At 45.6% G+C, this 72,089-nt stretch overlaps 1 protein-coding gene across 6 annotated transcripts; it reads left to right on the top strand.

Moving 5' to 3' along the window:
- The first annotated feature begins 8,035 nt into the window (after positions 1–8,035).
- ppargc1a (peroxisome proliferator-activated receptor gamma, coactivator 1 alpha) lies at positions 8,036–44,376 on the top strand. 6 transcript variants are annotated; one of them, XM_076972396.1, is made up of 14 exons: positions 8,249–8,405; positions 8,512–8,630; positions 10,992–11,171; positions 25,455–25,649; positions 26,633–26,755; positions 27,533–28,703; positions 29,586–29,631; positions 29,828–29,901; positions 32,875–33,907; positions 35,455–35,547; positions 35,981–36,101; positions 38,071–38,192; positions 38,552–38,703; positions 41,297–44,376. In XM_076972396.1, the coding sequence occupies exons 1-14, from the start codon at positions 8,384–8,386 to the stop codon at positions 41,398–41,400; spliced, it is 3,555 nt and encodes a 1,184-aa protein (XP_076828511.1). In that variant the 5' UTR covers positions 8,249–8,383; the 3' UTR covers positions 41,401–44,376. The 6 variants fall into 6 exon arrangements, with proteins under 6 accessions (XP_076828513.1, XP_076828515.1, XP_076828514.1 ...); XM_076972398.1 differs by lacking the exons at positions 8,249–8,405; positions 8,512–8,630 and adding an exon at positions 8,036–8,218; XM_076972400.1 differs by lacking the exons at positions 8,249–8,405; positions 8,512–8,630 and adding an exon at positions 8,036–8,218 and having other exon boundaries at positions 27,533–27,869.
- Positions 44,377–72,089: the final 27,713 nt, after the last annotated feature.

Genomic DNA, 72,089 nt, shown 5'->3' on the forward strand with positions numbered 1-72,089 from the left:
GACTAACGGGGTGAAATACATGTAGCATTCTGGCTTAACATACTAATACATAATAAATATGCCCAGGAATGAACAAGTGATATGTGACAAGTGAAATGGGTTGTTTTCTGTTGCATAGCTCCCAGAAAATTGTAAGAAGCTATGACCTAGTTAGTCTCTCCCTTCCATATATGCATAGACAAGGCATCTGTTTTTTTTTTCTCTTTGTTTATCTCTCTCCCTGGCTGGCTATCTCTCTTTCTCTCCTCTCTCTGTCTGGCTCTTCTTCTATTAGGCACACGCTTACACGTTCAAGAGAAACTCAAAACCCTGATCTGATTGTGGTCTGATTCAAGCGGTAAACCTCTCTTCCCCCCTCCATTCCTCTCGCTGTCTCACTGTCAGTCTCCTATCCTGTTGAGAATGATATACTCACCATACAGCCCCCCCCCACCTCCGCCCCCTTTCTGATCTCTCCTTTCTTCTCTGTCTCCACCCCCATCTGAGTCTGTCTGTGGTGGATTGTGGGTGGAGGGTCTGGTGATCCTTTGGGATGAGCAAGGACCCGGCGGCCTCCGTGAGCCGCTGGGCGCACCGTTAATACCCCCCGTCCCCGTGAGCCGCTGGGCGCACCATTAATACCCCCCGTCCCCGTGTCACTGAGCGTCTGCACGTCTCCCGCGACGGCAGAGACACGTGGCGAATTAGCCCGGCTGCTCTCACAGGTCATCGGCCTTGGGCCAAAGCGACCACCCTCTCTCCGAAACTCCCACCCTCCGTCCCCTTGGCTGAGACACTCTCCGGTTTCGGTCGAGTGGCTGTGTGCGTTTTTCTGCCCATGCCAGCACTCGAAGGACAAACAGGCAGTAAACGGCCATTTAAAACAGAAGTCTGGCACACTGTGGTGGGTTTGTTCCTGTAATCGAATCAGCCGCTATATTTTCAGAAACACAGCATCTGTCTAAAGTGACCAGTCATGTTATTCACCTGCTCTGCAACATCACCTGAGTGAACCATGATTTTACACCCTTTTACTGAATATTCAATAATTCCATTGTTACATGCGAAATCTGTCATTCCATATCCCTCCAAGGCCTTGGATAATGTTCTGCTGTTGTATGAGATATATTAGCAAGCCCTATATTAGCCCTGAGAATTCAGTAAAAATGTGGGTAAATAAGTAAGTCGGCAATTAAGAACCCTCAACGAGTTACTGCATGAAAGAGTGTCATTTAGTATGCAAATCAGCACATAAGTAAGTGACCAGGAGTATAAGTGAATTAGAATGGAAATAGATGAAGAGGTAAATGAATAAAAATGTTATGTAAGTGAGTTTGTATGTAAATGGATGCATAAGAGAGTGAGGGAGCAAGTCAATAAATAGCTTAGTATGTAAATAAATGAATAAATACAAGACTTTAAAGAAATAAGTGTAATTTTTGAGAGAGAAGGAAAAAACGCCAAAATATACAAGGCAAGTGAACAAATGGTGACAAAGTGAACTTCTAAATGGTTTAAAAAAACATCAGCTCTCCATCCAACTTTTATTAGCCTTGCAAAAGAATTCCTTGGGCAGTGTGTGGACTCGCGGGTCACTGTGTCTCTGTCCACACAAAGAAATACATAAAAGGCATAGCCGTCATTATTAATGGAAAGGCTTTAGAAGCGTTCCTCAGCTACGGGCCGTATCCGGGCTCTCGTTTCCACGGCTGCTCCCGAGTGTGCTGGGTGTCGCCTGTGCTATCTCTGCCTTACATGGATCACTTTCCTTCATGTCCAGATCATGCGCCAATTACTCCCTAATTACGTGCGTCATGTGGATGTGAGCGGCTGACGGCAGCCTGATAAATTCTGTTTACCATGCCGACGACCCTCCAGGGTGGGGCGCGGCTGAGCCCCGAGGGATGGCGGCGGGGGGACAGATCTGGGGTGAGCAGCCGGGCGTCGGCTGAGGGCCCGTCGCGATCGTGGCCCTCGGGGTGTCTGCCCGCCGGGGGGGTTTGGTTTGGAGCCGACGCGAATGATGTCGCCTATGTGTTTATTTACAGGCAGATTTGTTCCCAGTAGTGGCGTTTGCTGTAATGCCTCCATGGAAAAGCAAAGCCGAGTTCTTTATCGGTGTCAAGATACACTGATAGGGGGTGTAGCACCAGCAGTCGTATTGTGGGCTGTACCGTCTCGTGAGGGACTTTTGAGGTCACCAACTCTTTTCCATTGAAACCTCTTTTCACAATGCAGACATTGGTTAAGCTTCAATATTACCACCCACTGAAGCTTCTCCTCTTCTAGCAGCATTCACTGCTGGCATCAGAGAACCATCGAACCATCCCCACCTTAATTACACCAGTGTTGTGGTGCTGACGCTTTGCTGCATGGCTAACTGAGAGCCCATCTAGCTTCCACACTTGATTGTACAGAGTTTAAATGGCGAGGCATCAGCAATAGACTTCATGACTCAGGATTTTCAGAGCTAGCCAGGAGAGCCTTCGTTAGCTTAGCCAGGGGAGAGGTTTCCAAGAGATCAGATCTCAGCAGAGAGCACCACAGAACGCCGTCATGCAAATGATTCTTGTGGTCGACAAACCAAGAGGACCACAGACCCCCAACTGTAGTGCTTAAACAAATTCTGCTCTGGTTTGAGGTTTGTGCTCCTTCAAACTGTCACTAGGCATGCTGAAAGAGTGTGAATTAGATCCCAATTATTATAGTAACAATATGATATTGTGTAGCGTTATTATTATTATTATTATTAAGCTGCACGTTGAGATTTCCTGCAGCACAACACTTCATAATAATAACTGATGCTCAACAGTTCTTGTGGAGTGCAATATTCACTTTGGCCTTAGTCAACAGTTTGCTTATGGTTTAAAGGAAGGATGAGGGAGCAGATATTACTCACGTTACTGTAAATGAATACACAGCACAGCCAATGATGGGTGAGATATGCATTGTAAACAAGGAGAGCTGGAAATGGAGGCTGTGGGGTCAGCCGCACCCCATGTGTTTAGCTTAGAGCGGTGATAGTAAGAATGGATGAGGGGTCAGTGAGGGGCAGAATTGGGTTTGTACAGTGGGGTAGGGTGGACATGTGTGTGTGTGTGTGTGTGGGGGGGGGGGGGGGGTTTGGATGGGACATCTGCTTTTCTGATTATTCCTTGTTAGCTGTTCCTTTCTTTGCTAATACTGTAAAGTCGTTGACTTCTTGTTATTTACAGTGAGACTTCTGTTTATTGCTGTCTTGTCGAGCAATACTATCTCTGTGATCTGCTTGGTATCTGATTTCACTGCTCTCATTCACTTAGTCTCCATTATTCTCTCTCTCTCTCTCTCTCTCTCTCTCTCTCTCTCTCTCTCTCCATCTCTGTAACTGTGATTGTGTTTGTGTGTCTGTGTGTGTGTCTCCTTGTGACGGTAAGAAGCCTCAGTGGAAATGGAAATGAACTGTGTTGTCTCTTCCCAGTTGCCCCAACAGAAGTCAGTGTTGAGGTGGGGGGTGGGGGTTGAGGTGGGGGGGGGGGGAGGTATAGAGAGAGAGAAAGTTCCTCTGTAAGGGGAAAAAAAGATGATGATACACTGTTTTTTATGATGCCGTAAGGATATTTAGCTTCACCATTCCACCGTGTATGCAGGCCAGCCGCAGAAATGCATCTCGCATTTAATTTTTTTTCCCTCAGCTCCTCACGTTTTCTCAGAATAATTAGGCCGGTCATGGGCAGTGCACAGCTTTTTGATAACGTTTCGTGAATGTTCCACCTACTGTGCATTAGCCAACCCCCCCCCCCCCCCCCCACCACCACCACCACCAACTCTTCCCCAGCCGCCACCACCTCATGATATGATTTTAACATAGAATTGCAGCTGGCACACCATTCAAATAGTGACCTAATTCTTCTCTGGCATGCACACACTGCTGAGGGAGCACGAGAGGCAAACTCATCTTCTCACACAAAGGGGCTTCTGGTTCTAATCATACCACAGTTTCATAAAAGCAGATGCTAATAATGCTCGTTTTGTGCTCCTCGGTTTAATGAAGCTAACACGTTTGATGCGTTGGTCACACGGCCTACGTTGTTTTGACTCTACTCTCCGCCGAAGGACGGAAGACTGTCCGTTAATGCTCTTTTTTTCCCACAGCGGAATCGAAACTACCCCCCGGCTTTTGTGCGCGGATGTCATTCAAGATTTGAGGAAAGTTGCCCGACCACTGAATCTTTTTCCTGACGGATTCGCGTTCTTGGTAGTGCATCTTTTATGACTGGTGATTCTAACTCACCTTAATGACAGCCTCAGACAGGGGCAGCGTTTTCTCACACATCACAGCAGCACAAAGCAGTGTCATGCTCTCTTATGTGAGATGGGGGGAGTGACTCCTCTGGGCAACAGCATCACGGGGTCTCCCCACCAACCCTGTGAGCCACCGACCCCCCCCCCCCCCCCCCCCCAACCCCACCCCAACTCCTCCGAAGTTATTTCCCATTGTTGACACACCTCTGTTTCGCACTGTCGTTATTTCCGATTTCATAGTCGAGCCTTGGCAAGCGTCTCCCAGCCAAGGTACGACATTCACTGCAGTAATACGCGCTGGACTCTCCAAGGTGGCAATCAGCCACACTCCAAACCCTCTGTGAAATGGCTGACTTGGTCAATAGAACATCTATTGTTCTGCCAGAGTGGGGCTGAATGGCTTTCTTTCATTCTCCTCTGGAGATGACTTCCTTTCAGAAGTGTGGGCTTTGATTTGCTGTAATTACCCTCAGCTTTATTTGTAGACTTAAGACGGTATCCTGTGTGCTGAGGTGGAAATGCATTTTGTGGGAAGAATATTTGGGTCCCTCTCATTATTTTTTAAGTAGCTTTCATCTGTTTTCCCTTTTGTTTTTTGTTTGATTTTTTTGTTTGTTTTTTTGCACGTTTTTTTTTTTTTGCATGGGATACCTAATGATAAGATGGTTTCGATTCTCAGAGAGTGATAGAAAGAATTGCAGCTGTTGGCTATGATCAGGAATTGCACATGGTCAAAACACTTACTGCATGTTGGTTTAGGGTTAAATATGAATTTAAAAGGGCATCATAAGGAGGCTGACACTACTTCACGTCTTTGTATCAGATATGCATTTCACTGTATCGGCCTCCCTTTCTGACATCCGCCTAGATTTGTTTCCATTGGAAACACTATGGCAACAGGCCCATACTGAAGTAAGTGAAATATGTTCTATATTCTTACTCAGACTGGGGCGCTACAATTCCATCTTGATCCTCGTTTGCTGCCAGCGCTGCCACAATGATAGAATACCACTGAATATCAACCCGGCTAGCAGGCTGATAAAACACTATTTCAGTGCGTCGATAATCATAACCAATGGATAGTTATTGTCTCTTGTAGATCATCGGAAACATTTCTTCACCGTAACTTACTTACAGTGTTAAGTAGCACAAACAAAATCCCAAAAGTAAAAAATGCATAGGTGCCACATTGAAAGAATCATGGGTAGTCTTTCCCTGTCTTGGAACCATGGTTCCCCCAACACAAATGGTGAGATACAGCCCACGAAAGAAAAAGAGTCAGCTTAGCAAACATGAGCACAGATGCCTTTAAACTGCAAGGTAAGCTCCCTGGGCTTTGCCCCAAATCTGCCTCCAAGCCTATGTTAATAAATGTTTTACTGGGCTGGTGTCTCCACGACTTCAGTGCACATGGCTTATCAGTTTGTTTCTACGGGCGAGTAACCTTATCTAAAAGAATTATACGTATACTATCTTTACTGGATATTGAACGCAAAATGCATGGTCTACTTCCAGTATGCAATTATACGGTCATATCTGAATTAACTGAGATCTTATCATAGTTTTAAATAAGACATACTCTCAATTTGCCATATTTCTGGATTACTGTGCACTACTGAGATTTATGGCATTATGATTTATCAGGCCCAGAATATGGGCCAGAATGATTTATCTTGTGATTCTATTAAGTTGATTTAAGATGGTTGTTCCTTTACCACCTAAAATTGCTTTGCCAAATTAGTGGGCGATCCTTATTCTTGTTCTTATGGAGTTCGCGCACCATGCTGCTTTGCCTGTAATCTAGCTCTGTCTAAGACCATCTACTTTACACACATTTGCCAGTAGGGAGACAAGCAAACCAAATCAAAAGCCATTTCAAAGGAAATCACAACAGACAAGATATTTTTAGCCCACGTTTTCTTAATTAGCACGAGTGCAATCAGATGTATGTTGTTCATCTGAGGTATGTATGTTCGCATGTGTGTGCGGTGCGTGTGATTTTTTTTTTGTCTGTGCGTGCGTGCGTGTGTGTGTGCGTGCGTGTGCGTGCCGCGCGCGCCTCAAGTCTACCGTGCAATATGCAGCCATCCACTTCCGTCCCTTCTGCCTTAGCCTGCACTCGTAACACTGGTGGGCTGCAGATTAATTTATTTTAGCCTGATATTGTATTCATGCACGAGTTACCTAATATCCGAATATCAGCGTGGCCGCCTGTGGCACTTGTTTGAGGAACTGTTGTTGTGCTGCACGTGCTTTGGCTACCATGACTCCATAACTGGTTTCGCTTATTATGAAATGTATCCTGCTTATAGCTGTGCTCATGTATTTCTGCATTATGCATGTAACGCTTCGGTGCCCCATATGCGTTTTTGTTATCTTAAACTAGAATATCGTGACACTCCTTTGGTCGTTTTTCACAAGTTCGCGAATATTATTGCGTGAATTTTGACTTGTCGTATTGTTCTCTGTGGTATCGTTTGTGCTAAATATCTATAAGCTTCTAGTCTGCTAAAAAAAATAAGAAGCAGAAACCGATTTGGCGGACAGTTATTTTCTTTTAGACGCATAGAGAAATGAGTTCGTTTATTTTTCCCATAATAAGTCCATGATATTCCTGGCGAACACAGACTTAACTGACCTGGCAAATGAAGTGTTCTTCGTGAATAGCCCGTAATAGTGGGATACATTTCAGAAGTTAGTCAGTAGACTATTGCCTAATGCTTTGTTTTGACTGTCTACAAACGTTTTGTTTATGTTTTCTGTGCTCGTGTTTCATATACATGAAATGTTGACACTGTACACCTTGTCACCTGCTGCTTCTTGCCGTTTGAGTGAAGAAGAAAAAAAAATTACCCATCGAAAACGGATACAACTAATCTCGCTGTGGCGACGAATTTCCATTACAGCCAAGTCGGTTTTGATAATTGAGCACAAACTCCTCGCGTACAGACCAACTGTCAAATCAACAACGGGGGTGAATAAGCAGTCTACGCTCACACGGCGAGTCTGTAGACTGTAGGGATAACATAAATAAGAGAAATGTCGCCGTTACCGCTTCAACACCTGTCAAGCAACACACGTAAACGAGACAGAATACTTCTCGCTCTGGTGAAGTCGGAACGAGACCGTTTTCACCCGTGGGACGAGTCAAGACCACTCGGGTATCACGACGTTACCCGACCCATATCGACGCGGTTCTCATAGCTGGCGCATTTTTTTTCTGAGTATGTTTGGAAATTTGCGGTAGATTGTCTTGGTAATATAGCCTGCGGAAACTGTTTACCTCGCTGAAGGAAAGTAATTAAGGATTAAGAGCTTTTCTTAGGCGGCGCCAATATAGTAATTACACCGATACGCAGCGAGAGAAAACAGTTCGGCCTCGGCGTGGTAACGTCCACACTCCCCTCAGCCAAAAACGAGACCGTTATGTTTGAACAGAGATAACGTGCCTTCTTAAAATATCAGCCTACATGTTTTTAAAAATGAAACTAATCTCAGCCGAAGCGTAATAATATAGTGGCCTGCTTCCCCCCCCCCCACTTCCAATCAAATTCCACTCGGCGATATATAAAAAAAATCTGCGTCGCAAATTGTGGGAGACGTCTAATATCGGAGTGTGTAGTTAGGAGCGAGCGGTTTTATAGTTGGTGGAAGATTTACTATGCGCGTGCCAGGCCCCGCCCACTTCGCCGTACGTCATTGGCGAGTAGCGGCAAAGGGGAGTCACTCCCCTGCCTACTTTTAATAGCTTTGTCATGTGATGGAGAGCGGTTGTAAGACAGGTGCCCTCGGTTCATTCTCAGTGAGGGGCACTTCCCTGTACGAGAGCAATCTGGAGCGCTTGGATTTTCTCATTTCGCCTTGATTTCTTTTTTTTTATTTTTTCGTACCGTCATTCAGTGGCTGGATGGCGTGGGACAGGTGCAACCAGGATGCGGTGTGGAGAGAACTAGAGGTGAGAATCATTGTGAAACTTGATTATCTGCATCGGAACTAAAATTTCGGGAAAAGGTGGATCGCATAGTACGTTCAGCCCCGGTCTGACTGCTTAAAATGCACTTTCCGTTATGTGAAGTCGCCGCTATCCGGTAACCTGGGCAGAGGATACGGGAGCTCCAAAATGCACGGGAATATACCAGATCGTGAGAGAAAGGCTGTTATTTCAGCAGAAATGCTGTTTTTTTTCCATGTCTGGTATGTTTTTTTTTTTGTTTTTTATCCGATGGTAGCCTGTGCTTTTGCAAGCAGGGCAGGAGGTGAGCGGCGCCGGTCTACTTAGGACGTCTTGTCGTGGGAGATTGTGTTTACATGGCAGTGGAAGTGTTTCCAGTCCCGGAGCGCTCGGTGTATCGCTGGCGATGAGACAGGTATCTGAGCTTAGACACACCGGCCATGTGCTGGAATTACCCATATGTATCCGCAGGTATCGCACATGCCAACTTTCCCCCCGGTTTTTAGCTTCTATTTAACTAGGAGGGTGAATACTTTACTTTATATGTAGAGCCGACTCACCGACTCACAGTTGGCTGCCTCATATTTGATGGCGAGGAGAGACTTTGAGACGTCGTGATATAAGTGGGATCTTCGTGTGAGGAGAACTGGTTCAGATCTGCTCGGACACAACTGGGCTTCAGAGGAATGAAATGCGTTGCAGAAATGATTGACAATCTCGCCAGCGTTGTAAAGACAGGAAAGTATCGTAATAGAATCTCATTTAAGCAATGCAATTTAATATAAACTACATTTTAGCCTCGAGATTGTTATTTTTTGTTGTTTTTAATGATCGGAACTTAAAATACGGGCTTTTTTCCGAACCGTTTTGCCAGTCGCCTTTCTTCCAGCGCTTGAGTGGAATGGTGAGATTACACTTCATGATCGCTCCATTTCTAATGTGAATTATTGATAATCTGCTGTTGTCATTTGGCCAACACCGGACAGAGCGACTTCGCTGCTTAATGTGTATATAACCTATGTGTACAGCCCATGTATGTCTTTCTGTCTGTACATTTATCTCCCTTCTTTGGCTCGCTTGTTCATTTATTCATCTGCTTACTGGACCAGTATAAATATGCACTATTGAAGTAATATGTAAGACTTCAATTATTCATAATAGAGATGACTCAAGGCTGAGGTTCGATATCGATTTTCTAAGTCTATGTATAGCCTTCCTATCTTATATTACTTGTGTTGCTGCTTTTTTGAGCGCAGTGTATTTAATATTTCAAATCGTTGGTTTGTAAACAGTATTGTCACAGGAGTATGAAGCTAACACACAACACTCGACGAATTGCTCCTCGCTGATGGTCCTATAATCACCTCAGCGTAGATATCCGCGCAGGTGCTTTATACTTACCGTAAACCAACAGTAGCGCACCCTTCATCTCTCTCTCTCTCTCTCTCTCTCTCTCTCTCTCTCTCTCTCTCTCTCTCTCTCTCGCTCTCTCATATCTCTCTCTCGCTCTCCTCTCTCTCTCTCTGTCTTTTTGTTAATCAGCTCCATCGCTTATTTGAATGTGCTCCACAGAAGCGCTACGGTAATGAGTCTGTAGCTTTGCCTACTGCAGACAGATATTCTGCGAGGTAAATAAAAGCGATGCCATGTACTGGGCGCCGTAATAGTTATGATCAAGTGTGACACATTAGCGGCCAGTGTTGGCTGTAGTCTGTATGTTTCTTAAGCTGGTGGCCATGGGCCTCGTTCATGCCCTCAATCGAACTCGCGACATAGTCTCGCGCCTCAGCCCTCGTGCACAAGCGTCTACCTTTCAAGAAGCTCTTATAGATGGACTCCCCGCCCCCCTCAAGTCAGCCATCTCTCTCTCTCTCTCTCTCTCTCTCTCTCTCTCTCTCTCTCTCTCTCTCTGTCTCTCTCTCTCTCTCTCTCTCTCTCTCTCTCTGTCTCTCTCTCTCTCTCTCTCTCTCTCTCTCTCTCTCTCTCGCACACACACACACACACACACACACACACATATGTACGAAAAGATCAAGCTTGCAGAAATAGTCTATGTCATTGAAAAGGAAGGAGAAAACGGAGAGGCTGGAAATTGAGAGGCGATCTGTAGACCGTTAGGATATCATAAGTACAACTAAAAAGGGTGGAGGGTGACTGGAATGGCGATTAAATTACCGCGTTTCGATTATAACCAACCTTCTTCACTTTGTCCACTTTTAAAAATTGCAGACAAGATGTTTTTGGACGCAGTTTCTATGTTTTGATTACGCATTCATAACGTCATAACATAGGCCTATATAATTACACCCGTGACAAGACCTACCAGACATTATACCTGTATATTATGTATGATTAATAACAACAATAATAGCAGCAATAATAATAAGAAGAATTGGTATTTAAATAAAACAATATTAATATTAGTTGTAGTGTGGCAAGATCATTTCAGTTACTTGCTTACACAGAGAATGGCACCCATCTGTACACATACATTGCTATAAAATCTCAGCTAGAACTGAAGGTTGGCAGATTTAAAGTGTGTTGAACCCTGTGTTAGCAGTTCGATGAAGCCTGTAATTTGTGTGTGAGGAGACTCAGAGCAGCTGTCGTGCTGTTGCGTATTGAGGCAGGCAGTGAACACTCGAAATATTAATAGGCAGCTCTGTACAACAGTAAAGTCTTTTTCCAGCAGAAAGAGGGAAAATAAATGTTATCCCTGTGCTTGTGAAGCGATGTGTTAAAAAAAAGTCCAAGTATCTCTCTTCTCCATTTGTAGTGTGCTGCCTTGGTTGGGGAAGATCAGCCCCTCTGTCCTGATTTGCCCGAACTGGACCTTTCCGAGCTGGACGTCAGCGACCTGGACGCGGATAGCTTTCTGGGTGGACTCAAGTGGTACAGCGACCAATCAGAAATCATTTCCAGCCAGTATGGCACCGAGTCATCCAACTTGTTTGAGGTAAGAAGGGCCATTTTTTGCCATGTACTGTGTTTTAACGTATGGCTTTAAGTTGACTGGAGAGGTTCATGTTGGATATGTCTGTGAACTTATACCGAAGGCCTTGACTGAAACAGTGGGAAATAAATCTGTGCAGGAGGTGCCTGCCTGTTGGATTTTCACACCCTAGTTTACAGTGATTAGAGATAATGGAAGGTGCGCTGAATACTGGGGTTTTAAATGCTCTAGTAGTTAATATTGAATAAATCGCTGTGCACGAGTTTTCGAGCAGTAAACATCGCCGAGAACAAAGTAAAAATACTCCATACGCACTATTTTATGAGTTATTGGTGAGGTGTTGAGATAAGCCTCCAACCTTTGCCTAGAACTTTACCTCTGCCTTTCCTTTGTGGATGCCTTATCAACCGGCAAACTGCTCACATGCAAAGGACTTTATGATCAGACCCCACCATGACTTCATCATCGCCACTCAAGAGTTGTGGCGGAGCGATGCCGTTTTTGCAGCTGATGGGAAACGGAGATGGCTGTGGCCCTCTCTTGACTGCACGTGTGGGCTATCGCCTCAGGTGACCTGCACGAGCGCTCCCTCGTCGACTCCATCGTTTACGGCCACGGCGGATCATTTAGAAGTGGTGGAGTAACTCGCTGTGTTTGCGCAGTGTTTGGAAACTCTTGGGCTTAGCAGCAGGCATATCTGCTAAATCACGCGGCGTCAAGCCTCTAAACCAGCTCGGGCCATTTCAGCGCTGTCATGTTGCTGAAAGAGGAAGGGGTAGGAGGAGGAGGAGGGTGAGGGGTTAGAGGTTTGCACTTGCTACTCGACTACAGCGTTTCCATCACTCACGCAGAAAGCAAAGTCCAGAGGAAAAGGAACGCGGCAGCTAAAAAAGGGCGGTGGGGGCCTGAGAGAACCGGCTAGTTCATTACGCCTTATCTGTGGAGATAGGGGCAGCGCGGGGGGAGGGGGGGGGGGGGTCGATAACGCTGCTCTTCGTCACAGGAGCTCCTGGCCAACGAGCACTTGCTGTTTGGTTCGAACTCATCAGTGGTTGTTTGTGAGAGCGGTTGTAGGAACCTGTGTAACTGTACGAACCCACGGTTCCTGTGACAAGAAGGGGAGTGACGGACAGATAAAAATACCTGTGTGTGTGTTTTATGTCTTTCTTGAAATTAAGTATTGTGTGTCAGGGGTCACGGAGGGGCTAAGAAAGCATTTGCAAGCACTGTTTTCATGAATGTGTGTTTGTGTGTGTGTGTCTGTGTGCGCGCGCTGGTGTACATGTCCGTATGCTGAAGAGCATTCTAATAAAAAAAATTATTTTCTTGTTCATCTCAACAAACCTATAAAAGGAACACAAAGATAGATCTGCTTAACCATGTTCCCTTCTGCTTAAAATCAGACAAATCTATATAGTGTCATTTAAAACATTTTTTCCACGAACTGTGGCATTGCGACTTCTGTACCTACTCTCATATTCATAGCTGTTATTAACGAGTGAGACAGGCTTCGATTTCCCCAGGTCAGCCCTGTCTTTGGCCAGGGGCTACCACCATGCCCCTCCAGCGGTTTGCTCACTGTGTAGGTGACATCACTGATGCATGGGTGCTTCTAGAACACTCCCAGCACTGGCCTGTGTGGGTCACTACAGCGACATGTTAATAGACGGGTTAATAAATGGCCAGCTCTTGTGTAAAGCGACTTGGCAAAACTTTATCATCCCACCCCTTGCTTTCCTACGAAGCCCTGGCAATGTTTTTTTAACCCGCATGACAGCAGTATAGTTAATAGGTGGCCTGCCTAGTTTGCTGAGCTCACACGTTCATACTTTCTCACGCCGAGTCTTTCTCTGTCTGTCTCACAGTCTCTCGCTCTTGTCTCTCTCTGTCTCACAGTCTCTCCTTCTATCGCTCTCTAAACCTCTACCCCCTTTCCTCTGTTTCTCCGCACAGACCCACGTCGCCACCCTCACAACCGGCTTCGGGGCCTTCGTCGTGAATCGAATTCGCTGGAGTCATTTGTTTCATGTCTTGCTCTTTTCTGACATTTTTTACAGCGTGTCCCATTATTGCAGGGCAGCGCAGGGCAGGCTAGCAGGCAGATGAGCCAAGGAGACGGCAGAGCAGGGCTGTGCAGCCTAGCCATTTTGTGTGACGTGACAGCTAATGCCCTTTCAGTGCCAGCTCAGCCCCCCCCTCCCCCCTCCCGGTTATCAGGGCCGTCTCAGGGGCCGGAATGTTCCGGAGGGGGGGCTGGGGTGTGCCACCAGCTTCACTGCTCGGTTCCAGAGAGAGTTCTCTCAGGCAGGGCTAGGCTTTCACTACCTCTGCCTCTACCAGGAAAGGACATGAGGCAGGTTACCACCCCTCACGCGAACACATTTGTAAAAAAAAAAAAAAAGTTTATTTGACTTGTTATTGATTTGACTTAGGAATTCATTTGTTGTTTGCTGTTCTATATGTTCTGCACATTTACATCAATGTCAAATGTTACATCATTGCACCATGTCGATGTTACAACATGTCAAACACATTTCTTGTAGCATGTATTCGCACTGTGTACAAGTCATAATTCCACACGGTTTCGGGCGGTACATTCGTGTGTGGAAATATTGGGTGGAATATTGGGTCCTCGTTGGGTGGAATATTGATAGATATGGTATGGACAGAGTGGAGAGGGTCAGAATTGAAATAAATGCAAAATATGTAGATCTCTCAGAAACATTAGAAGTCTAGAGGTGCTATAGTCACTCACAGATCTACAAAAGCCTCTAGTCTACAGTACTAAAAAAAGAGACAGTATTTAAAAAGAAGCACAGACATGGTTTCTTGGTTCAACATGTATGCAGTTCAAAAACCTAACAGCTAGGCAAAACGGAAAAAGTGGCTAATGTGTAAAAGGACAGTAACCAAGCAGCAAAATTTCACAGGAATGAAAAAATCTGCACTTCAGCAAGGGGGTGGGCTTGATTAATTAGGGGGTGGGGAAACACAACGCTGTTTGCATTCAGTTCACTTGACAAGTGTCTTTGATGTGAGCGGAGAACGTCAGTATTCTAACCTGTCACCAGCGCGGGCCATAACCCTGCAGGTCTGTGCAGGGCAGTCGTAGATGTGGGCCCGCAGCGGTGTCTGGAGTGGAAAAAGTCCACGCCTCTTCGGTCCTCCTCAAATCTAGAACGTTTCATTCATTTCCTTAACAAGCTAACATGTGCCAGCCGTCATGCCCGCACCCAGCTCATCTGCGTGCCAGACTGGCACGCCACAAACCGAACCGCGTCGTCTGGCCCGAAAGGGTTCCCGAGAGCCGGATCGAGGTGGAGAAGAGGTCGCACGGCGTCGCGAGGGAGCCGTCCGCCCGTCTGTGCCCTCGTGCGTCTGGCCGCTTGAAACCTGGCACGCCCCATGCCCGGATAGCCCTTGGTTACCGACTCCGAGCTGAAGTACGTTCTCTGTGGACAATGCGTGGAATGGAACACTCTCCCCGCCTCGTTCAGAGGCCACTTGACACCCGGTCAAAAAAACAAAACCAAAACAAAAAAAAAAAAAAAACCTGCCCGCAGACTGTGTTCCTGTGTTAGGTCACCCAGCGAGGACCTATTTCCACACACGAATGTACCGCCAGAAACCGTGTGGAATTATGACTTGTACACAGTGCGAAAGGTCCTGCCTTTTTGAACGCAGCATGGCTGGTGTCGGTTGATCGAGATTTTGATCACACATCGACCTGTCACTCTGCACGTGGGAATGTCACTGCCAAAGGGTGCGTGCGTGCGTGCGTGCGTGTGTGTGTGTGTGTAAATAATCTTCCCTGCAAATGAGTTGGTGAAGGTAATGAGACTGTAGAATATTAGCCGCACATGCACATGTGCTTCCTCGGACAGTAGACTTCCTGTTTGTCTGCTAATTCACTGATCTATCACATAGACACATCTGCCCAGTCATACATCAAACAATAGATGCAGTAGGTGATTGATTGATTATTCCTTGCCTATGCTGGAGTCCAGGATCAACAAGCATACCCGCAGAACACACACACACACACACACATACACACACACACGTTACCAGGACTGCTGATGGCTGATGGCTTTGCATGTTTAATTTGCAAATTTATGCTGACATTTGAAGGCACAGCACTACTTCTGCTGCTGTAGTTCAGCTGGGCCCAACACATTATCATATTGTGCTGTATAATATGATGTCCTCAAGTGAACACTTATGGCACACACACACACACACACAAACACACACACACGCGTGCCCACAACACAAACTCACACTTCCTATCTCTTCTGCATTTATAAGTGGCTCAGACTTAGCCCACTCAGATACACTGCTAGCATTGGGTAAATGGCTGTATAGTTTGGTTATGTTTAACAGTGTCTGAAGTAACTGTCATCTCTTTTTCTTAAGGGGGGGATTTGTTTACAGTGTGGTGTCATCTCACCTCCAAGACGCCGTTGCCAACGGCTCCACTTTGATCCGGCTGGTTTCTTCAAAGGAACTTGTGTAATTTAAGCACACTATTTGTGAGATAATTTAATTTTAATCAAAGCACCAGAGCTTTTGGTGAACATCAATGGTTTTTACATTTTAGACTTTAATTTACGTGAGAAAGACTGTAGGCCCATTTGTCATTAAGTTAAAGATATGCCCTGACTGCTTCAAGTATGGATACATTACTGCAGATGGAGACACATTACTGCAGCTACAGACACTTTACCTAAGGTACAGGTGCATTATTACAATTAGACAGACACTTTACATGAGGTACAGGTGCATTATTACAATTAGACACTTTACATGACATACAGGTGCATTATTACACATAGACAGACACTTTACTGCAGGTACAGACACTTTACTGCAGGTACAGGTGCATTCCTATACTTAGACACTTTACTGCAGAGACACTTACTCTACTGCAGGTACAGGTGCATTGTTGCATGAACAGGCACAATGCTATTGCCAAACTACTGCAGAGACAGACACAGTACTACAGACACATTGCTGCAGGTGCTGTGGGTACAGGGACATTACTGCAGGTACAAATGTGTTGCTGCAGGGGCAGATGCATTACTGCAGATACAGACATATTGCTTTATGTACAGTCATATTACTATACATACAGACACACTGTTATATGTACAGTCACTTTATTGTGGGTGCCAATAAATCACTGCAGGAATCTATGCATCACTTTGTCGTGGGCACAAACTTGTTGTGGGTTAAGAAACATTACTTCAGCTACAGACACAAGTGTGTTTAAGGCATGCTAAATGAGCCCCTCACCCGTGCTTTAGCTTGTTGTTGTCTGTGCACTAGGGCCCTGGAGGCCCGCTGAACAGCTGTGGAGGAGACATGGCGCTCCCTGTAGCCACGGGCCAATGTTTACCATAGAGTGGGGAAGGGTGGAGGACAGGAAGAGCAAGGGGAGGTGAGGGGAGGACAGGAAAAGAGGAGAGAAGAGGAGAAGAGGAGAGGGGATGAGAGGAAAGGGGAGGGGAGGACAGGAAAAGAGGAGAGAACAGGAGAAGAGGAGGGAAGAAGAGGAGAAGAGGAGAGGGGATGCGAGGAAAGGGGAGGGGAGGACAGGAAAAGAGGAGAGGGAAGGAGAGTAGAGGAGGAGATGGGGGAAGGAAGGACAGGAGAAGAGAGGGAGGGACCGGAAAAGAGAGGAGAGGGGAGAGAAGGACAGGGAAAGAGGAGAAGAGGAGAGGAGATGGAAGGAGAGGGAGGGACAGGAAAAGAGAGGGAAGGAGAAGGGAGGAGAAGAGAGGGGAGGAGAGGGAGGGACAGGAAAAGAGAGGAGAGGGGAGGGGAGGAGAAGGGAGGAGAGGGGAGGAGGGAGGAAGTGAAGTATCAATTGTAGTCAGAAAATTGTACCCAAGGGCCATGTTTGGAAAAGAGCAAGTTAAAATCTTAACATCTTAACATCTTTTATCATCTTTATATCTTCTGGGTATTCGCTCTCTGCACTTCCACCATGTCTCTCACTTTCCATCCTCTCTCTCTTTCCCTCTCTCTTCCTCTTCTTACTCCTTTTATTTCCTCTCCCCATGTTCATCTTTCTCTGATCCTCACTGTCTCCTCACACTCTCACCCCCTCCATTGTGTGCACCTCCTGGCCACCCCCCTCCACGTGCGTGGCCTCCCGCTGCACCTCCTCTGACCCACGCTGGGCCGTCAGCTCCCTGAAGGCGGAGCCTGATCCAGCTCTAAGGAGCGTGAGCGCAAACTGAGGTCAGCTCACCTCATCCTATTTAGCACGTCGTCGTTATAAGCAGAAACAGCAAGGAAAGAGGCACGTGTCGAGCAAAGAAAGAGAGAAAAAGTCCAACTAGCACAGTTGTGTGCAGTTAACTTTCTTAACATTTCTCTGTGCGTGTGATGAAGTTAGAAACTCACTAGGCGGAGCAGGACTGAGAGTGGTGGAGCGTGTGTACGGGGGCCGGGTCACTCGGCCCAAGGGTGTCCGTGCAGGCCACCAGATTGCTGCAGTACGTCTTTAGATGGATCCAGAGAGAGAGGGTCACAAACTCTAAACCACAACTGGGTCGACTCAAAAGGGGTCCAAGCTGAAGCAGAATGAGTGGATGGTAATAAACTGGTGTGAGTTTTAATCGCTATTTTGAAAGCGAGGTAACCATACACCATGACTAATCAGGGAGTTGTCGCAGTATAAGAACCCTGATGCATTTTTGTGTTGATTTGGGGTGCCTGCCGAGAGCTTTGTGTATGAACACGTTCACATATCACGCCTGTGATAAGTCTTAATCAGCACTTTATATGTGCATACTAATTATCTACTGCTTTCATGTTGCATTGCTACTTATGTGTGCATGTATGTGTGTGTGTGTGTGTGTGTGTGTGTGTGTGTGTGTGTGTGTGTGTGTGTGTGTGTGTGTGTGTGTGTGTATCCATGATCAACAGTGTTTACCAACAATTTAGATGTGCATACTAATCCTCAGGTACTGCTTTCATGTTGCTAGTGTGTATTACTTTCCTCTGTGTGTGTGTGTGTGTGTGTGTGTGTGTGTGTGTGTGTGTGTGTGTGTGTGTGTGTGTGTAGGCATTTGTCTGCTTATAAAAAGCTTTGCTTGCTGCAGTCCAGGGACACTCTGTTCTGTGGAATAGGTTTCAGCTGACCGGCCCACTATTTGAGGTTGGGACTGGGGCTTCACATGCATAAACCCAGAGCCCTTTCATGATACAGGGATTCAGTCACATTTTACTCCTGTACAAGACCTTCGTTATAGAACATGCCCTTTTACATAAAAGTTAGAGTAGCTCATTGAACTCATCTGAACCGTTCGAAGAGAATAAATAGTTCCTGTGATAGTTGAACTAAACATGTAAATACAACCCCAGGGTGGGTACAGGAGGAATCAGGGTGCATACGGTTCAGTTCGGTTCCACGCTGCCCGATTGTACGTATGTTACAACCTACATGCGTGTGCCGCTCACGGCATGCAGTGTTCCCTCCCACAGGTGCATGCGTGTGCACGCCTGTTGTCCGGCTTTAACGCTAACATTAGCGCTAGCTGCGTTTGCGAGTAGCGGAGGTAAACTAGCACAAGCTATTTTTAGTGCGGGTAGGTAATCTCTTCTAAGAGCCTTTCTGGTCCCGCCGCACTCTAACCTGTCCGGAAACGCTAAACCAATAAGCCACGGGCGTCTCTGGCCCGGCAGACCGAGAGAAGGCAGCGGGGAGAGGGAGACTGCCTCGGTGCGGACCTTACGTAATTATTCACCCCACTGATAAGAGGAACTTTGGGTGTGTGGCTGCAGAAATACTGGTCCCCTCCAGATGAGCTGTGGCTGTTTTTCGACTGCTACTCTAGGCCTGTGGGGACAGAATAGACCATCCTAGCAGGAAAGTGTATTTCGGATTCCAGCTTTTGTTTGGTTAAGAGACAGGAATAAGAGAGCGCTGAATGCTTTGACACAGTCGAGTGTTTGGAGGTGGTACAATGAACATTTTAGCATTGGACGGGCAGCAAAATGCATTCTTTCCTACAAGCAGGATCCATCTGTGCAAAGCCCCCAAACTATCTTGATAGAAGATGAATTGTCCATTTCTGGTAAAACACCCTCCGGTCCCAAAGGAGGCAGAAAGGTCCTGCTTACCAGATCGAGCAGGGCTGAAGTGGCCTACAATTTTGCAATGCCAGTCACTGTTGATAGATTGGCTAATGAAGTGTACGCATCTGATAGAGCGGTCCATCCTTGTCACTGAGGATGGTAAAGGGGAGATTTTGTTTTCTTTCTTCCAGTGAAATCCAATCCAATCTTCCTTCCTGTTTTCTAGCCTAGCTATCGATTTCTGCTCCGTGTACAGGTTTTCCCTATTTAACTGCACGTTAGATGGGTTTTCTGAGACGTCTCTTATGTTTAACACCCACGTGTGCCGTAGCCAAAGTCATACCCTTAGAAGGTCACAACAAGAATGCAGGAAACACACAGGAATAATCTCCTTACCAAGTCAAGGTCTGATAGAGCTTCCCTGAACGATACCCCAGGCTCTCTGAGAGAGTGAGAGAACGAGAGAGAGAAAGAGAAAGTGTGTGAGAGAGAGAGATGGAAGTCAAGGTAAAAAGATAATGCATTTATTTAGTAATCAGCAAATAGCTTTTATGCAGTGGCTTGTGGGTGCTGCAGCACTCTGATAAGATCGTTTGCTTTCAGGTGTTTTTGGCTACTGTACTCTGCACCGAGTGTAAATTGAATAGCATGACCTTTTCCCGCTGAATCAAATTGACTGCGTTTCCACAAAGATTTGGTGGTTTCAATTACCATAAATTTTTGATATTGGGGATGTAACCTCTCCCCCTCGGCGCAGATTCAGACACGTGTGTGTGCGCGTACACACACACACACACACACACACACAAACACACGCAGCTTTGTACAAATGCACACACTCAAGCAGTGTTTGAAGCAGTCGGTGCTGAAAGCTGGGTGGGGCTGGCCTGGTGTGGTGGGGGTGCTGAAGGTTGGGTGGTGCTCAGGTGATGGTGCAGGCGAGAAGTGACCGCCTCAGCTCCACCCTCAGGCTGTAAGGTCTGACGAGGGCTGTGGAGGTTAATGAAGAGAGGGCACATAGGTGAACACAAACAAGCTCATGAAGTCACGTGCGACTACAGGGAGCGAATGCTCACGCGCCCACGTGTCCCCACACTTGCCAGTTCCACCTGCCATCTCAATTAAGGACCAGTGCTTTGATATTACCCCTTAACACATACACACACACACACACACACTCACACACACTCACACACACTCACACACACACACACACACACACACACACACACACTCACTCTCTTATACCGTCTCTCCCTTCTCTCCTTTCTGTGTGTTTGTACATTTCTCACAGCATGGTCCAAAATGAAATGTGACATTCCCCGTTTAACAGCATGAGGTCAATTTTGCATTCCCCTCCCCTCTAAATACACCTAGCCCTCAGACAGGCGTTTATCGTCGCCGCCACCGCCTGCTTCACACGGCACAGTCGCCCCGGTGCCTGGAACACGGGGCTCTTTGCGGCCTTCGCAAAATGGCGCTTTCCCGTTCTCTTTTGTCAGCGTTTGTTTGCTCCACCGCGTCCACCGAAGGGTTTGATTTCAGTGAAGGGCTTTCTTGAGGTAACACGAGAGTGCTGTCACCGCCCGTGACAGCACCACCGCGCCAGTCGCTAAAAAAGGGGCCACGATATGTTGGAGCATCCAAACATTACACTCGATTAGAAGAGTGCTGGATATCAGCCCCATGACCATCTGCTGTGCAGCAGCTGAGAGGCGTTAATGCTACCCATGAGCCTAAGAAGCTCTTCTGCCTAGCGTTAATTCTCTTCCCTTTCCTCCTTTCTATTTGTGTGCTTTTCTGTGCATTTCAATCCTTCCTGCTTCCCTTTTCTTCTGGTGGATCTCTCTTCTTATCTCTCTCTCTCTCTCTCTCTCTCTCTCTCTCTCTGCCTTTCTCTCTCCCTCTCTTGGCCTTCCTCTTTCCCTGACTCCCCCCCCTCCCCGGGGGGCCGGGATGCTGCTGCATGTCCGCATGGGTAAACCCCAGCGGAACCTGCTCTGCTTATGGGAGAATCTCCAGCTGGCGTCAGAGAAGGTGAGCCGTGCACCGTTGGCCCCCTCGAGGGTCCTGAAGGCTGGCGCTAGCCTCGCGTGTGCACCCTCCTCGGGAACAGGCTCCTCCTCGTGGTTCCCCGGTTACTAAAGCACGTGTGTGTGTGCGTTTTTTTTTTCCTACCCTCTTTAGGTTCTGCGTATCGTTATATCACCCAGTCCCGTCGTTCACAGCGAGAGCGGGAAACGTTTGATTCCCCTGGACGCGGGCGGTGCTTCGCATCAGCGTGCCTCTCGCAAAGTCCCATAGACACAGCAGTTCCAATAAGCGATCGTGCCGCTGGTCAATACGTTTGACCGGCAGGAACTACTCCGCGGCTCACAGCCGGGCCCTTCTTCCGGTCAGCCCGGTTAGGTCGGTGCCGCGCTTTCGTCCGGGGGGCCGGGTTTCCGGGGCCGAAGGGGAACGGGACACCGCGAACCGGCCAGGTGGGGGTGGGGGATGGGCTGCCTCGCTGTGATGTCGGAGGACGTTATGAAAAGTTAATCCGCGTGGTAGCCCGCCGTGCCATGATCATTGCCTCTGGTGCTGGCATGCATCAGTGGGCGGCTTGCGGGATCATTTGCAGGGGAAATGAGGTCTGAAATAGTGCTAGTGATTCCACTGGCCGAATCCTATTTTGTGGTTGACAGATGAACGCCGGGCCATTTTTATATGTGCTGTGACATTATCTGGTAGACGCATTAGAATATGACGGATAAGGTGAAATTACCAGGATTTTCTTCTGATTGTAGATTTTGGGTGTGCTGTGTGGCACGGAATTGTGCTCGTAAACACTGTTTTGTACAGTGATTGAACAGCACACTTGTGTTGCTGTATTTATCTTGCCCCGGCGCCTTTTCTAGATCACATTTCCTTGCCTTTCCTCTATTAATCTTGCAGGTCTGTTCCTGGCTTTGCTGCAACTCTGCATAAGTGATGTCGGGGTGGCCAGCCAGAGCATGTGAGCACGCTTCAGACGCTGCTTTGACTGACGTTGACTTATTTGCTCAGAAATCAGGAGGCAAACTAATTACGCAGAATGACAACATTTGCTGAGAAGATCTAATGTGCTTTCTCTGCGTGTCCGGAACACTGGGACTCAGTTTACGTGCGCACGTTTCTGTGTTTTGTTTAGGTGGTCTGCCAAATTCCTTAACCTAATCTTGGGCCTTGTGGGAGGGGGTATATACATGTATATTTAAATAATATGTTTATGAGAGAGATAGAAATACAAGGAGAGAGTGAGGGAGAGAAAGCCTCTGAGATAAAGTAGATCTCTTCTGAAAATTTCTACTCATTTCTAGTCATTTAAAGCTTCTTGTGCTGCTGCCAGTGTCAGGTTGTGATTATACGTGCTTATAAAACTCTGAGTAATAGCCTTCAATTTTATTACCTACTGAATGCTTTTCTTCCATGATGTGGACAAACAGGACACTTTTATCTATTACACCTTTATATGTCAGGGAGGGTTTCTACAGCAATTAGTGTTTGCTTAAATTTTCAGTATTTGCCTTGAACTATTCAAACGTATTTAGTCAAGCAAAAATAAAATATCTAAAAAAAAAACTATTGCCTGTTATCTGTGGCATGAATTGTATCTTGGGAACACAATGGCTCATGTGGAACTCAATAAAAGAGTTAAAGCAAGGACGATTTCAAAGACAGCCTGTCTGATAACAAAAGGACTCACCTGATAATGAAAACTGCCTTGCCTCCTGGGGGCGAGGGTTGTGGGGATGGAGATGGCGTGAAGGCGTCTGGTGTTCACTAGTGTCTTTTATGGCTAATTGAAGCATTTGGAGTAAAACAGCCGTGAATGGCACCCTTTAGAATTGAATTGGGTTAATATATTGTGATCCCACAATTAGCCTGTGATTGTTAAGATGACTTTAATTCTGTCGGGCCCATTAAACGGGATTGGAAGACCTTGGCTATTTGTCTTTCACTTTCCCTCCTAGCCCAGGCTCGTCACATCTGCCGTGGGTGATTGATGGAGATGCACATGCCTGTCGTGGGACTGCGGGTCATTTCTGGCAAATCCTCCCACTGACATTCTCGCTGGCACCAGCAGCTGCTGTCCCGCTCCGGTCGGAGTGGCCACTCCAAATGGAGTTTGTGGATTCCACACCGGTGGTGGTGGCGATGGAGTGCAAGACTGACAGGGGTGCCATTTCTGGCATGTCCCGGTGCCTTTGATTTTCGCGTGAAGCACGGAGCACCATATGCGCTCTTGGATACCTCCTTGCCAGGAACGAACACTATGTTTCGGATTATTTGAGCTGTGTTTAGCTACTATTGTCTTCTCCGAGTTTTTCGAGTGCTAAGTGACATGCCGCTCTTCTTGCTGTGAAATCAGAGACGTGACCGTCCCCGGTGATATTCCCCATAACGTTCCTGATGACATTCCTACTGACGTTCCCAGGCCTGAAGGTGTCCTGCTCCGTGACCTTTAAATGAACACAGGCCAACTGTAGATTTCCACTTCAGACACCTCCTCTTTCCCCGGAAGGCATCTTCTTGTTTTACAGCTTGCAGGGATAAAAGATTTACCCAAGCCTGTCTGGAAAGTTTTTGCTCCAAACCTAACAGAGAACACAACCATATTGTTGACTATTACAGCAACATTTGAAATAATCTTGAGTGACGTGAGATGTAATTAACATGGTGAGATGTACACTGCAAACCAGAGGCTTTAGTCTAGATGGACTACTGAAGCTCACTCTCTCTTGGTGGCCCACTGACAATGATATACAGTATATAAAGTGTCAAAATAAAGCACTGAGATGCTACCGGGGTCCAATGAAAGGACAGGGAATCATTAACTGGCAATTAAACTGCATGCTAATTCACAAGCAACAGTTGCCTCCAAGCGGTCACCATCTGAGCTCAGAGCACCGAGAGCCCGGTGGGTGTTTGGTTATCTGTGAAACGCTTCTGTTATCATTTTCAATAATGAACGATGGCCGATCCCCCAGAATGGCATTATTTTCTCAATGAAGCTTTGCTTAGGGTTTTCTGCTTGTCTGTGGTTCATTGAATGCCAGTGCTATCAACTGCTGGGGTCCTGTAAACGGGGAGAGATAAGTGGAATGGCCCCTGTTTTGATTTCTCAAAAGCGGCTCCCGTGAGGATAGGACTACGCTGCCGTGTAATCACGGGAAACTATGAATAGAAAGAGGATCAAACAGGGTGATCGCTGCACATGGGACCGGCAGCTAAGCACTGCAGCACTGCTATCTAAAGAGGACTCTTTGCCCGCAGCCCCAATGATTGCACCCGAACGCTATCGGCAAGCGATACTAATCCTGTGGTGTGCATAAAAGGATTTGCTCTTGTTAGGCTGTATGTGCCGTGACCCACAGCAGTTTGGGTGTTTATCTTCTGTTGCTAAGTCCCGTGGGTTTTGGCAGTGGAACTTCCAGTGCCAGTCGCCGCTCCTCCTCCTCCTCCTCCTCCTCCCCCGTTGACGTTCCTCAGAAATAGCCCCTCCCTGGTTACCCCGACCACAAGGAAAGTGCCTCAGTGTTACATGCGAGATATCGGGAGGGATACTTCGCAGGCAAAAGGGCAGCGGGTGGCTTTTAATTCTTTAACGCGTTTTGACGATATCCTCACTCACCGCCGCCTGCATTGTCGATTTTTCTAGCGTTTTTTGAAAACGACCATATTCGTTTAGCATTGGCAGTCGACAGTTATCCTTTCCGTTTGGGTTGTTTGCAACCTTTTCTAGACGGTTTGCAAAATTTTGTTCTGTGGAGACAGTCGGGGACCGGAGCAACTTTTTTCCATTGTTGCCCCTCCCCTTCCTTCTCTTTCCCTGGGTAGTTGCTATGTGTCAGCCCAGTTAATGGGTTTCTTAGGGGAGATATTATTTTGGTCCAGTAAGCCGCATGCTTAATGTATAACTGACAGCACTGACTCATGTGGCTAAGGCAATTTGGAGTTGAAAGAAATTTCTGTGCACACTTTCCCCCGTACAGCACTGCAGCAAAAAGGGGGAAAAAAGCCCTCCACATTCTATTAACAATGGCAGAGTTGCGCCACTCCCTCCCGTGCTCGCACTAGCGTGAAGACGGACAGAAATCGACTTCTCCAAACTAAACTGTCCTATTTTCGCCCCACTGTTCTTTCTCTTGCCCCTTTCCTTTCCCACCTCCCAAGAAGATAGATGAGGAGAATGAGGCCAACTTACTGGCGGTGCTCACAGAGACCCTGGACAGTATCCCGGTGGACGAGGACGGATTGCCTTCGTTCGAGGCCCTGGGAGATGGGGACGTGACCAAGGCTAGCGATCAGAGCTGTCCCTCCACCCCTGGCGGCTCGCCGTGCACCCCAGAGCCGGACGAGCCCTCCCTGGTAAGACCTGCACCCCCCACCCCCACCCCTGGTCCAATCCTGCCATGACCAGGTCCTGTGGGCAAAAAACAGGCCTGGACTCAGCCCGCTGGTCAGCTCTGGAAACCCCAGGTTAGCTGAGCTAAGCCATGTGGCACGGATGACAGGGCAGGCTGCATCAGTGTTCTTCGGATGTTAATGGCATCGAAATTTACTTAGGAAGACGGGCGGCGTGTTTCGGCAACCCCCTGCACGAAGGCTGCAGCTGGGTGTGTGGGTCACGGGGCTTAATGCACATTAGAACCTGCAGACTCCGATGGAGGCATCGGCAGGCCTGATCGCGGAGCCTCCATCCTTCGTGTCACACGTACTACGTCTGTCTTGTTTGTTTATTTGTAATTGGTCATAGTTCACCGTCTGTGCCATTGGTACTCACCACTGTTGGCTGCCATGTCAGACCTGTTTCCAGCAGCTACTAGCAGCCCCTAGTCTCTTAATATTTTGCTCATCACAGAAACATTTTAAAGTATCTGTGTGGGCAAGCATGTTATGAAAACAGTTGCTTGATTTGGTTCAACCTTTTAGCACAAAATATTTGTTCCATTGGTTTAGGGTTAAGGTTAAAGGTTAGAAGTGATAACGCAAACACTTTCACTTTACTTTTTATATACAGTACTATTACTATTAGTATAAGTTTTAGTCCTATTAATAGTTGTAGTAGTATGGATAAATTATTTTGAGTGACACATTGCTTAGAATGTGTTGATGAACTTCATGTGTGCCAGTAATAGCCAAGATGGGCCTAACATGCAGAAAGAAATATGCTGAAGAGTGGAACAGGATACGGAACAGATAGGATACGTAATGGAATAATTGCATCCAGGTGATAAAAGCACGTATATGCGGTAATCGTTTGAAACATGACTTATGTCATATTCTAGTCACTCGTTTCATTCTGGTTTGTTACTAACCCTCTTCTAATTGTTTCTCTGCTGTGTTTGCAGTTGAAGAAACTCCTGCTGGCTCCACCTAACTCCCAGCTCAGCTATAATCAATACCCAGGTGGTCAGGCACAGAACCATGCAGCCAGCAACCACAGGATCAGACCCACACCTGCTGTTGCCAAGGTAGCCACATGCCACGTGGTTCCTCACAGACCTGTGGGTCTATACCGATCTCTCCTAGTTCTTTCCCCCTTGACTCCGTTTTTACACTGAAACTTTTCGCCGTTTCTCACAGGTACTGTATTTTTAAGGGCAAACAGCACGATTAATTTAAGCACGATTAATTTAATTCAATCTTAATGAATTTAATCTTAATAGTTTAATTTCTGACCATTGCTGAGTATGTTGCAAAATGTTATGACATACGCCAGTTGACGGTTTTCCTATTATCCAATGAGATTATCATACTCATTTTGTCTTCAAATTTTTTTTGCACCTCGACATATATTATGAGCGGTGTTATGAAAAAAAGCTTCCTTTTTACGTGTACCTATCAGCTACATTATCTATAAAACTTGGATCCGGGTATGGTCATCTCACCTCCGTCACAAACACACGTCACGTGCAGCCGTACTGCACACATTCATATGTGCCTTTCTTTGAGGAGTTCATTTTCTTTAATGACTTTGACTCCTCTTTCTGGAGCGCTGCACATGGCGGGCTCCCAGAGGACACTGCACCGCCTTCCCCCTGCCCCCGGCATGTAGATCTCACCGGAGCTATCCCGAGACCTCGTAATTAAGATGATGGGCGATTCACGCTTGCATTACCCTGTGCAGAGACAACACCGCCTCTGCGCTAACTGACTCCTTGTCTCTCCTCCTCCCCCCCCTCCCTCCCTTTTTTTTCCCTCGTTCTTCCATGCCTTTCGCGTCTCCCTCCTGGCTACGATTATCCAAGACGGAAAACCCCTGGAGCAACAAACAAAGGGGGGTCTGTCCCCAGCCGGGCCGCGTGGTGAGGCGCCCCTGCACCGAGCTGCTCAAGTACCTCACCGCCAGCGACGATGCCTTCCCCACCAGAACCAGCGAAGCCAAGAGCACATGGCCGGGCTGCAGCAAGGACAGGGGTGGGCCCGGCGCCTCCTCCTGCTCGTCCTCCTCCTCGCCGTCCTCCTCGTCCACCTCCTCCTTCTCCTCCCTGTCCTCCTGCTCGTCCTCCTCCGCCTCGAAGAAGAAGTCCTCCTCGGCCCCCCTGTCATCGCCACAGCAGCAGATGGCAGCGCAGGCCCAGAGAGGTGAGAGCCAGGCGGCTGGGGCGTGTAATGTGGCTGGTGAGGGGGCAGGGCAGTGGCGGCCGCGTCCACACGGGGAGCAGTCCGCCCCCGCCGTTCCGTCCTGCGGATGCGGCTGTGGCCCCGCCTGCTCCGGCGAAGAGGGGAGGCCGCCGGGCCTACGGCCGGGCGCCGACGTGGGCAGCCTGGCCGCCGCCCGCTTCATTAGGTACATGCACTCTTACTCTCTCCTGCCTAGAGAATCGGGTCGCTCAGGCAGCTGTGGCCGTTGTCTTGAGGCGGGCGTCTGGGCCGGGGCCAGCCCCGCCGACAGGCACATCACAGTGACCAATAGGAAGAAGAGGCGAGAGCAAGAGCATCCCATGCTCAGCCAGCTGCTGACCTCCAGACCCAGGCGGGGCCGTTACCGGGCCCACCTGCACATGTCCGTTGCCCCCCAGGCAGATGAGCAGGACCCACCCAAAATACCTCCTACAGATGTAGGGAGGCACACCGCGAAAGCTAGTCAGAAACACAAGAGGGGAAAAGCCATTCCAAACGGCCACGAACCTAGTGAGGCAGAGCCATCAGATCTCGAGCTCGCTATGCTTGGTGACTTGGACTTAGAAAGTTGGTTAATGAAATTAGAGCAGGAGATAGGAGGTTCAACAGATCCAGTGAGCCAGACTAGGGTGGATGTTTGTGATGATGTCGTGGGGTCATTCCCTTGGGGTCCACCAAGTCCACTCTTCCCAGACTCTTTAGTTCCAGAGCACATCCCCTTCGCCACACAAGGGCAGAACCCACACAGACAGGCAGTCTGCAGGCACCCCGACGACCAGGTTCCACCACCGTTAGGTAATCACTGCTGCATCCCTGCCCTCTCTCTCCCGCCTCTCCTCCTCTAACCGCTTCCCAGTTTGACTACAAACTAACTCAGACGCTAACTTAAGCCAGGCACTTTAGAAAACAAAACAAAAAAAACGCAGTTAGCTGCACCGCGTATTTCAAAGGGCAACTTTTGCAAATGGGCAGATACCCTTGGCTTCACACTAACGAGCAGCGGGTGAGCTAGCTATTCATTGACGCTAAGAATGCAAATTGGAGTCGACCGGTTTCTTTGACACGTGAGGTCGGGCGAACGCGGCCACCTTGCCATATTTTAACGGAAAGACGTTAGACGCAGTCGGAGACGGTCACTGCCTCAGGCAACTGCTCATGCTTCCTCGACTCTTCTCTCTTCTGCTTTGGTTTTTAAACGCATGCCAAATATTTTTGCGCTTCTGTTGGGTTCCCACCATCGCCATTTGTAATGCGTGTGCTTTTCTTTTCTTTCTTTTTCCAACTCATTCTCTTCTCATTTTCTGTCTTCTGAGTTGTGGGGGAAACGTTCATGTGGGTTAGATATCTGAACACATGCCATCATACCATCTTGCCTCAGAAAGGGAACAGTCAGACACACAAAACACACAAAAAACAAACAAACAAACAAACAAACAAACAAAAAAATATATATATATATATATAAATAACAAGTGAAAAAACAATGGGGTCAAATTAGAGAACATTAGCTTACTTTTCAAATGGCTGATAATACTAGTCATTTTATATTGGGTTGAGAGTGCCACATCATCGTTCTTAATCGAAACCTGAAACCTGATTTGTAGATGTGGACCTGATATCTTTTGGGCACATTGTAATCTAGTTAATTAATTACCCATGCTCCTTTGTGTTCTGCAGCCAAACCAACCACCTTGCCACTTCCTTTGACCCCAGAGTCTCCAAAGTAAGTGAGAGAGTTTTTCCACCATTCTTGTAGATCAGACAAAATCTGAACTAGAACACCAAACAAAAAAGTGATCTAAACCACCAATGAGGCATTTTTGTTAGATTTCATTTCCATTTGTAAGCACTGGAACCACACAACCATTTAAAAGTGGCCCTTCACAGCTATTACAACATTTACTTTTTATGTGTTGCAGTGACCACAAGGGATCTCCATTTGAGAACAAGACCATTGAACGCACATTGAGTGTGGAGATCTCTGGAACCCCAGGTAAGGAAATCGGTGCAGTTTGCTGAATACACACACAGGCACAATTAAGACTCTTAATTTGTATAAACTGAAAATCTACATTGGGCTTTTCTACCCTCTGGCACTATGCATTGGAAGGCTTCCTCCTTCTGTGTTCTCTTGGTTATAGTCTAATGTTCTTTGATTGGGAGTCTCTTCTTGTCAATACATTGGAGGCAAATTGATGCATCTTTTGCAGCAATAGTCTTGTTTTTAATTAGTTTTGCCATGCAATTTAGTTTGCTGATGTTATCTGTATCGTTGCTGTCTGGCAATTTGATTAGAGCCATTGGCACGTTTCCATTGTGGAGTCCAATATTTATAGGTAGGATGGCATTGGCCATATAGCGTCAATGTGAAAGAGTTTTATTATTCTTACTGGCATTAGTGCTGTCCATTATATTTTTTGTATATGTATTAATAAAGCATGTTGGCTAAAGCTATAGGCAAAAGGTAATTAAAGTCAAATGAAGTGAATGTCAGTTAAGGCTAAAACACAAGGCTTCAGCAGGTCTCCCCCTCCTCTCTCTCTTTCTCTCTCTCTCTCTCTCAGCGTAAATCATGCAGGTAATTATTTCAGTAGCCCCCATGCAGAGATTAATCATTCCAGGTCAATAAAAACAAAATGGCTGCCCTTTTCTTCCCTCAACGTGTCAGAATGAATAGGCCATTTGATATTCATTTACCACCACATAATGGCCCTCAATGCACAGATTTGACCTAGCCATGATATTCAAGGTAACACTTTGTTTGATAATTCACATGCAGAGACATTATCTAATAGTGGATTAAAGAAAGCACATAAAAGATTTTTATGTAATCTGTGGTTCTCTGTACCTCTACTGTTTTGACCTTGATGGACGCCACTTAACCTTGTGTTTATGTACGAGTTAAAGGTTGCGTTGGGTCTCCCCTTAAGCCACTAAAGTTGTGCTCAGAATCATCAAGGGCTGTTAATTCTCTCTATGTGTTGCGTATGTCCTAGCCTGAGGCAAAGGCTTGGTTTGTGCTAAATGTATATATGCTCCACAAACTCTCAGCATTACACAACACAGATTTGGGATTAGATATTAGCGTAAAGCAGCCATTAAGGCAAGCACTTTGGCGAAGTCTTTTTCGGGGATTAGCTGTCCAGTGCTGGTTGTGCCTCCTATTGGCTGATTAACTGGTAACAAGTCAATGCAAGGTCAGTTGAGGTAGCAAATTTCCATCTGAGCAGTAAAAATGTTAACATTTCCTTTCCACAACATTTCTACGACAATTGTAACATTTCCACGACAGTTTCCCGTGAAGTTGAGAAAACGGGCGTGTCGTGTGCCGAGTTAGAGAGAGTGCAGTGGCTACGATGAACTAGAATGAATGTTTAAGGTCGTCAAGGCTGGTGTGGTGGAACTGACAGAAGCAAGACACCTGCAGAATAGACAGTGAACAGGAGCTTTAACACTGCTCCCTAATCCCCTCCTCTCTAATAGATTTACTGTGGGCTACTGGTGTCTTTAATTATGGTATCTATAACAGCCAGGTCAGCCTGCGTGTCACTCTTCTCGTGGCTTTCAGAGATTACCTCGGGGATCAACTCCGTAAGCTTTCGGTAGTAATTCGCTCAGAGGTCCCTGTGCAATTCCCACCTGGATAGAAACAGATGAAACCCCCCCCCCCCCCCTCCCTCCCCCCCCAGCTGTTTGATTAGTGTTTGTGTCTATGTCACATCCATCACTGACTGAGTGGCGTGCATTTATCTAATTCTGATTTATTCCACAGGCACTAATGGCTCTTAGTTTACAACCCTGTGTTCATTGTTTTGCCCAGACGCTGTTTGACTGGTGCAGTTGAAACGGCCCAACGCCTTACTTTTCAAAGCTCGTTGTGTTGCCATAATGATGCCTATAGCATGAGCCCCATGTTTTCAAAATAGAGCACCAGCCATACTGGTAATGGTACTACATCCCTCTAATGGACAGACAGACATAAACAACGGCAGAAGATGGTTTAAGGAGAAAGACTCAGATGTTTCCTTTGGTTAAGATTTGAAAATTTTGCTTCAAGTCTCGCTCAACTACTTAATTATCACATCTATAACAAACCGAGAAAGAAATGCCTTGACAACAAAAGAGGCACCTTTGCCATGACAATGAGAGGCACCTTTCAGAAGGAATTCAGAACTATACTCTTTAGGAACTCAGACACAGGAAGTCAAACAAATATTCAGATGATTCCTAGAGAGGAAACACACAGGGAAGAGAGCAGCAGAGATAGAGGCACGACTACGTTCAGTTGTTTGTGCAAGTGCATTAACAATGTCGTAAAACGGCACATCTCAGGATTTCTCATATAACTGCCATCTGGTGCCACATAAATCTGTCAGGAGTGCCGTGGTTCATGAGGAGAACGCAGCAGCGTAGCCGAGGAGAATAATAACACGTCCTCCGACAGCCACCGAGCTCTCATTCCAGCCTCAAAGGCATGTAGCTCGTGTATGTACTAAAGTAAGCCATCAACATGCTAGCCTAGGGTTTAGATGTAAGGACTCTCTCAGGCCTTGGTGAGGTTGACTGGACCGAAATGATCAGTCTCTATTACAACGAAACCCTAGATCTCTTGTGTGTGTGGGGTTTTTTTTAGGGGTGGGTGGGGGGTGGGGGGGGGAGGGGGGTTGCTAATGTAATATTGCTGTCCATCAGAGTGCTTTTTTATTTCTAAAGAATGGGGTTGTCCAAGGTCAGTAGGAAATTAGGAGGAGTGACTCGAGCCCTTTCAGTGTGCCATCTGAGGTTTCATTAATCTGTCAATATTCCAATAAAACGCGGATCAGGATTAGAGCTGAATGCAAAGGAATATTTTAATCAAAGCTATTTGCGACATGCCGACCAAGCGGATGGGGTCTGGGTAGCGCTGTACTGTAACCATAAACCTGTGCTGTGAATTTACACCAAGCGTCTTTGTTGTTCTGTACAGGTCTGACACCACCAACCACGCCTCCTCACAAAGCCAGTCAAGAGAACCTTTTCAAAGTATCACTCAAAACCAAGCTGTCTTCATGCTCCTCTTCAGCCTTGACATGCAAGAGGGCTAGGCTGAGCACTGGAGGTCCTTGCCCTCAGCCAGCCAGTGGCCCAGACAGGAAAGGGCCCAAGCAGACTGAGCTCTACGCCCAGCTGAGCAAGGCGTCCAACGCCCTGCCTCTGGGAGGCTCGGAGGAGCGTCGGGGCAAGCGGGCCACGCCCCGCGTCTTTGGCGACCATGACTATTGCCAGTCCTCGAGCACAAAACGAGACGGCGGCTCCACCGTCCCCACCGTCGCCGGCCCGGCGGGGGGCCAGCATGCGGAATGTAAAGACTCAGCCGTGCTGCCCTCCTCCGTTCCCGCGTCCTCTTCGTCTTCCGACTGTCCCTCATCTTCCTCTCTGGCCAAGCAGCTGCACGCCGGCGCCCCGCACGCGTTCCTGGAGGCTTGTACGGACAAGGGGGCAAGGGGCCAGGACCCCGGCCCCGCGTCAGACGCCGAAGCATCCGCGGAGCTCGTCGGCTCCGCCGGCAGGAAGCCTCTGTGCGACCAGGAAATACGGGACGAGCTCAACAAGCACTTCGGCAACCCCCAGCAGGCCTTCTTCAGCGAGGCCGAGCAGAGAGGCTTCCGGCCGGCAGACGAAAGCGATTCGGGAGACGAGCGCTACTCCCCTTTCGGGGGCTACATGCACCCGGGTCTGCCCGACTTCGATGGACTGGAGGCGGGCGGCGAGCGCTTCCTCTGCCCGTGGGAAGGGACTCCTCTGGAGCTGCTTTTGGAGAGCTCCGCCTCCTGCTCCCCGTCCAGCAGCTCGCCGTCCCGGGGCTCCGTCTCCCCGCCCTCCACCCTGCTGTCTCCGCGCCACTTCCGCCGGCCGCGGTCGGGCTCGCGATCCAGGTCTTCCTCCCGCCACAGACGCAGGTCCCTGTCCAGGTCCCCCTACTCGCGCTCGCAGTCTCCCGACAGCCGCTCCCCGTCTTGGTGAGTACCAGCGGACTGCCGCTTCGCTCTCGCTCCCGCCGCCTCTGTAGCTTTCTGGAAATGAATACGCGCAATTCAGTAAAGGACACGTAGGGAAGGAAAATCTCTTCCCTGGGCTGTCATGAGAAATACCCAGAATGAAAGTGTCTCAGCACGACCACTTAAGGCCAGACAGCTGACGGTGCACATCTTGAAAGGAGAGTGACTCGTTACATGCTGGACAAAGGGCCTTGGCGTCAGGAGGTAGACGGCAAAATGCACTTTGAGCGTTCTTGATCACGGAGCCTTGACTTGGCTTATGCCATCCAGCTGAAACTTGTTATGATACATGAGTTGCACCCACTGCATTTGCCGTGGCAAACTTTTAACACTGAATAAACCCACTTCAAAGTTGTTAAAGCGCACAGACCGTTGGTTAACAGTCTTCCTGCATCCATTCGTTCCCACATATTAATTCATCCTTTGTTCAACAGAGATTTTGTCACATTGTCTTGATCACATGAATATATTTCAATATCTACCAAGCCTGTAGTGAGAATGTTTTGAAGATTTCCTAGTTGTGAACATCGCTGTGTCTCCCCTATCCTGTCTGTCTCCCCTATCCTGTCTGTCTCCCCTATCCTGTCTGTCTCCCCTATCCTGTCTGTCTCCCCTATCCTGTCTGTCTCCCCTATCCTGTCTGTCTCCCCTATCCTGTCTGTCTCCCCTATTCTGCCTGTCTCCCCTATCCTGTCTGTCTCCCCTATCCTGTCTGTCTCCCCTATCCTGTCTGTCTCCCCTATCCTGTCTGTCTCCCATTGGACGAGAGATCAGCCTGTGTCACTGTTGGATGAGGCTTTGTTGTTTTTAGTGGCAGCTGTTATTTTTGCTCATCAGCATTAGCCGCTCGGGGGCCCCGGGAGATGAAAGCGACGAAGCCTTTTAAAAGCCATTACATCATCACAGGGAAGCCGGGGAAGGGGGGGGGGGGGTTATTTACAGGGCCACCTTTGATTTCACAGCGGAGGATAGAGGGTGTGCGCAGAAAGGGGATTCTCCAAAAAACAACGTCCCCCGTTCTTGCAGTGGGGCACCGCCCCTACCTACTGCCTAATGAAAGAGATTGCTTCCCAAGTTCGTGAGATTGGATAATTGCTGCTTTGTGTTTGATGTCCCAGAAAATCTGTTGTTTCATCATGGCTCATCGCATGTAGAAATGGTGTCGCATGTAGAAGTTCAAAGCGCGAACAAGCAGGGATTTTATTCCAAACAGACCCCCCTCTGCAGTGGATAACATTGCCATTTATATTTAAACACAGTCTTTTTGAAACTTCGATGGTGTTTTAAGGGTAAATGTGCTGTCTACTGTGATGGGTGACAGCACACCTGCAGTACGGACAGTTTACTTTCATGCAGTGTAGAGTGTGTCTGTGTCAGTGTATGTTAAGACCCAGTATAACCCATTTGTCCTTGTGTTTGAGGAGTGTACAAAAGAGAGGATATTCTGTGGGAAGTAGGTGACCTGTAGGATGTGGTTTTTTCATGCTCACTTCTGTCTCGACATGCAGGTCTCGTCACACTGTTGACAGCAGCACTTTCAAATCCAGGAGTCACAGAAGCCCTCAATCCCAGTCGCGCTCTGTTCTTGGTCGGAGGCCCAGGTAAACATCTAACCAAGCGTCGCTGCATTACTACAGTGTTAGCAGCCACTGCTGCTCCTTTAGAGTTTCAGCCATTTGCAGATCAGAAGGAAAGCTCCACTTTTGGCTACAAAGCTCAGCCTAAGCAGACAGTAATGGCATACGACGCTGTGCTGACAGAAGCAGCTGCCCGATTCCTGACATGACCCCTCAAGAGTCCCACTTACAGGAGACCAGGAGATGCCTTCATAATGTGTTTTTTTGTCCTCTTCACTCGAGGGGGGAAAATGGATTGGGGGGCAAGGGGGAGGGACTTAGTTCATTGTGATGTCACAATTTCCTCACACCACCGATAGAGCATGTATGTGGGACCAGTGCAAGAACATGTAGGTGCTTGACAGCTTTTGTGACATGCAATTCCCTAACCCCCCCCACCCGCTCTCTCTCCACATAGGTACGACAGCTACGAAGAGTACCAGCATGAGCAGCTGAAGAGGGAGGAGTACCAGTGGAACCACGACAAACAGGAGGGTGGAAGATCTGAGCAGAGGGAGAGCCAATGGAAGCAGGCTATGGTGAGTGGACACGCATCATCCACCTCCAAATGACATCATTTATTTATGACATCATCGTCATTTATTGCGGCCGGGTCCCCATCGTCTCGCAGATTTGACGCGGCTGTGTCCTGGTCCTCGTGGGGCGGCCCGCACCCCAAGAAGGCTCCGATTGCTCTCTTGCTATTGCTCAGCGAGGGAGCGTTTGCCGAGCTGGCAGCCTGAACCGCTCAGGCTACCTGCGTTCCCTCTTTATCAGCCGTTTGTGTGTTTCTTACGCCTCCGCGTCCTCCTCAGAGTGGTGTCGGATCCTATTAATCACACCACAGGGTAAATACTATCGACCAGACAGCGGGGGCGGGGGTTATGGTGGGCGGGAATAATCACGTTTAAATAAGACGGCTCAAATCAAAGCTGCGAAAACAAGACTCTGCTTTAGAGCAGGTATCTCTTTTAAATAGTTTCCTTCGACAAAATATCAGGCCGTCCTGCCATTTGTGCCTGATGGAATTGTGAAATGAGACAGGTTTCCAGCTCAGTCTTTTACTGATAAAAGCATGCGTCAAATCTTTGCAGGCGTGATTTGGCCTTGCCATTATCTTCCTGCCCCCACACACCTCCCTGTCGCCCCTGACCAACCCCTTTTTTCGGGAGGCAGACGATTATGGGTAGCACAGGCTGAGCTGTCAGAAGCGGTTTGGGGGGCCGGGGCATGTGAGAGCTTCATATGAAACGCCAGCCTCCAGGTGTCATCTTTAAAACCTTGCCGCATTTATCAGCTGTCAGCAAACGAAACCACCAATTCAGCAAAACGCTTTTGTCTTTTGTGGTAACGTGGCGGCGGGGAGCGCGGAGATGAGGAGCAAACAGGGACTAAAAAAAGAAAACGAAGTCGCACGCTCCGCTTAATTTGTAATGTCTTGCCTCGTCGGAGGAAAGAGTCGCGCTGTGACCGGCAAAACTGCGTCGTGCGTCATGGGCCTGCCATTAGCTGGGTGCCAGGCAATTGATTTACATGTGTAAGCTGCAGTGGGCCTGTGGATATGACTCTAAATTATAAGTATTTGTAGATTTTTCAGTGAGCATAATGACACGCGAGTGCATAAATAAATAATGTGGGTAATACAACAGTAGCCTGAGGCTTGCACTGTGTCTTATGATTAGCAAACAGAAGTAAATGTCTCCAACGTATATATTCAGCCTAGTGAGGTCTCCAAGCTCTGCCACTCTGCACTGTTGCCTTATCATTCTCACTCCTCTGTGGAACAGCGGGACAGTTGGTTTCACCTGCACGTCTGAAGAACATGGAGCTGTAACTCAGAGCTTACTGGGACTTGACCACAATTTGCTGGGTCACTCTGAGAGATGTAGAGTGGGGTCGGGCTGCTCGGCCGTCTTTTCAACTTTTTGCACACGACGTAGACGGCAACAGGGTTGGGGTTGGGGCAATATTCTGTGGTCGGGCAAATGAGGTGCAGCTCGGTATTCAAACAAGCAGCCATCGTTGTTTCATAAAAGATCCATAAAGGACCCGTGTTAAAGCTGGGGAGAAAAGATCAGGTCTGGTCTTTTTTCTCACTCCCTTTTATCTGATGTTAGTACTTCTGTGGTCAGTCTTTAGTTGTCATAAACTGGAATATTCTAGATGAGTTCCAGGGCTGTTCAGGGTCTGCCCCGATTGAATCTCACATCAGATAAGAGGAGAAGTTTAGCTGTGCACACACACACACACACACACACACACACACACACACACACACACACACACACACACACACACATACACACACACACGCACACACACACACACAAAAAGGAAATGATGAGCCTTCCAGTCTCTCTCTGTGTAGCACTCTCGGCTTTCCCACAGTGGTGAGTGTTAATTACAGTGATGGAGCGAGAGACCGAGAGCGCATCTAGAGGAGACAGAGGCCCGGGAGCCATGTTTTTCTAATCCTCCCCCCCTCTCTGCCTTGCTGTTAATGACCAGGAGGAGAGGCGGGTGTTGTACGTGGGACGTCTCCGGGCCGACAGCACACGCTCCGAGCTCAAGAGCCGCTTTGAAGTCTTTGGCGAGATCGTGGAGTGCGCTGTCAATTTGAGACCTGACGGGTAAGGCCTCTCGCATGCGTGTGGTTCCACATGCTCTGCGTCAGTTGGCAAAGAGGGTCAGTTTGCGTTTTTGTATGAAAAACATTATTTGGCATTTTCAGGCATACAGGAGACAGAACATGAATCCCTCTGAACCGTCATAGCTAATCATACAAAAGCCAGCTAGAAAACCAATTAATAGTCAAGTCAGGCAATACACAGGCCTCTCTTGAATACAAACAGGACAGAGTTGTTATGACCCCAAAAAAGAATAGAGAGACGTCACACTTGTATTGATTCCAGTTTTGCATTTATATGTAAACGCACGAGGAGTCCCCAGACGCCTAAGACTGATGCTCCATCTTCTGTTCCTGCCGCAGGGACAATTTTGGCTTCATCACCTACCGCTCCACCTGTGACGCCTTCGCTGCCCTTGAGAACGGCCACACCCTGCGCAGGGCGAACGAGCCTCACTTCGAGCTCCGCTTCGGAAGACAAAAGCAGTTCTGCAAATCGGATTACGCGGACCTGGGTGAGTACGGCCTCTCGGCTCTGCCTCGCATGCCAGCCCGGAGCCATCGCTGACAAAAGGCTTCCTTTCAAAGTGTAAGAAAATGGCTGCAAAGCAAAAGGTTTGAGCGATACCTTAAACTCCAGGGGGGATGCTTTCGCCATATCCCCTCAAGGCTGGTATCTTCCGCTTATGCGCCATAGAGGGGATGTAGAGTTCAGGCAGTCATCCTGATTTTGACCCAGGAATATAGCCATACACCTATATGTCTTTTAGCTATGGTAGCATCTTGAGGAATGCACGAGGTGCCTCATTACCAAGCCTATACCACTTTTGACAGTTAATCAGCATAGCAGTGATTCGGCGGAGCGAAAGACTTTGAAATGCCCCAGGGGACGGTTTGATACTGTACACGCGTGCATGCATTTTTCATGCTTTTGCCTCCCTGGGTGGTGAAGGGAGGGATGTAAAAGTGGAGTGAGAGGAGAGGAAGGCAAGGGCACATCTCACCAGCCTGCTCTTCCCACACGAGTCTCTGTCTGCTACCAGCTGCTGGGGGTGGGGTGTTCGACAGAGGCTGGATCGCCATGACACTGCTGCTGCACGTAGAGAAACAGGGGCAGGAGGTGAGGAGAGAGGGAGTGGAAGAACCGTAGATAAAGAGAGAGAGAGAATAAGAAAGTGGGAGAAGAGGGGTTGAGGGTGAGCTATGACTTGGAGGGCCTGATTTAATCAGCTCTATCTCCATCTCTCCATATCTTGCCTATTGTCCATCGCCTCCTGACTCCCCCTCTCTCTCCCTTTTTATCTATCCCTCTCTTTTTATATCTCTTTTGCTTTTGATTTTCAGTCCTCTGTTGCATATCTCTCCTGCTTCCCCTATTTCCATTCGCAATGCATTTCTCCCCAACCAGTCTGCCCCCACAGCCAAAACTCCCTCTCCCTGTCTCTCTGTCATCTAATGCTTTTACTGCCTGATGGAGCATTTTGCATTTTTTGTCATGCCCTGAGTTTTAAAAGCTTTTCTTGTACAGTGTCTACTGTTTCTGATTTCGGTCCATCTCATACATGGGCTCCATGTCAATGTGGGCTTCACATCCCAGATACCACACTTAGGAAGCAAGAAGAGAATGCAGAGAATAAGACTTGATGAGGCTACTTTTATAATGGATTAACAAGAGTTCCTCAGGGAACAGTTGTAGGTCCTCTTCTGATCATAACGTCTAGAGTGGAAGAGCATAAAAAACAGCCAGCAATGATCTCCTTGATGAAATGGGCAATTGTATTATTTGGGGGAGAGAAAGAGAAAGTGGGAGAACCCTAAGGAAAAGAGTAAACATATATGAGCTCTGGGAGATCCTGTTCATTAAGGTTAACGGAAGATAATTTGTTCCCGTTATAGTCGAGAGAACTGGGGACACTGGCAGTGACTTTAGTAGTTAGTCAATTTTCCATTATATACATTTATTTCCTACAGATTGTGAGCTTAGAGATGCATACTGGTAGGGGATGCTGGGAGGATTTGTGTCTGCGTCCCTGATGCCTGCGCAGTTCGGCGGAAGGGAAGAAGAGCACTTTCCTCCAAATAATGAGCACATTACGGTGCATTTCAAAGGTTGAGGGTAAGGCCAAAGGTATTCAGATGGTAGTATAATATGTCCTCCAGAGCCGAGCGGGCTGGCATTTGTTACTTTAAGGGCCATATGGTGAAGCATTGTGTTTAAGAGGCTTCCTCCGTCCTGCAGGAAATGGATATGGGGACCTTCATTTCGCCTCTTTTCAGAAAACCAAGGGTGTTGTGCCGAGTTTGGCTCAACAGCAGAGACACTTCCAGACTAAGACAGGGGGGTGGGGTGACTTGAGTGATGCTCCACCCGAGTGGTGCCCTCCTCTCAAGCTGGGGGCTGTCTTTTTGCTCTCTCCTCCTTGTTTTCTGAGACACTGTCCATTAGTTCTAAGTAGAGCGCAGAGGCATCTTTCATCCTTCAAGGTGCGCGACGTGACACAGTCCTCCCCTTAGCCATAGTATTAGATCACGACTGGCATCTCCTGCCCGCCACGGCCAATCCCATTTCTCACACAGCTCAACCATGCCGCCGTCCGTGTGGGGGCCCCCATTTGTGAAGCGGCCTGCCACCGGAGATAAGACAGCCGCATTTATTATCTCAGCTACCAATCATAATGCACGCCTTCTGATGACTGGATCCTCATTTTTGGCAGCGGATTTGATGGGGGCGTTTTTTTTATTTTATTTGTGCTCAGACACAGCTGAATTATTTAAAAGGGCATTTTAGATAATCTGCAGATCAGGAGATGTTTGTAAGATTACAGCATAGGGTCCATCAAGCCAAACGCAGAAGACGTGAGCTTCTGATGTGCAATGCCTCTGTCCCCTCCATGATTCTGTGATATCAAAGTCCTTTCTGCATTCAGGACCACCTCCTAGGTACTGCTGCAAAACAAATATGCAAAGACGTCACGGCAGGTTATTCCACAGAGAGGAAATAACAGAGGTTAATTAACGCAACGGAAAGTGCAAGAAAATGGCCATGAGGCAACCTTTTTCTGCCGGGCGCTGGTGACAAATTCTGTCGATATCTCCCTCTTCTTTCAGACTCTCATTCTGACGACTTTGATCCAGCTTCTACTAAGAGCAAGTATGACTCTATGGATTTCGACAGCTTGTTGCGTGAGGCCCAGTGCAGCCTGAGAAGGTAACGCGCTTCACCACATCTGCTGGCTACCAAGAGAGGATCTGTGATACCTCACCGCCGTTTCGGTCTTCTGAGCACGAGACTTCTAGAAGTTTTACACATAAGAGCAACGTCTGTATAAAGACGGAGAGAAATATACGAATTCACGCATATATAGAAAGATATATATGTATATCTAAAAAGCAAAAGTTTACATGAACCTAGCTGCTGCAAAGCTGAGGTGAGACATTACTTGTGGGGATAGCCAATGAAACTTTTGAGAAGTGCACAGGTGTGCGTGTGCTGCTGTTCGAGACGGTGATCTCCACAAGAATTTTCTCCAAGCACTGTTCCAGTCTCAGCACTTTGAGGGATGATAAGGTGCAGCCTGTTCAGTCAATTTTTATTTGATTTCTTTCTTTTTAGCCTTTTTTATTTAACTTGGTATTTGGATGTGGTGTTACAATATTGTTAAGACTATGGGATAAATATCAAGATAATATTGTCTACATTTCTGGGGAAAATAATGTAGTCAGATATTTACAGATATTAAATGGAATATTTTTATTTTGTGTACATATCAAGGCAAAGTTCTTTATTTGTTACAGCTATGCACTGTAAAATGCAGCCTTTTTAAGATTAAACTTTCTTAATTGAGAATGTTGATCTGTAGTCATTACAATGATGTGTAACCAACATGACAATGTGGTTAGGTAATGTGATATGATTGTAAAAATGTGTATGGAGATCGGTTGCTCTTGGGGGGAGCATGTGAACAGATTTTCTTTTTTTTTCCCAAAGACTTTTGTTTTAAAATGTCATTAGCCATGTATCAGCGTTCTTCTTACCCAGCTTATGTATGATACATTTTAATATTTTGTCCATAACTGTATAAAAGAAAAGTCCTATCACTTTTATTTTGAAGGAATTTTTGAAAGCAATTAATTAATTTCTCTGTGTACCAATCATTTTTATTGTTCTCATTTTGATAATTCACTTTTACTGAGAGACGATTGCTCTTCGTCAGACACAGAGAAACTCCTACTCATTTTTCATGAGGAAAATAGGTATTTATTTCAGTATTTCGATCAAAATATTTAAACGTGCCATCACATATGATGAGCCTTAAAAATTCTGCTATTTATATTGTTTGATTTATTATTTAACACTCACTGAGAAAGATTTACAAGTAAATGCTGAATGGAAATATCATTTTCCATGCCTTTCAGAAACAAAAGCATTCATATAAACAAAGTCGTTCATCTAATCGCTGTGATCACAGTTAGACAGTGAACTGTGTTGCTCCAGAGCGGTTTCTTTCAAAAAGGGATTTGTCAGGTGGTCTGCAATCATATCAGATCTCCAACTCCTGTTTTTCAATTCTAAAACACATAAAGCAATAAACTCATTTTGCAGGTATTTTACTGTACCACGATGAATCTGTCTCCTTGCTCCTCACACGCTTGGTTATGTGAATGCCAAACTAAAGTTTACAGTTTTCTTTCCTGAATTTTTTAAAAATCTTGTATTTGATGTAAAAATACATATAAATAAATATATATATATATAAATATATATATATAATACTAATCTTCACATTATTCACAATAATTATCAAAAGAGTAATAATGAAAGACAAAATATGTATCAAAAAAAGGTAAAAATAAAAAGCAATAAATTATTTTTCAAAGTTGTATTTTAGCTCATGTTGTTGTATGGTTTGACCTGACCTGGTACCCATCCTCTGTCTAAACGTGGGCACTTCATTCCAGTGACTTAGTGTATGTCACCACACTGTAGCTGAGGAAGTCCTATATCGTGTATGTACTGTCCATGAGACTTTAGACATACGCATCTTTTCGAAGAAGGAAGAACAAAACTAAGAAAAATACTACATTACCACTGACCTACGGGTAATAAAATAATGATGATAAATAATAATAAACATTATTTATATAGTACATTTCATACATTAATAATGCATCTCAAAGTGCTTTAAAATACAAAGTAAAACATCTGGGAAAGAAGATGAAAAGGTCATCAACAAATAAAACAGACAGATAATAGTAATTAAGAAAATTGCAGAATTCTGACTGAATTCTATTTGCCAGAGTACTTGTCCACTTCTGTATGGGCAGATCAGTTTCTCTTTGAATGTTATGCTGAATGAAAAAGGCTTTTGTTTTGATACAAGCCTTTTTAGGAAACACCATATCACATCAGAAAAATTAGCAAAGCCAAAATGCCCACCAGACATCGTTCTTCTGTATAAGGCAACCTTGTGGTTTGAAGTATAATAAATGACTGATTTCTAGTGAGAATAATGATAATAATAATAATAAAAGTCTCTTTTCAAAAGAGTGCAAGACCTTTTGTATTAATCACAGAACAACTTTCATGAAGTAAGACTGTATAGGTGAGACCACATCTCCAAAAAGAGGCAATATATGAAGGGTGAGAAAAAAACCCTTCCTTGTTCTGTCTGTAGTGTTCTTTTTTCTGCACAGAGCTTGGGTAATAGTGTCACGTCCCATTTGATATGTGGCTTTTAATCATTGTGATATATATATTAAAAAAATGCTTTGTAAATTGCTAGAGTAGCAATATATTACAATCCCCAGCAGGGGGTTTTGAGTGTGTGACAGTTTTTACCAATGTGAACTCCTGAGGGATTTGACACTGCTGTAGATGTTTGTTTGTGACTGATCATGTTTCTTTTGGAAGGACAAGACGTGTGTCGTGCGTGAGTATGAATGAGAGTGGATACGAGTGGCTATACTCATTATACTGGGAATGGGGGGGGGTGTGTTGTCTTTTTTTAATCTTTGTTTTTCTTTTGGTCCTCTCCATGTTGCCTTCTGCCGAGTCCTACCAATGCCTTTGTGGTTCTACCTGTTGTACTCTCTTCCTTGTGAATTTTATTTTTATGTGCAATTCTCATCAGCCTCACCATGCCAATAAAGGGAAATGTGTTTCAAAGAAACGCACTGGATACCCCTAACTTGGTCCTCTCCTTTCTTCCTTTTGGTTAACTACATTTATTTGAAAAATCCACCCTCAGGAACTGTGTTTGAGTAGTTGGATTCCTTTGTAAGTATTTGTCTAGAAGTAACTTTACAGTGGAATTTTCTTCCTTAATGAATCCCACAGAATGAAACATCTACATATAGGTTTATTTCAAATTGAACTGTGGCAGTAGCATTGAATTGTCCATAGTTGTCATTAGGTAGTTATGCTGTTGTTGACGGCTCACTTGCGGTGACGGTTATTTTGGGCTGATGTTTATGTTTTTGCCAACTCTGCACAAGCCAGGGAAATGAACGCCACTAATCCTGCAGTGGCTGTTTGCTAACATACAGAAACGGTTCGGACGGGTTTTGCATATGAATTAAAACAAAAGCAAAAATCCCCAAGCTTTAAAGAAGCCGATATGTCTTCGGCTGTAACGTGCTACATCTGATACCATATCTGTCTGGCTGAAATGTAATACCATGCTATTATTATTCAACCTGTAAGCGAATCTCATAGTGAGGGTGAATAACCTTTTCTCTGCTTTGAGAAATATGGCAGGAGTAGGCATTAAATTTTAAAGCTGAGGGATCCGATTGTATTTTTTTTTTTCATTAATGCAGCAGTTTAGCCCCAGAGAAAAGAGCTGTTTCTTTCATTTTGGCTCGGTAGCCATACACTGGCAGGAGGTCTCCCCATGTTGCCCTTTCCACACAATGGAACTGGGACTCCACTTCCCTGCAATCCCACTGCATGATAAAGAGACCCAGCATCTGATCCTCCACTCCATGTCTTTTAGTCACCAAGTAGTGTGGAACCAATCAGGCAGCATTTGTGTGCAGTTCTTCACCAATCACCTACTAGCTCTTTTGACTGCATCAATTAGCTGTCAGTAGGGATGGGAGGACACTGGGTACAGCAAATGCGATGGATGCACGGATCTTAATACCATGTCACGCGATTTGCAAATGCGAACCACGGTGATCAGAGGAAACAGACACAGATCGAGGCATGAAAATTAGCCCACGTCGGTGCCATGAAACATCCTGGCACAAGAAAAAAAATGGTGAGCGGGATGTTTGTGAGCTGAGCCGGCGTTCTTCCAGCTTGCTTGGTTTCAGGCGTCATAGGCACAGAATCCCAAGCCCAGGCACTTATTCCTCTTTCTTTTTTTAGAGAGCTACACTGTACAGTCTGTTTGTTGGAAACAGATCGTACCAGTTTGTTAGAAACACCAAGCTTGCAACTTCTAGGCCACTATACTAGGTACACCAATCTTATAGGTCCAGTTTAATAAGTGTACAGTTATGGACGGCAGACCACCTCTTCACGTGATGTTCGTCAACCACCCTCTTACCGTTCACAGTTTTTGAACACAATTTACTGCTTTCTGAAAATTTCTATTTTCAATTGGGTACTATTGGATTACGTCTCAAACTTTACGATAGTCCAATAGCTACTAAACCAGCTATTTTCTAAAGCAGGTATCACCAAATGGCGGACCGCGGTCCGGATCCGGACCCGAACGCCGTCCTGTCCGGACCCAATCACATTCCTGATTAACTGGATACGGACCCAAATGCCAAAACAATTTTAACGGGAGACTATATTTTAAACCGGAGAATTTATTTTCAGACGTTACGATCACCACCCATTTGAGTGTTACGTTCGCCCCCCCGCTCAACAACTTTCGTTCGCCACCCCCCCCCCCCCCCGCTCAACAACTTTCCTTTCGTTCGCCACCGCGGACCCGGACCTAAGGTCTGAGCTATCTGCCAAAAATGGACCGCGGAAAGATTTAATTGATTACCCCTGTTCTAAAGTGTCACATTGTCAGAACCGTTCCAGTGCACTGAAACTTTGGATCCTGTAAAATTCCCACAATGCACTGGAAAAAAACCAGTAAGCACTGTTACTCATTACTCACTCTCTGACAGACACAGCAGTTTCCGGTTGGATTTTCAGAGTTTTTAAAATAGATAAGGACTTTGCAACTTTGCCTTTGTGTTGTCAAATATATTTAACTAAAGGCTTTCTTACCTAGTACCAGTCATTTTAATGTTATGTTTGCCTGTATAGGACATGTGTACTGCCAAAGCAGTCAGTGCAAATGACTGCAGCCAGAGCAAATGATCGCTAAACATTATAGTTGCTGGACCACTTGTGAAATAAAAGTTTATAATTAAACTCAATAATTGTTTTTTGTTTGTGTTTTGCATTTCAGATTCCCTAAGAGGTTTCATCATTTAATACATTTGCTATCTTAACTGATGAAACGCTAATCAAAAAATAGAACCTAACAGTAACTTGATGGCCTGAATATGCTGAATATGAGTGAAGTAAATGGGGGAGAAAATGATTAAAACCTTTTAATCCTGTTTATTGGAGGCCCCACACTTGACCTTTGCGCCACAGGCTTTAGCCTATATGGTTAATCTGGTCATGCATGTGGCTAATGCTAGTGAGTGTGTTTCGTCCCATAAAGTGTTACGTCCACATAGTGACAAATTCGCTGTTACATGACCAACATATTCATTACTTTAAAAATGGAGAGCCATACGCCAGCAGGTCCCATACCACCCCAAAATGCTGTTCCGCTGTTCCTTGGCTCGGCGACGTAGTAAATGTTAATTCATTTGCTTCTTTACTGGTCGGATTCAACAATAAAGGAAGAGAATGAGGATCAACCTCGGTGCAGTCTTCTGTTAAAGCTCGACTGCAAATCCCCAGACCATGGTAGGACAGCGTTCTCACATATGGGAACAGCACTTACAGAATTCCTTGGTGCACGTTAGTTCGAACTGTCCCGTCAATGTTAATGCCATAGACATTCACATTCAAATCAGTGGGGCTCAATCCGAAATGGCATACTTAAAGAGTATGCACTAGCTTTCAATGCAGTACATTATGCTCAACCGTTAAAGCAGTTCGTTTTTTCAGTAAGCGACTGGGAAGTATGTATACGACCTCGAACATACTACGTTCGCTATTTCACCTATGTCATATGACATTTCACGATCATACTTAAATGCTTCAGTTGAATCATGGGATAGGACAGTGTGCTGCAATCGCATACTTCAAAATGGCTCCTGATTCATTAAGCCATTCATTAAACTTTTCGCTTACTGTTTAATGCATACTATGTACTCTGACATACTACCCTTTATCACATACTACTTTGGCGTACTGCATAGGAGGGAAGTACGGCATTTCAGACAGAGATTGGTTCATTTATTTTTTCAATCGCCTAATTAGAAACACATGGAATGTGTAAAATATTCTAGATCTGGTTAGCTTTCTGCTTAATGTATTTTATCATCAAAACGATTTCATGCTAACAAAAACCGTTAGGCTTACATTATTCATAGATTTGATATGCAGTGTAATGCAGCTGTGTTTCTTGCCAATTTAAGGTTGCTACAAAATCACACCTCTTATTTGTATTGGCCTATAGGCAGCAGCTTGGTCTAGTGTGGAAAGACCAACTGCTCATGAGATCTACTGTATAGTGCATAGGATTTCTTCCAGCTCCACTGAATGGAGGTAAGTTCTCTTGTATTTATGGCTGTGTTGTTGGGGTCTTCATTGTATTGGCTTTAGCCCCCTTCTCACCAACAACCTATTACAGATTCACTTAAAATAACTACCGCCAATCGTATCATCCGTAATTACAAGGGCATAAAAGGAAACCAGTTGGCTCTTAACAGTCAAAAGTATTTGCAGCTTCCAGAACAACTTCATGATCAAGCTGGAACAACAGCCCTCGTGCTTTGCCATTTTAAGCTTTAAGGAATATAATGAGCAACAGAAGGCAAAATATGATCCTTTCCCCAAAGTATCAACTTTTGGGACCAGAACGCATTCTTCGCTTGATAATTAATAACACCAGGCAAACAACAGCTGATTGAGCAACTCGATGCCATTCTAATTCACCATCTGGTCTGCCGCCAAACCACAACGCTAATTACCTCAAGCGCACCAAAGATACGTTTATTAATTAGAATGGCTTTAAAAAAGACATTTGGATAGTATAAAACAACAGTGAGGAGGAAATGAATTGAGGGCCAGATGAGTGCAGACGGCAGGCGCTACTGTAGGGAGGATGCGTGGAGCTCGGAGGAGAGCAGCGTGGCGGTGCGTTGCCCCTGGGCCAGCACAGGCCTTTCAGAATGCTGCACCGACACCACGGGAGACATCAGCACGTCAGCAGAAAGTCACGTGGCATGGTGACTGGGGTGACCGTGGGGACAGCCAGCTGACAGAGTCAGTTAGGATGGAAAGGAGTGGATGTCCTTTTTGTCAGTGCATTACCTGAGAGAGGTGGGGGAGGAGGCAGGGGGCGGGGGGTGTAGTACAAGAAAGAGAGGAGAAAGTGTAGTTGATGAGGGATTGACTCCAGAGGGGAGGTGGGGAAGGGAGGCTTCAATGGGGATGTGGGTAAATATTAACTTGAACTGGCATTACTCCTCATTGGTTTATGAGCTTGGGAAATGTCGCATTTTAATGAAATAATTATGTAGCTTGTTGCACTCACATTGAATAAAACATGCAAATGTAATGATGTGAAAGTATTTGCTATATCATCAGTAAGTTGGTAATTATCAACTGCCATCAATACTCATTAGTAAGTGATATTGGACATTCACATGGCCTGTAATGACATACACTGACAAGTCAGATGACTTAATTTGCACTTTTAGACAGCAGTTCACTGAATATTTCCACCCTAATGAGCTAGTGCTTTCACTTTAACCCAATAAACAAAACGTCAGAACTAAAAATAGCACAATAGAATACATTGTCGTAGGATGAACCGTGTTCATCTTTGCCCTTATAATGTGGGCAAAAGATTAATTTTTAATATGCTTCACACATGGACTGAACTTTTCAACATTAAGATCTCAAGTATTCTCAAGATATTGGCATCCTGTAGTCTTTTGCTTTACACTGTGAAAGTCTGGGGTCTGGTATGTGTGATAAATGTCCAGGCATATTAGTGTTGCTTTTTTATGTGAAACTATGTTTGTGTTTATTTGAAAATGTGTATTTCATTTTATTGTTTTATTTTCATTTTCCTGTAGGCCTATCTGAAAGGACTTTCTTGTGGTCAGTGATCTTGCATATTGCAACCCAGTCCTGTCTTTTTAAGGTGTCTTTATGCTCCTGTCTTTTTAAAAAAACGTATGTGTACTAATGAGTCCAGATTCCTGTTATAATGTGAACACAGCAAAGTCATATACCTTCTCTAAAAAAACGTGGGTTGTCACCCTAACCCACACACACGCACATACACACGTTTACCTCAGATTATTTCAGATGAGGTTAATTTGGGGTATTAATCAATGTAAAACACGGAAGTACCAGCAGTATCAAGTTTGCGTTCCTTAGCAACGCGTTTACAAAGTTTCCGCGTTCTTGACTTCCGCCGTCGCCCTGCTTCTGATGTATCGAGCGAAGCGAAGAAGTTTTCCGTGTTCTTGCAGAGAAGGTCGTTGGGCCAGCCCAAAAACTAGACCCCTGAAAGCAAGCCAAGAGTTGCACTGGTGTCTTTCAAATTAGCATTGGACGTGAATACCATTCCCAAGCAGATCAGATGGTGTGAAGGACAGAGCTGTCTCCCGTTCAACCACAGCACTCCCCCACTGTCACAGGCCCGCCGCTAGGCCTTGTGGTTTCCACACTTTATCATTGAAATTAATAGCCCTCAAACCAGTTTTATCACACACAGTCCCTGGCCTAGCTTTAAGCAAAAGCGTTGTCAGTGCTATGGCTAACGCAACCGCTGCTCCTATGCAAGGTCAGCTGCAGGAGGGGGAAATAACACCATGGAACAGGGACTACTGGTTGGGGATGTTTTTTTTTTTTTTTTTAAAGAGCTGTTTTGTGCTTATTATTGTTCAGTTCAGCAGATAATTTGAATTTCTTTATTACTGAATTAATAATTCATCCTATCTGTTGTGCTGCGTTATCCATAGCCAGGGGAATTGCTAGAACTGAGACGAGTATTGCCCTAAAAGAATCATTTTTGAGGCAATTTAGTCTGGTGCAATCGCAAGCCGCCACACACAATGACGACTTCTGTCTTAAACCAAAAATTCTAACAAGATACATATTGTACACAAAGAAATTTATCGTGATGTTTGCCCTGGCTCTTAAATCAATACTCTTCTCTTTTTTGTAAAAAAAAAAAAATCTATCATAATGTGACATAACAGAAGAATAAAATAAATACTTCGTTATACTGTCACCGCAGCAGAACAAAAGCGAGTACATAGGTTATCGGGAAGCTATTTTTACAGTGGCCCGAGAGTCGGGCAGAAGAGGCGAAAGGGGGGGATTTTTTTCCCCCTTTGTCGTGGTGGCCGTTCGGGACCGTGAAACGGCGCGCGTTAATCATCCAGACAGCAGAGACATTAACTGTGCATGAAGCCAAGTCTCCGGACGTCACACGGCAGTGTACTCTCCTCAGATAGAGGCGAGGGCAGGGCAGCAACACAGGGACTCACACACTGCTGCTGTTGGCCCGAGTGCTGCCGTAGCTTGCAGCAAATCCGCTCGGCCACGTTGGCCGTCTCGCCGTGGGGACGCTGATGGAGGACTCGGCGCTCGTAAACCTCGCGATTTCCGTCCGTTTCCGACTAACGTCGTCTAAAAATACTGGCAAATGTTGCCAGCAAATCACGCTCCCGCATTTATGCTTCTTGTATATATGGCAGCGACACTGCTGATGGGTACATTTGTTAAAGTAACTGCGTCTTTTTGAACACGTCTATTGTTTGAAGCCCTTCATACCTGTGGGGAGCTGGGTCACGCCTTTTGTGTGTATTTTCGGCATCGCTGATTTGCCATGACCTACTTGGGAAGTTGGAAGGTAGAGTCCACGAGCCTAGATGCGTGGAGTGCTATCATTTTTTTTTAAATGATCACAAATCCTTCATAGTCTGGATTGCTAACAGCCATACTTCCACTACTCTGCCATGCATGCCAAAATGACTCATCTTTGTAATGAGTACTGTACAGATGACTTTCGGTTAGTTGATTAATTCAAAAAGCTTTGGCTAAATTACAGCTCCACTGATAAGCCATTGCTCGCAATACGTATCATCCTTCTTTAGGTCAGTTTGAGACAGTAAGATAGATAATAGCATTCATTAGAAACAACCCAATGCCCTAAATGTGCCCATGTCTGTGGCATTTTTTGCTCATTGTCAGGTGTATTAGCAGAGTTTTATGCTGGTGGCAGGTGCCTGTCAGGCTGACGGCACGTGCGAAAGAAGCGTCTGCTTTATGATGGATAGCTCCGCTGTCATGCTTTCGCCTTGGGGGCATCTTTCTCAGCTCAGTCTCATCACCTCTCCATTGCATTGGGAGAGATTCGGTAGCACATTCAGCACACTAATTTCACCTGAAACGAAATGACATGTCCTGAGCTTTTACTGTGGCCTGTGCATTTTAATTCATGATTTCTGTCTAACCACTCGAAGCGTAATGGGGTTCATTTATTTCCACAGGATACCCCCCAAATGCCATTCCTGTTCTCTTTCTTTCCTCTCATGTCTTTTTCCCCCCCGATGTGCCTTTCTTGCATGTTTCTCGCACAACCAAATGCATGCACACACACACACACACACACACACACACACACACACACACACACACACACACACACACACACACATACACATTAACACAGTTGGGTTTCTTATAGATGCAAAGCTGGGGATATATATATTTATGCTGGGGGGAGGGGGGCATTTGCAGATGTGATTAAACTGCAGTGATATACTCTTACAGGGCAGATAAGACAAGGTATGATGTTGTTGCCAGATTTGTTTTGGGCTTTAGATAATAGACTCTGCAAGCAGATTCAGTAAAGGAGCGCAGAGCCCTGTAATTGTCTTCACCACAGCCAGGGCTTCACTGAAATTCAAGTATTGAACTTTGCACACGGTGGAAAATGAATAATTCTCCAACTCAAATGAATGCAGAGATACTTCCTTATTCAGAGGCTAGGAAATGTCAAGAATGTGAGGTTTTTATGCTGCCTTAGCACAGTCAGGAAAATTACTTTCTGTGAGTTCAGAGAGTGGGAGCCTTTATGTGTGGATATGATTCTTGATTATGGTTAAAAAATAAATAAAAAATACCTTATTACATTTACCTATCACATCAAACAAACAGAACAGCACCATACTGTAAATGGATGCCATCAGTCACATGTTGATATGGCTTAGTAATACATTATGGCAGTATCTGACTGGAATTCGTATCCAGATAATGCCTCTTTTGCAAATGAAGCATGTTGTCTGAATAGCAAACCAACCTCATTTCCCTGTATGCCATCGCCAGGCATGAAGAAAAGAGAAGGAGAGAGATCAGCATGCGTTCATGGAGAACAGGAATGAAGGTGCTATGTGGCTTTTATGTTTCCTAATAAGCCCCCAAGGTGCTAGAACATTACAGCCTGACGTTTTACAACTGCCGATTGGCTGAACGCGGAGGTTCCAGTGGGGTTTTAGAACCTGGGAATATCCGTGTGGTATTACCATTCGCCTGCATATCCGATGCTAAGTTGTTCTTCCTCGTTCCTCTTTGTGATCATTCGGCTGATAAATAGGGGAGCATTCCTTTAGCAGAGAAAATGGAGTATGACTGGCATGCTAATGAGAGACTCTGGACGGTGTCTGTGTTATCCCCCAGTCTGTCTCTGCTGAGCTGATGTCTTAATCATGTCTTGGCAGGTAAGGGTGATCTGCTCTAAATGCACCGGGTATGTGTACAAGAGCCATTTACAATGACACATTTAGTGCCATTTAAAGGCTTGGGTGAAAGAGCTAAGGTCATTAGTTATGGGTACTCTTGGACAACAGCTGTATGTCAAGGTTATCTTCTGTTCTCTGACCATTTTTCCATAAATATTACCATTAAGTACCATAAGACAACTCATTTACAATTTGGAGTAGAGACATTGATCAAGAGGGGAACTTGATCTCCGGTTTTTATACCCGGTTTCTGCTTGAATGAGTAACTGGGTGAAGTTTTTCGATTGCGTTTGATGTTAGAACGCGTCTCCGGATTGTGCGCAAACACACCGACAGCAAACGCTGCCGCCGCCATCCCAGTCACAGCTAGGCGACAGCCTCTGTCAGTTCAGAGGTTGCCGCCGAACGACTGGGCCCCGGCGCTGTAGAGTGATGGGTCTTTCAGATCAGGTGACCCTAAAAGAACTCCTCGTCTCTTTGAGGTTTCCACTCACATGCTTTTCAGTGCGAACCAATCAGCTTTTGAATGGTAGGAGCTGGCAGACCACATCTCAGAATTTAGTCAGTCAAGCGTGACCATTGATTTGGTGCTCTTCCATGCTGGTAAAGTTGCCCTTTTAAGCTGATCGCAGACATGTTTTCGGAGAGCCTTGCAACTCGCTGAGCTCCTGCTTTCTAGTTTTCCTTCAGGCCCGAGGTTCGTGAAGTACGTTTCGTCGGTTCTTAACAGTAGGACTCCTCTTTCAGTTGTTTGTGTGTTTTAGAATGTACCTACAAATTAAATACAAATCTCCTCATTTCCATATATAGTACCACAGCACCATATATATCTGACTTTATATCATCAGATCCTTTGAATTACTCTTCTATTTAAATGCTCCAGATTGTATCACTACGGGTTCCTTTGGAATATTTAATCACACTTGGGACAGCATTCTTTTATGATGATTAGCATGTCAGTGAATCAACGAAACGTTCAAAATGACTTCAAGAGTGATTTAAATTCTCTTGTATAGTTTTGCTGAAATTGTTATTGGTTTTATATGGAAAAATAAGAGCCAATCAGTCTGTGAAGAGAGGTCTTGGTTTTGATTAAAAACACATCATCTTGTTATATCACTGCTAATGTAGCAAACAAATAAATTGTTCTTCATCATTACGGCCAGTGCATGAAGGCAGACTTCATAAAAAATGTGTTTCCACTGCAGTGCCATCCAACAGCATTAATATGTAAGTAGATGCATATCAACAAAAGGGCCATCAGCTGTATCAGCGCCGGTGGTTTGGAGAACGATCATCACAGAGCCTGAACAGTTTTGGTGTGCTTTCGGTTGCCCGAGTTTCAGCTTTACCATCGGCTCATAATGAATTCAGGTTGTTAATCCATTATTTATGCATTTTAATGTCGCCTAATGCTAATTCCCCGTAGTTTCATTAAAAGGCACCCGCAGATTAACTAAGCTACAGAAATCAATTTCTAAAAGCATCCATTTGCACCGTTTCATAAGTCAGCATGAGAAACGGGCATCCTTCAAGTTGCCTCGGCGGATGTGCTTATTTGACAATGCACATACACATTACTGGTCTGGGACCTGCGTGTTTAGTTCAATAGCTGCTATTAAGTAATAAAAGAGAAGCCTAGAGCGACTTCAGATCAGCAATAGCCTGAAACAGAGTTCAGATCGACGTGCCACTGCAGGTGCCGTCTCGTTCTCAGCCAGCCCGTATGACGCTTGTGCTGCGTTTCTCTTTATGGTTGTTCCACAGGTACATTCTGAATTGGCTAGTTTGTAATACAAAAGTGCCCTTTTACACACATATATATACACACTATAGTGTATGGTGCAGTATATAAGATCCTGCTTTGGATTCAACCTACAGTAAAAACCTACACCACAAAAATATGGTAGAAAAAGTCATTCCAGATGTGACTGTAAAGACATCATGTAATTGGCTTCCTGTGCTCATGAATTCTAGTACATTGGAGAACATTTTTTCTTTTGCAAGCTTTTGTACACACATGCACCCAGCGCATGCACACACACACACACACACACACACGCACCCACACACCCACAGTTGTTTGAGTTCTTCCCAGAATACATTCCACCATAAAATCAATCCTCTAAAAATATGTAGACACTTTGGATCAATGAGAGAGATCACTCACAGGTCTTTGTACAGTACCTTTAGAAAATAGGCTTTGGGTTGTGTCTGCTCCACAAATGCGCCGTGGCCTTGCTGTCTTCATGGAGAGATGTACAACAGCAGTGTACGGGCAGTTTTGTTTCATTCATTCATTATTTAGGTTAAAAGTGATGTGCGCCTTCTTTTCAAACTTAAATATGCGTTTCTGCTTAGGTCAGTGCGTTTTATTCTCCAGCCCCATCGTTGGATGTTTTTGAGGTCTCCTTGTCATGATGTTTCATTTATAATGATTACTGCTGATTCTTTTTCTGCGAGTCGACACTTGGGAGTGAAGTTTGGAAGTCATGGAAGCTGTTGCGTGTTCGCTGCAGAACACACCCTGTACTTCAGCAACCCAGGAACGACTCCGCGTACAACTCTTGTGTGTTTAAACTGATTTAAATTCAGAAATGCTGATCTGTCAGCAAACGATAGCAAACTTTCAAAATGTAACAGATGTCGAGATCCTGGTCTGGGCGCAATTTTGTTTATGGTGCTTGATCTATATCTCGTTAACGCTGCTCCGTGATACATGGAAAACAGCAACACAGCAGATATCAAGCCGCTGCCAGATTACTAAGCATCTTGTCATCGTTTAAGTCTCTCTCTAGAAGAGATAGGAACTCTGCCGCGTTGGTCGGACCCCTGCCACTACCCGACGGAGCTGAGATCTTCGAAGCCCTGCGTAAATCCCCACGCGGAGTCGGTTTCGAAGGGGTCACTGCGAGACACTTGCAGTTTGGACCTCCTTCCACCACCTCAGGTTTCCACAAGTGCTTAACACAGCAATTCAGCTTCAAAGGGCACCAATCTGGAACAGTGGAGAGGAGAGTGCAGCTGGAATGCTCTAGGGATTAGCAGATGGAGAGGTGACCATTAAGGGGAGTGGGGATTTGCTAAGAGCCTGCTGCATGGATCAGCTTGGGTGTGCTGCAGCCAAAGGTCACGTGTAGCTGTAGCACAAACACACACACACACAAAAGTAAATGTATAATTTTACTATACTGATCCTTTGTCTGGTTGAGTTTCAATATGGGTAAACACAACTCAAGCATGTGTGCACAGACCATGTGTAAAAGGTGTTTTTTTTTTCTTGTAAAGGAGAGGGACAGTGCGGCTTGAGAAGCAGTCCCCAAGGCAACGGCTGAGGACGAAGGCAGGGAGCAGAAACGGAGCAGTGCAGGCAGAGGGCAACAGGAGACCCTGCCCTCTGCCCAGCCTCCAAAATGATAAACGGACAATTAACTGGTCAGTCCTCCCCGTATGCGTGTGGTCAGAAGCAGTGAGCCATGCACCCCTGCCTGAAGACGGTCATTCAGATCACACACGCTCTCTCTCTCTCTCTCTCTCTCTCTCTCTCTCTCTCTCACACGTGTGTGGGTCTCTCTCACGAGTCCCATTTCATAGTCACTGCGCGACTGGCTCTTGGCACCGTCCATTATTTAGAAGACCCTCAAACGAGCCACCTCATTGGCAGTCCACCAGTGTGGAGAGGTGATGAGCCACTGGCCCCGCCCACTACCCCTACTGAAACGCCTGCACAGTGGTGGGGACTTTGGATGCCAAAGTGATAATTTTGTACCTCTTTAATGTCTTCAATTCTTATTATGCAACTTCCTCTGCATACATTTATTTTCCTCCAATTGCATGTGATGAAGATGTGTGGTCTAACTTTGCCTCTCTGTGCTCGTCTCTTTGAGTCTTTTGCCTTAATGATTACATTACATACTAGAGGCTGTACCCCCCACACATATTCTCTACAAACCCAAGCTAAATTGTTAGCAAAGGCAATTTAGAATTGATTACTTGGAAGGAACATGGTCCACAGGTCAGTGTGCATTGTCCATCATAAGTCAAACCCATCAAACCCAGGTTCGTAAGCTTGGCACACGTCCAGTGAGGGCTAGAAGGTGACCCGAGTCGTGTCGGGCATCGTTACAGAAAGGTGCCACCCCAGACGCTTTTAACATGTTCTGCCTTATTCATGGGGTAGCCAACAGATTAAACCACCCAATTAAAATCAACTGCTTCTGAGGCTTATTTTAGCAGAGCTTTAGAATACACTTGTTGTTGTTGTTATTGTTGTTGTTTAGAGACATTTGTAAAGGGCACTGAGAGAATGGCTTTGGATAGGCAGGCATACCAAAACCCCCTTTGATGCCACTTCTATGGCGTGCTTATTAAGATGCAGCTCATACACTGTACTTTTATTGATCCCACGTGAAAGAGAATTTTTATGGACATCTGGCATTTAAATCTCACTCTTGTTTAAGCTAGGGTAGACCAATTCACTGCACCAAGAGAGACCACTTTCTGTTTTATTCCATTGCTAATCCAATCACATCCAAGTCCGTTCTCTGAGATGCAGACGGCTCCCCCAGGCGCTGTGTTTGTAATCTGTCCTAAACCACAGTTCATTCCTCGCACATCAAGAATATCATTTGGTTGCACCATTTTCTAATGCTGGAACTGCAATGCTTTTGCAGGGGGAGTTGTCACATTTAAAAAAACAAACAAACAAACAAAAAACAGCAAGCACAACAAAACACATTATAGTGGAAGAGGATGATGGTGGTTTATTCATTACTTCCAGTGTCATCCGAGTCAGGATAATACAGCCATGTCACAGCACAGAAGAAGCATTCCAGTTCTGAGCAAGTACAATGCATATAACATGCCAAGTCATTTGCTTACAGTCACTAAGATGACTGGAAAAGCACAATGAGGTGAGAGTTTGTTAGTATTTTTATTTATTTATTACCTTCTCAGTCACGGTTGGTCTCCATGATCCAAAGACATCTCTGGAAAAATCTAGACAATGTTTGGCAGGCAACAGAAATAATGTTTCCAATGATAGCTGATAATTCTTCATAGAAATATTGACCTCAGTGTCAGTGTATGGCTTAAAGGGAGAAATACACTGTAGCGGTCCTTGTTTAGTATCTCAGAAAAACCCCAACCTCTGTGTTGGGTTGGTACATCCCATTGAACTCACTGCTCTCATCAAATCCACTCAGACTCACTCATGTAAGACATGATTTCTAATTGCTATATTTAATGTGTTAATGATTTAATTATTCTTTTAATTAATTTGTTACGACTAAATGATTGACTTAATTCAAGGGCTCTCGGCTTTTCTCGGGGTGATGAAGGACTGAGTGGCAGTTGTTTGCTGATGGCTTGCACACAATGTTGTATTTAGAAATGCAAACTTTCACTGTTTGTATGCGTGTGTTGGGTGTGGTGGGTGAGTTTGTATACGTGCGTGTGTGTGTGTGTGTGTGTGTGTGTGTGTGTGTGTGTGTGTGTGTGTGTGTGTGTGTGTGTGTGTGGGCATGCGTGTGAGACTTTTGTAAGATGAAATTCCAAAATAATAGGATTCTTTATCTGATGTACAAGAAACAGCTCATTGCAATGCATCATAATATTCAGCTGTGAGATTATAGATATTTTTTAAAGATAAATGCATAAAGAAAAAAAAACTTTTACAGCCAACTTCACATGTCACGTTTAGAGAAAATAAAAATAGCTGGAGTAGCAGGAATATCTTTAACATTAACAAAAGAAAACAAAAAGTAAAGTGAATTAACAATGTAAACATTTTGGTTTTCCCACCTCTGCGGGGAATGCAGTCATTTGTAAGCATGTGGATGCACATCGGTTTATCAAAGCTGTTTCTTCTCATTAACGGTCAAACGTTGGACTTGAGAGGAGATGGATGAATGTTTGTGCAATGCCAGCTTGCCAGACACCAGCTTGATGACTAGCAAAAGCTTTCAAATCAGCAACACTGTTGGTTTGCAATTTCTGAGGATACATTTTTTTTTTTCAGCGTTGCAGTAATTATAAAGATTATTTTCCCATCCTGTCAGCATTCTACTGCGGGGGTTTCAGAATGATTATCAATAGAATAAAAGGGGCACAAACCATCATGTCTATCAAGATATGCCCCTGCTCCTGACCCGCGTCACAGCTCACAAAAGCAGTTACACAAATATCCGCATCACCAATTTCACACAAAGGAACCCACCAAAAATACCCTTAAAGTGATCCCATGCTATTAGCGACAGTCGATCCTTGTATTTCAGTCTAGGGGCTTATGAACGTCCCAGATTCCACCCGCTCCTTGAAGGATGAGATTTTAGCGTGATAACTGTCGTGATGGAGGGCGTTGGAGAGTAATGGGAGATTAATTATGGGAATTCGGCGTGGCTGGTTTAGCGCACATGCCAGCATCTGTTGCTGTAGGCTAATCTGGATTAATCTGGATTTGGTGGAAGCGTGTACTCACAGGTGTCAGCTCTCCTTTGAAAGGCTTATGGAAGATGTTCACAGAAGTGCTGTCGCATTCGAACGTGCGACCCGTGCGATGGTGTTACCCCTGGATGGTGGAGGTGAAGATAAACACCAGGTTTAAGAACACACAAAAGGGTTAGGTCACACGTTGTAACAAAACATGACATAACAGTATAACATCAGGATAGTAATTGGTCTGAGCTCCTGGTTGGCCATGAAAATGCAAGGATTAGCTCATTGACACTATGCTAAATATAAAGAAAACCCCCACGTGGATTAAAGACTAGATTAGAGCGGAGAGGTAAAACAAGCAAATATAAGGTCACATTTGTGATAGAATTACAGCTAATTCATACACAATCCACGACAGCCAACCAGCACTGTGTCTGTCCGTAACTGATACTAATGTGCTCCACTCACAACATCATAATACATGGTGATCAAAACCAGATTGAAATAGCTCACTGGCTCGAAACAGAGCAGCAGTTGAGCCACCACAGGGAACGGGCGGCTTTAAGGCACCTTTCACACCGCCTTCCTGGCTGAGACAGCAGAGAAGGAAATTCCTCTGCAGCCTCCATGTATAAAGCTTTGGACTTTCTCGAGGCTGAGTAAGAAAAAGCCCTGAAAGCCCCACGCTGGTGTTTACTGGGAAAATATTTGCCAGTTTTCGAGCTCCGACGCCTGATAGAGAGCACACGGATGGCAGTACTTTTTACTGCTTCTCCAGGACTATAGGCTAGTACCTATCATTCTTAAACACTACCCACGCTGATTATATGGTACTATAGGCTAGTACCCATCATTCTTAAACACTACCCACGCTGATTATATGGTACTATAGGCTAGTACCCATCATTCTTAAACACTACCCACGCTGATTATATGGTACTATAGGCTAGTACCCATCATTCTTAAACACTACCCACGCTGATTCTATGGTACTATCGGCTAGTACCCATCATTCTTAAACACTGCCCACGTTGATTGTATGGTACTATAAGCTAGTACCCATCATTCTTACCCATGCTGATTGTATGGTACTATGGGCTAGTACCCATCATTCTTAAACACTGCCCACGCTGATTCTATGGTACTATAGGCTAGTACCCATCATTCTTACCCATGCTGATTGTATGGTACTATGGGCTAGTACCTATCATTCTTAAACACTGCCCACGCTGATTCTATGATACTATAGGTTAGTACCCATCATTCTTACCCATGCTGATTCTATGATACTATAGGCTAGTACCCATCATTCTTACCCATGCTGATTGTATGGTACTATGGGCTAGTACCCATCATTCTTAAACACTGCCCATTCTGATCCCAATAAAGCCTTTTATCATAAGAATGTCTGTGGAGCTTCTCAGCATCTTCCTCTTTCGCTCGTTCCTACGTTGTGCAGGAGCAGCTGTTCACACGCTATCTCCCCCCTCTTAGGCACGTGTGGGGAGAGGCCTGTTTTTCCCTTAAGCTATGATTTTAGCCAATAACCGCTCCTCAGTGCGGGACCTGCCGCGTTACTGGCATATCGACGAGTCATTTCTGCGAGCTGCCATCTGACACACTGCTTATCAGTCCACGGGACCGTCCTCGCAGAGACTGCTGGGATAGATCAGCACTTTGAAAACTGCCCGTCCAGCGCAGGGCTGCGGATGCTGTGGTGTGCTCATCTAGAAGAATGAACGGAACGTTACTTTTCTCACAAACCCAGGCACACTGTATAAACAACCGAGGAATAATAACTTGAAGTAAAATGCTGGTGGCTGACTCATTTCCTCCTTTTGTCAAACGAGTCGAGTCGATTGTCGGTCGGTCTCCATGTGGAATCTGTAATATAGCATAATGTACATCAGTACTACAAACACCTGCATCTACTGGTGACATACAATGCTGCAGTGACATATGACATATCCATGCACTGGAATACACTCATGCCAATGTATGGGTATAGTATCAGACATACTGTACCCATACCCTGGTATTAATGTATCAGACATACATTAATGCCAGGGTATGGGTGTAATATCAGACATACACTAATGCTAGGGTATGGGTATGGATATGTCTGATACACTAATATTAGTGTATGGGTAAGGTATGTCTGATACACCCATATCAGTGTATGGGTATGGTATCAGACATTATGTACCCATACACAGGCATGGCTGTATCAGACATACCACACATATACACTGACATAGCTCTGTCAGACATACCATACACATACACTGGCATGGCTGTATCAAAGATACCATACACATACCTTCTCCAGAACACCTGTAAAGTTTATTTAAATTCTTTGGACGCTCCGGTGAAATGGCCAATCAGTGTATATTTCATTTGTATGCATTCAGCATGCAACGAACCAGATAAGGAGCTTTTGAAAAGATGGGTCCAATCATGTGACCGACACGTTTTTTGCATACCTCAGTGTGAACAGCTGCTGCAACAGTTTCGATTGGCCTCATGGTCTCCGTGCAGACACGCATGAAGTCTGGACCCCGTCTGTCCGTGCCCGAGCACCAGGCTAGCTCCCGTGCTCCCACGGCGATGGCGCTTGGCGCCGCACAGTGGGCGGGTCTTAGCCCGGCAGCCTTCCTGGGCCCAGCGATGAGCTAAATTATTTTTAATGGATCTTCATAAAAGCATCTGTAGCGCTGCACCTGCCCACTGGATGGGCTATCGACAGAATGATTAGAGCTGCAGGACCCTCGGATCGCTCCAGAATGTGTAATCATTTTGTTGTCATCTTCGCCACATGTTTTCCTTAACCTCCTGTTGGGTTTATTTATTTATTTATTTATTTTTTCGGTTTAGTTTTATTTATTTATTTATTTTTCTGCCTTTAAATTTGGACTAATACGAGGTGCCACGTTTTCTTTCCGTTCCTGGATCGTGGCCGGCGAGTTCATTTGTTCTCATTGCGCTAACACACGCGGGGATTCTCTCGTGTCTCCTGAAGTGTGCGTCGTGGTAATGATAACGAAAATGGGCTCTTTGACCTGGCTGCAGGTGCCATGTCCATGATAAATAAAGGTTAATTGTATAAGTTAATCTCCTCAGCTTTCCAAAGTAATGAAGCCCGCGAGCCGTCCTGGCTCTATTATGATATGCATACTTCTTCTACACACATAGCCTGATGTTGGCACCCGGTACCGTTAATCTCCATTAAGCACTCGACCACATCCTTCATGATATTAGCATAAGGTGGATTATCACAATGGAGATCTGTGTGAACAGGATGTTGAGATGCTCGGGAACAGGAAGTTGAGTAACAGCATTTTTTTTCCCCATAATTCATCTGTGCATTGTAAGTGCACGTTTAGCACATTTAGTGCATGTTTTCTATTTGGTATTGTATGACATATAGCCTACTTTACAGTGGTTAATGGTCTTTAGAACTTCCTTAAAGTATTGCTAATTATGTAATTAGCGAATATTTTAGTACGTTGTTCGGGCTGAGCTCATTGAATATTCCGTTGTGCCACGCTGCATCTCCACTCTCTTTTGTTTTATTTATCTGGACTTATTTATTTATTTTCCTCCAGGGACAACCCTCAGGTGCCCTTTAAGACTGTGATTTATTCAAGACAGCCATTGTCCTTGCATGCTTGGCAGATAGTTTAACAAAATTGAATGAGATCAAATTTAGTGCAACCTCCATTGGGGCTGGCCACATTATTTTGAAGTGCTTCATTACAGTGGCAGTGGGGGCTGGATATCTTCATTTGGGATGCCGTGGTCCTCATTCATCACGATAGATAAAGAAGCGGGGAAGCGCCACGGCAACGGGGAGCCATGGCGGCGAGCGTCGGGCACAGCGTCTAGCCCGCACCTTGATTCCATTAGGCAGAGTAACCAGGATGCTTATTGGGAGAGTCCCGCCCCCGACGTGATGGGCCGTGCGTACAGCAGACTTCGTCCAGACGGCTGTCCTCGGCTTTAACAGAGTAGGAAACGGGGTAAGGGCAGACGTGTATACCAGCATGTGTGTATGGCATGCATATTCGTTTCCAGGATCTGGATTCTAACAGCTTCCACACCCCCCCCAGTTACATTGCCGATAAACTCTTACAGTTGCGCCATACTATGTTGACATACGACCTGTAAATCATATCATGGTGCCCTTCTCAATTAGAACTGCCCCACAGAGCTCCCATATTCTGCAGAGCTCCCAGTTTGTTTTTAAATACGCTGAGAACATGTGGAGCCCGCACTAGGCGATGGTGGGCTGGCCAGCACTTTACGGCGTCGAGGAGGTCTTAACCAGATGATGGGGTGGAGGAAGTTCTAGTTGGTGGAAGCGCAACTGGCGTTTCATTGCCGAGAGCAGAGGAGCCGCCGTCACAGTGGCAGCATGGCGCAGATTGGTTTCATTTGCGCGGCGCTTCAATTAAACGGAACCCGCTTGAGCTCTGCTGCGCTGAGACCCAAAGCCCAGTAGAAGTGAAGGAAGCATTTGGCCGGACCACATGTGCCCCTCCAAAAGGGGCCATTTTGTTCCTGGGCCAGATGTGTCTGTGATGTCAGCTAAGGGACATGTGTCCCAACTCTCAGCTATCTGCAAGTTCTCTTTCCTTCCATCACTCTCTTTCTCTCCCTCTCTCTTCTCTCTCTTTTCCTTTCCTGCCCCTCCCCTCCTTCCTCACTCACTCCATAGACGGTATCTCCTTAACTTAACTCCTCCTCTCTGTTGTTTATTTGTTCTCGCTTTCATCCTCTCCTATTAGCTCTCTGTATCTCGCTCTCATCCTCTCTATCTGATATTGTGGGCAGATGCTCGGGGACCCCAGAGAAGGGGGCGAGTGTCTGTAAAATAAAGGCTTTAATGAATCACCCCAACTGTTTAGGCACTTGCCGCCAACTGCCACATCTGTATGCCTCACCGTGGCACGAGCACAGCCTTCATCCCAAAGAGAACAACTGGGCATTCACCTGTCTAAGAGTCTTCAGGGACCAAGAACTAATACTATTTAGATCCTCGCAATCCTAGCGCTGTACAGCACAGAACGGGGAGTCTCTATACTAAAACCCATTTAAATTCAGATTGATGCTGTCCTTTGATGTGATTGATCTGTGTTGGTAAGTACGCCGCCGCTGCATATCGAGGAAGGACCTGTCGCCCCGTGCTGAAATCGTCTTTGACTTCCAATGTTTTGCCTGTTCTTAATTGCTAATTGCTGGAAGACTAAGCTGAAGTGCAAGGACTGTGGCAGTGAGTGGAGCGTGTGCCCTTTGCCCTCCATGATGAAGTAATCACAGGCTCATTAGTAATTAATGTGTATCCTTAACGTCCTCCAGTCAGACGGAGGCTGCTTCGCCCGCGAAACAGAAAGGCACCGTCTTCTCCCCCCCATTACAAATGATGGACTCCTTGATTGATGTCTTCTACGAAGTTTCACTGGTGCTGAGTTTGGTTGTTTATTTCATTACGTTAAGCGCAGTTATGGGTGAAATGGAAGCTTAGAGGAACAGGTGATGGGGCTAATTAGTCATTAGTGAGGACCCTCAGGTCCCAAATGACAAGTGCCTGCTTTACAAGGTCATAATTTGATTAAAGTGCCTGGCCGTGATGGCAAAGACTGCTCAGACATGATTAAGTTGTCTCTCCACGCTCGGGAAGGGGCACGGCAGGCTAATGGCACCTCGCATGTAGGACCGCATGTGTTTGTCAACGTGCATCGCGTTATGGGCGACTGGCTCGCGTAGGCAACATGCCATGCGCACGGTTTCAATGCGACACTTGGGTCAGAAGGTCATGGACGCTTTGTTTTAAGTTTTGCTCTGTGGTTCCGTGTTTGGTTTGGTTTGTTTTTTTGTTTTTTTTTGTTTTTTTTAAAGACGACCATACAGGAAGTTTTGAGGTCACTACCAAGGACTGGGGAATTTGGCACTGGGACAACTTCCAGCTCTCAGGAGAACCATTTGGCCCCAAACTGCTTCACTACGTTCCTTTGACATTGTTATAAACACCTGGAAAATATTATTCAAGAGAAGACCTTCTTCAAAGTTAAAACGCTAGCAGTAGCAACAGTAACACATAGGGGCCCATATTAATTGAGTAAAAGTGTTATATGATGTTAAATCTGTGACAATTATCCCGTTGGAAGAATATGTGTATTACCATATATGGTGTCTCATAAATCACAAATAAAATTAAAAATATAAAATAAATGTTGCACAAACAGGATATTAAGATATTATTCAGTCCCAACTAAAACAAAAAATATCAATAAAATGTTCTTAAATAATAAGTATTAACTAAATAATATACATGTTCATTTTTTGAGAAAAAGTGAAATCAGAACTTGGTGGACTCAGACTTCTGATGTCCATTGTGAAGTGCTTTCTTCAGCACCAGAGATCTTCAGAGATTAGCTGTCACCTCTCTTCCCATTTGTATCTGCTGATGTACTGGGCTTATCTTATAGGTTGCCTGGCAACACGGCAAGCTTCAAATTTTTTTGTTGTTGGTTTTTGTTTCTTGGTCAATGCAGGAGCATGTTTGAGCATTGGGCCATGTTTGAGCGGGAGCTATGATTGAGCATTGAGCCGGGTTTGACCAGGAGCCGCATTTAAGCATTGAGCCGGGTTTGAGCGGGAGCCAGATTTGAGCGGGAGCCAGGTTTGCGCATCGAGCACGTTGAGCCAGGATCAAGGGCTGCTGTTGATCACTGAGCGGGCGAAGCCAGCCCCCACTCTCTCCTGTGTTTCTCACGACTTTGAGCGCTGACCTGCATTTGAGCTGGAGCCACATTTGAGCATTGAGCCAGGTTTGAGTTGGAGCCGGGTTTGAGTTAGAGCTGCGCAGCGAGTGTTTTGAGCCAGGATCAAGGGCCACTGTGGATCGATGAGTGGGCGACGCCGGCCCCACTCTTTCCTGACCTGACCCTCGTTTCTCCCCTGCCACACTCCCTACAGCACAAAACTTTGTGACTTAAAACTGTCAAAGTGCTTGTATGAGATTTATGTTTTCAGGAGGAGGGAGAAAGCTCTTTAAACAGCCGTGCAGTCTGCAGAACGCTGCTATAGTTCTCACTGTGTGAGCACTTTCATATTTTATTAAGCATTATGATCAGTTTTACTTTGTTAGGGGTGCTGAATACTAACAAGGCAGAAACATATTAAGAGCCCCAAGACCTTTTCTGCACTGTGAATTCACTACAGAGGCATAAGCAAAGATTATAGGCTTGAAAATACTAAAAACCCTGGAAATGTCTGGGTAATAGTGCAGGGCTTGGGAGGCAGACGTATAGTGCCTATATGCCAAGCACTCTTTATGTTCAGAGAGTGATGAGCAATATTGAGTCAGACTCATCCATTTTTAATCCTTTCAGAGTAGCCATGGTCAAGAAGCAGGTGAATCCTGACAGGCCAGAGTTCCTCTTTGCTCTTCTCTCTCTCTCTCTCTCTCTCTCTCTCTCTCTCTCTCTCTCTCTCTCTCTCTCTCACTCAATTTTCAATTGAATTCAGTAAGCATTATTGGTATGACCATATTCATTTACAGTATTTCCATATAACATGAAGGAACCTTTTGCAATTAAGGACGTTTTTTATCTGTTGTAATAATTAACTTGAAAAGAGCTGTAATTGGTATATTTGAATGAAGTGAAGATGTGAAAGAAAAATAAATAAATAATGTAAGGAGGAGTAAGAAATAAATAGATAAATACTTAAAAGTATATTTCATAGAAGTATTTCTCTCTCTCTCTCTCTCTCTCTCTCTCTTTCTCTCCCATTCCCTTCCCCTTAGTCTTTCACTCTCGTGTACACACACACACCCCACCCAGAGATCACAGAACACTGGCAGTGAAGACGTCCATGTTTCTTTACCTCTCCAGGATCAGTGGATCAAAAAGGAAGAGAGACGTCTTTCCCTCCTCTTGTGTGTACCATGCAAATTTTAGCTCCTTAAATTTGCAAATTGCCCCTCTCTTGTGATTGTGGGTAATTTAAGAAGTGTGCCAATCGATCTGAGAGGAGGCATTTTTAGGAGGTGGGGTTCCACAGAACAGGGTCTCTCTCTCACCAACACATTCTGTCATTCTATCTTTCTCATTCTCTCTCTCTCCCTCTCTCTCTCTCTCTCTCTCTCTCTCTCTCTCTCTCTCTCTCTCTCTCTCTCTCTCTCTCTCCCTCTCCCCCCCCCCCTCTCTCCCCCCTCCCCCCCAGGCATCTCCTCGTTTATATTCATGCTTCTCCACAGGATGCAGTGGCTTCTTGAAGATGTCACTCCGTGCCACTTTAACAGATGAACATATCTAGAATGAGCTATGGTGCCGAAGCACTCAAACAGATGTGGAATTGGCATTTTAATTTCCTCACACACGTGCGCGCAAATTTCATATACATCACACGAGGACACGCATGCACCCCACAAACACATACCTGATGGTCACAAACATTGCTCCCGAGCGCATGTCATATGAGGACAGAACTGTTTGGTTATTATCTTATCTTATCGCAGTCCGCCTGTGTTTTTTAATAAAAGCCCATTTCCTTCATGATAGAATTGCTGAACTTTCTTGTAACAACAAAAGTAAATGGCAAAGCAGTGTTTTAATATGTATAATTTAAGACCATAGTTAATACATCCTTCTGTTTCTTTTGAGGATCTCTCATGTATGATATTTAAGACATATGTGGCAGCATATAGGTTTTTATTCATAGCTCAAGTGCAATGTTTGATAACTTTGTAGTTTTTAACCAAACTAAACTGTGTAGTAAGTTATTGGAAATGTGTTGAATAAAAAAAAAAGCTTAAAGCACATAAAGTATTGAAAATGTCATAAAACCTGAACATTTTCCAGAGGGGTATATAGGAAGCAGGGCACCTCCTACTTTTTTGTTCACCCGTGTGGTGTGTCTGTTACTGACCTGCGTTCAATGAGCATATTTTATATCGCACCTGCAATGAACCTGCTTGAAGTAATGGTGGAGATCATTTCTATCCTGGGTCAGGCTCTTCTCCTCTGACATCTGAGCTTGAAGATATTGTATAAATGCTTTGAAAATGGTGGCTCAGGGATTGGTCACTGTAGGGTGACATTCTCTCTCTCTTTCTCTCTCTCTCTCTCTCTCTCTCTCTCACTCTCTCACTGCCTCACTCTCTATCATGAAAACATCAGGGTTTCAGAGTAGGGTTTCAGAGTATGTGGCACGTATTATTGCCTGTTGCCACTCACGAGAGGTGACTACCGAGCTTTGAGGTAATCTTGGCAGCAATTAATATTCGTAGCCCGTGGTCATCCTCACTCCCTTCGAATGCAAAGAATAAAGTGTCAGCAGGAGAATCCGCAGACCTTCCCCATGAACCACGTTCAAGTGAAGAACCGGCGATCACCGGAGAAAAACAGAGTGGGGATGTCTGTGAGAAACCAAAGGCCCGACTGCAGGGCTACAAAACACATGAAAACAAGCGCTATTCCCAAAGGTTGCTCTCAGTGGTACTGAGGAAATGGAACGAAGAAGAAAAAATGAAAAGAAAACAAAACAAAAACAAGTTTTCTTTCTATCCATTTTGACCAGCCAAAGACGCTTCAGCTGTTTTCCTCCTCCCCTTCCTTTGGCCTTGAACACAGTCATTTCAGAATTGATTTTCATGGCTGAAGTAGAAATAATGGGAACTCTTCTAATGTAGAAAATGTCTGTGTTCCTTTTCGTTAACCAGTACAGGCCATATTTCAGGCTTGTCAGGAAGGCTAGTGGAGAAATCTCTCATCCCAGGCCGAGATCCATCCCCACGGCCGTGAAGCACCTCATCACATGCCCAAATCAATCATCTAAATTCAACTGTTCGATCAGCAAAGGGGCCATGGGCCTTATGGATGCCTCCCATTTATTCACAGCGTGCTGCGTGGGCCTTTGATAGGCGTCGTCAAGAACTTTGAACCGCGAGTCTAATGAACGCTAACTGTTCTTATGGCTTTGTACTTGAGAGAGGCTGGCCATTCTACCAGCACGATCTCGTTATGGAACACAACTCGCTAACTAAAAACGATCTACATCATCTACAACTGCACTATGATGAACCCGCAAATTATTTGCAACTTGTTTCTGATGCCCAAGTCATCCCGTTGCTTGTCTGTGCTGTATACTGACAACACGAATGTTGCTTCATGGATTTAGAAAAGCTTCCTGCACCGAATGCAGAAAGGCTAACATCAGCGCAACTGTAGAAGCCCAAGTCTATTTAGTGCGGAGTATTGATCAATAGGTGTCTAACATGGCCCGAGTGTCCTTACTGCACTACAAGAGCCCAGATTCACTGACTCATTATCACCACTGACATGTCAGAGGTTATTAATGATATCAAGCCTCGGGGTGAATGAGACTATTGATTGACGTCGGATACTGTAGGACTGGCTTGTGCTGTGGCCTCCAGACTAGTATTGCCAAAAGTAGAAGAGGATGCCAGCATGTGGTTTTATCTCAGGTGCCGCCCTGTAATCAGGGATTCTTGGCAGAAGAAATGATAACCCAGACGAAATGATACGGAAAAACAACGAGACTTGCTTCTTTGTTTGATTTTTTCCTCCACTATTTTGTGCCTTGCACTTCTCTTTCATAAGCCGCGACACTTGCATGCGAAAGCAAAGCAAGATGGTTGGCATTTAAGGGCGGTGGCTGCTTTGGAGTCACAGCCATAAGAAAACCGCATCTTGACCCAACGCCGCAGAAGCGACAGGATGGCAGAGCGTCGTATAGCAGGCGCGCGAGAGTGCGAACGGACGTGCTCGGGCCTCGTTACCGGCCGTAAAGGTCACGTAAGACTCAGTTTGACCAAAATGTAGCTCGTTTACGGGCTGCAGCTACGCGGCAGACGAGGGGAGGGGCAGGCCGTTGTCTGGATGCGACGGCTGCGGGGAGAGGATGATGGAGTCTGAAAGGGGAGGGCGGCAAAGACGCTTCATCTGCATCAGGCCGAGAAGTTGGATGACAACCGCGCCCTTTATCTGACAAGTGGTCCAACAATTCCTTCTGGCTTTATAATGGAAACCATTATCAAATAGTGAGAAGTCTTGGGTAGGAATTTTTTTCTGCGCAAAGCTCACGCGCGAGGGTCCCACATTGCAGAAAGGACAGGGATGTTGGGCCTTGTCTGGTCCCTTTTCTCCATCACTTATATTTTGCAACCAAAAGTTTCGGAGCAGTTCAACAGTGCATCCCCAAAGGTTACTGCCACGGTTACTCTTTCTTAAAGCCTCCTGTCAGAATTGCGAAAATGCTTTTGCTCAGTAGCTCCTTTGCAGATTTGACAAGTAGAAGTCACTATAATTGCTCGTCTTCTCTATCAATGCTCCTTGAGCCAGTGTATTTGAGGGGCAGCCTTATCTCCACTTGTGCACTTTGCATTCTGTTTCTTCAAGGAGAGGGATGGCGCCTGGTGTTAGAGCTGTCAAAGCTGTCTTTCCTTTTTAGAGTGCGGACATCCAATAAGTTATTAAAGCAATATTATACAAGAGGGAGTGGACTATTGCAGCCCTGGCACAGATGTGTATGGAGATTACTGTGTTGACAGTGGAGACCATAAAGTGCTCCCATACAGTAGCAGGGTTACGTTCAGAATGTTACGTTCAGAGTGTTACTCTCGGAGTGTTACTTTCGGAGTGTTAAGCTGTGCCAATGTTCCTAACTGATAGAAACACAATATTTGATGTTTACGACTAATCACTATTTATATTACAGAAGTCATTCTTAACCACAATGAGGCGGTTCTCACAGAACCAATGTTTATGAAATTTGTCAAGCCCTGAATGAACACGTGTGACGACCATGTTTGAACCCCAGTGGACTGGTGAGGCTACACACAAATGAAATATTTCTCGTCATCATGGCAAGGGGCCTGTTGTTGGTACGGAAACATGTATTTCCTCCTGACAAGCATGCGCTTACACTAACGGGGCACAGTTTGAGAACCTATTGCAGCTTCATCTAAATTTTAAATGGGTATCAATTATTCATTTATGACTAATGCTGACTAATTGTGGGTTTTTTTCCCAAGCCAAGGTTAGAGAAAGGCAGAATATAGAAAATCACATCTGACACTAAAGCTGACTTGGGCGGCTTGTGAGGTTGAAGGACTCTGTTGTTATTGCTTTTTAATGGTTTTAGCTGAGGTTTTTTTTATTTAATTTCTTTTCTTTGGCCTTGGGCTTCTGCTATCAATTTGGTGCCTATTAAGAGACTCATATTAGCTTGTCTATTATTAAGTTGTTTACTGTAAGTGAACAGTTGCATGCTATTGTTGAAAATGTATGGTGATGAAATCTGCAATTTAGAGTATTATTGGATTATGGCACGTTATGGATATCAGATATGTACTCTAAATATGCCAAATGATCTATTTATCTGCCATAGTTATAGTCATTTTCAACTTGATCCTCCCTGATTCTCTTTGTAATGCAGAGTTCAGATTAACTCTACAGCTCGACAAAATTACATTTGTGAA

This window comes from Brachyhypopomus gauderio, chromosome 14, assembly GCF_052324685.1.
Source record: "Brachyhypopomus gauderio isolate BG-103 chromosome 14, BGAUD_0.2, whole genome shotgun sequence".
In the NCBI taxonomy this organism is placed as follows: Eukaryota; Metazoa; Chordata; class Actinopteri; order Gymnotiformes; family Hypopomidae; genus Brachyhypopomus; species Brachyhypopomus gauderio.

Excerpts from the sequence above, each read along its gene's own strand:
- ppargc1a (XM_076972396.1), top strand. The coding sequence starts at position 8,384 with ATGCACGGGAATATACCAGATC. Across the intron at positions 26,756-27,532 it reads CCACACCTGCTGTTGCCAAG|ACGGAAAACCCCTGGAGCAA; the intron begins GTAGCCACATGC and ends CGATTATCCAAG. Across the intron at positions 36,102-38,070 it reads GCCAATGGAAGCAGGCTATG|GAGGAGAGGCGGGTGTTGTA; the intron begins GTGAGTGGACAC and ends GTTAATGACCAG.